Raw genomic sequence first — 72,089 nt, forward strand, 5'->3', positions numbered from 1 at the left:
TTGTTCCTGTGGCACCACATCAGCATCATCTGTGTCATCAAGGTGTATGACACCTTCTCGGACTTTAGAGCTCTCACTCAACTCGACAGTAGCTGGTATAATAGGTTTGGGAGAGGCATACTTCAAAAACTTCCAAATTGTATGAGCTCTAAAACTATATACATAGTTCGAGCTTAAGCTATCTTCTCTCATCTGCAATGAGATATGATGATTTAGAACACTTTGTACCAATATCAATTATTTTTTCTTACAAGCTTTGGCTGTCCTATCTCAAAATAGCTTGAAAGTATATATTTGGCACTGATCAGCACTCTCCAGCCGGCCCGCAGCTACTTGAATCATCTTGTTGTGGTGTCTGTACAGTTGGAAAGATATGTTAGAAACTTTTAATATCTGAACAAAACAAAATTATTCAATAAGTTCAAAGGCATAGCATGAAATAGACATCAGTAGAGGGAACGACTTTCTACCTCTAAATCTAATGGCTCTATTGAATCCAAAAGATTGACATTAGGAGGACAGTGATCCAATGCATCTAGAAGCCTTCTAATACAACTGCAATACATATAATTCAGTTAGTGTGCATTAAATCAAAATAATAAAGTTTAAAGTTAAAAATAGCACACACACCACTTACAATTTCAACTCTCTGTGTGTGTTTTTAAGAGAGTTGAATAAAAAGCATTGCTTCTGCTAGATGTCAATAGAAACAAAGCTCCAATGGTCACTACGTAAGGAAAAAAGCATTAAGAAATCAAAGACTACAAGAGTTCTCAATCTTGAAGAAAAATCCCAAAAGAAGCAGTCACCCACATACTTGTTATGGTATGGAAGTAGCAAAATATCGACAATATCAAAATCGCAATGTCTGAACCAATTGGAAATATCCATGGGAGTTTCCTTTGGATCTCTTAACTTGAAGGAAATGGCAGGATCAATAATATGAACTGTATGCTGTACAGCGTGGTTAAGCCAGCTTCTCATCATGCTGCATTGGACCAAACAATAATTAGGGTAGGGTGTAAAGGAGGTACAAGAAGGATTGTTTTGCAAACAAATGTAAAATAAAAGACACTTACTAAAGCATTGCAAGAATGATAGTATCTGAGCAATACTCATTCTTATGAGCCAATGCTGCCAAGCATGGTTTTGTCAAGTCAAAATTATTCACTGAAGTTTCATCCTCAATATGGACAACTATGTTAGGGCCCAGCTCCTGCAACCTTCTCTGTATCTGCAGCTCCATCTGCACAGTCTCCACATCTATAACAAATTTGGATTCTTTTATTTGCTGCTTCAGTGACTCCTCATAAGCAGCTTTTCCTCTGGTGCTCTTTGAGTGGGTTACTTCAATAACCTTAACCTCATCTACCTTCAACTTTCTTGTAGGTGGAATTAATAATATGTCTCTCATTTTAATGTCCTGCCATTCCACAGGATGGACCAGCTTGTCATACCTCCATCTCACTCTGGACAAAGTGTTGAAGTCTTTGGCCATCACAGTTACCCTGTGAGCATGGGCTGCTACCAGCATTGCATCTTCAAAATATTTCTCCAAGTAATCCTCTGCCATTTCTTGTAAGGAAAGAATGGCAGTCCTGTTCCACCTGAAACCAAGGTGCCAACTATCACATATGTCTCTCACTAGTCTCTGAAAAGGTGCCTTGGGGATTGCAAAGCCTATAAACACCATATTGGGGAATATGGGAATTTCCCACAAGTTTGGGACACGTGGTCAAAAGTTTGGATTAACCATAACTTGAACACCACTAATCCAAAATGAGCGCTTTATAGCTCTTTAGATTCCATTTTTCAAGCGCTTTCCAACGATAGGTCATATGATAGGGTTTTGAGAAACTTACAAACATGTTATCCATGTCCCCTTTTTTAAGTATTCAAAAATGAGAATTGGGAAATTCCCAAATTCACTAATATGGTGTTTATAGCTTTTTGTTGCTTCCTGATCTCCTTTAGCACACCTGCACCATGTTTCAATCTCTTGGCCTTTTGCTGGAGCAGGCTCATTAGCTTCCCCTTCCTGCCATGTGCAACTCTTCCTTTTGGAGGCACACTAAATTCCTTGATACCTGCCCCAGCTGGCTGCTACTGCAAGCCCTGGCCCCTTGCCTGAAGCTCTCTAAAGTGTTCTCAAACAGATTGACAAGTAGATTGACAAATAGATTGACAAACTGCATCTTGCATTCAGAAATCTGCCCATAATTACACAGAAAATCCGCCTAGAAAACATCTTCATCTTCGTCTTCTTCTCCTAACCACCAAGAACAACCCCATATATAAAGACTCCCACAACTTCTAACTTCCATCCAGATCCAAAAGACACTTTACATTACATCCGATTATGACAAACTTAAAGACAAAAAAGTAGACAAAAAGAGCATCTAATTTTTAGCCTTAAACACTTGTACCTACATAAAGTATTGTTTCTTTTATCTATTTTCTCTTATTTTTATGAATTTCCAACGTTACGTTGGCCCTCTGTTGATTGGTTGAGAGCTTATTTTTCCAAACCGTAAAAGGCCCCAAAATGAGCTCCCTTTTTTCCTAATGTGCTAATGATACCAAGACAATGAAGGATTAGTGCAAAGTAAGATGACAATGACTTGGATAGGATAGAATGCCCACTCTTCTCATTACTTGAGACTTTTAACATAGTTACATATCATGTGGACTCCATTGATGCTACCTCATTCAAGCAATATCTCAAATATCTCCTCTCTACTAGAGGTTGTTCACACACCTTCACACACACCCCCTTGATACATACTCCTTGTGCATCTAGGCACCAAATTTTCAACACCCCCCCTTGGTGCATCTAGGACACATCTAGGTGTGACGTACACATCATACGCATCTTGACCTAACATACAACTAGGCATCTTGGCCTTCCACATAAACTAGGCATCTTGGCCTTACACAATTTACCATGGCTACATCATCGGTGCCAGTGAGTACAAACAATGCAAACAATACAAGGGGTAGGAAAAATTCCATAGCTTCAAAAAATTCTTTCAATGTCCTCCCCCCTAGCTTCTAGCACATTTGCTTGTTGAGGTTAATTCTTTGACCAGCAGTTTCTTTCCGTGTGTCCGAGTTGGGCCACACACCGTACATCAAGCTTTGGTTTGTTCTTGAACTTGCATATGTTGATTGTGTGACCCAACTTTCCACAATGATTGCATCTAGGCTTAAATTCCCTTTTACCAGCATAGAGTGCCAAGTCCCTTGAAGAGGATGCTCCATTTTCATACTTGCTTTTCATCTTTTGCTCGTGTTCAAGCAATGAAGCTTGTACATCATTTAAGGTTAAGTTAGAGTTGTTAGACAACATTTCAACTATGTTGGCATACTCTTCTTTCTTTTCACAACTAGCAAGAAAAATAGCTTTAGCTTCATCATCATCAAGTACTTTACCAATGGTAGCAAGTTGTTGTTTGATACTTTTATACTTGTTGATGTGGCTTATTAGATCAAGGCTATTACCTAGGTTGAGTTGATACAATTGCATGAGCAAGTAAACCTTGGAGTGCTTTGCTTGTGTACCAAAAAATGTGTTTAGCTCTTCCCATGTCTCCTTGGCCTTCTCAATCCTAGTGATATGATGAATTGTCTCATCATCTAATGCAAGTGCTATGAGTCCCAATGCTCTCTCATTTTTCTCATTCCATGTGCTTCCTATGCTTGCTTGAGTATCCCTCCCTTAAATTATACCCCATAGATTTTTCTTCATGAGTGCATACATGATCTTTGACTGCCATGTGTGAAATCCCACCCCATTAAACTTGATGATTTCATCTTGGGCCATGGTGAATAGGGGGTCTTACCAGTGTCCACGTCTATGCGGTGGTACTCTTGGTAGTGTCTACCCTTTACAATGACTGGCTCAAAGAGACTTATGACGACTTTGCCTTAATGTGGAGGATGCTTACATACATGCCATATTCATTACTGATTTGCAGACTGCCTCAAGTTGGTAGCATACACATCAATGATGGGATGCACAACACACATGATGGGATTCACTAGTGAAGAGCTAGGCAAAGCTAGGCATTACAAGGCAATTTAAAGATGATTTCTCATGATTACATGGATACAAAGGGATATTTGAGCAAGCCTTCCACTAAACACTTTAGAATGACTCAAAAAAAGCTTGTACTTATGTCTGGTAGTCCTTAAGTATTGTGATTAAGATTTTTAATCAAGCTTCTTCATCACAATACCTCAAGATTTTCGCTATGGTAGCTGGGGTATCCTCTGCTTTTTCAGTTGGTGTGAGAAGCTCCTTGCGTCATTTGAGAAACCCTCTTGTGAGTCTCTAGAGAACTTCAAGGCGACCTTCTCTATAGGAGGAATTAGAGCATCTCCCGTCTACTGTGGAAATTAAGGGAGGAAGCTACAGCCATGCTGGTGTTGCCATGGCTGCAGCATACACGAGAGCGAGAGCGAGAGCGAGAAGGAGACGCGCTCACAGTTGTGAATCGTTATCGAATTTATTGATCGATTGGTTACATTTATATAGTTATTGAGTTGTGCCTCTTCGTGTGTCCGTTCATTGCTCACATGCGTTCACACACATGCGGGCATTATAGCATTAATTCCTACACTCCCCCTTAATGCGAATGTCCGCATAAGGGTAAGTGAGAGCATGCTATGTGTCTAGTGATGTATGCATTATGAATTCATGTGTAATGCTATCTATCTTTACATCATGAGTGAAGAATTGAATGTGGTGAACAAGGTTAAAAAGTATATGAGTGTTGATGTCGATGTTGATGATGACGAAGACAACTTTAGGTACTCCATTGGAAATAATGATGTCGGTGATGCTTTATAGCCGCAACACTTTTGATTCTCTTTGTGAGCTTGAACCATCCATTGAGCTCTCCCCCTCAAGCACATAAAGGGAATGAAATGTAGTTGCATTTGTACATGTCAAAAGGAAATTAATATATGAGTATGAGTTGAATTATCATAAATATAGATGTGAAACGATGTTATTTACAAGTGTGTATGTACAATTAAGTTTAATTTGTCATCGCTCAGAGGCTGATTCGTTTTCAGCTTGTCGAAGATAATGTTTCAATTTGCCTCTTTGGGCATAGTTGTTTCCCTCTTGGGGATTCACAATTCCCTGTTTGGGTTGTGGTTTCATGCCACTTTGGGCGCATAGGGTGGACGATTATATCACCCATAATTTTGTTTTAATATCATACCTCGTGGGTGTGGCCAACACTCCAACGGGTTGATGCCTCTTTGGGCTAACTTTTCGGGTCTTATTTGTTTGCCCGGGTCTTATATTAGTGTCCATTGTAGGACGGACCTCTTTGGGTCTTTTTACGGGTCACTGCCCATTGGTAGGTCTTTGCCTTTCTGTGGGTCTTTGCCCATTTGTGTTGTTTATTTCTTTTTTGTTTGTTTCTTTTAATCATTATTATTATTATTTGAAAAGTTTTTTTATCATTTTTTTAAATATAAAATGTTGTGTGTGCACGCAAATAGCCTGAAAGAGTAGGCATGTTTGCGCTCACGAATAGCCTGAATGTTTAGGCATGTTCGTGATGTGAGTAAATTATTAAATAAAATTATTTTTATTGCTTACAAATAAAATATTAACTTTTGTTAAAGTTTATTGTTATTATTAATTTGTGTTATGTGTGATGCACGTGCAGGTGTGCCAACTTACTTGTTGCCGGTCAGGTACTTCCGAAGCTTGAGCCCACTTGAACATCGAATGTTTTGGGCTTGTGCGGCTCAGGGGCAGGCATTTTGGGCACCACGATGGTAAGCACACCGTCTTGGCAGGCCGCAGAGATGGCCTCCAAATTGACGTGGCTAGGCAGGTTGAACTTGCGCATGAACCTGCCCGCCGGCCTCTCCACGTGAACGTATTTAACGTCTGCCTCTTTGGCATCAATATTGTCTCGCTTCCTCTCCCCACTAATCTTCAAGACAGTGTCGTTTTCGATCTGGACCTTCACTTCTATGTTTCGGAGGCCCGGCACGTCCACCGGTGTACTCGCAGCCATGTCGTCTTCTCAGGTTTCCTTCGGGTTCATAGAGAACTGCCCGGACTCGGAAGTTAAAACGCGAGTGGACGAGGCGGATTCAGAGGTTTTGGTTGGCTTGCGAAGGTGGCGATGCTGAAGGCGGAAGCATGCAAGGCAGGCACCACAAGCACTCCAGGAAAGAGGCGATGATACCATGTGGAAATTAAGGGAGGAAGCTACAGCCATGCTGGTGTTGCCATGGCTGCAGCATACACGAGAGCGAGAGCGAGAGCGAGAAGGAGACGCGCTCACAGTTGTGAATCGTTATCGAATTTATTGATCGATTGGTTACATTTATATAGTTATTGAGTTGTGCCTCTTCGTGTGTCCGTTCATTGCTCACATGCGTTCACACACATGCGGGCATTATAGCATTAATTCCTACATCTACAACCTGTGGGAGGTGAAAAGGTGCAGTACAGTTGGTGACATCTTCGTGAAATGGCGGTCGGTTCTGTCGCTTTACCCTCAAATTTCACGCAAAATGGTTCACGGCTGCACAACCCAGAAGTTCAGTCGTCGTGGTGGAGTCCTACACATCGGCTACATACAACGGCGTGGCTTTTTGAAGGGGAGTCATGTTGAAGTTTTTTATCGCATGCAAATTGTGTAGCGGCACCTTCAATCGCAGCAGCAGCTACTTAACGTCCCTCAAATTGAGTCCATGATATATGGTGGCAACTCAGTTCTTGAGACTTCTCCTCTATACGATTGTGAATGGTTTAAGCGTGCGGGGAAAAGAGGATCTAAGCCTTCTCTTAAGCTCGCCCTATGGTGGCACCAGTAAGGAGGTGCAACGCATGGACGACCATGGTGATGTCATTGGCGATACAGTGAGAGTGGGAGATGAAGAATGAGTCGGTGAAGTGGTTGACAGAGAAGAGGGGAGAGATTGGTTATAGTGGTATCGATGATGGAGCTAAATATGGGGAGTTTGTGTTCTTCTTGCAAGTGCAAAGGGATTTTAAATCAATGAGAAAAGCCTGCGAGGCAAGCATGGCAGAGGTAGTGGTAGTGGTAGCATGTTAAGAAGGATCGTCAGATCCTGCAAGACTGCGTGAGATGCTTGCTTCTTTGAGTTGCCGAGAATGTCTGAGAACAGCAGAAATCAATGATGATGATGATGATCCAAGGTATTACTACCATGCAGTCGAGTGCCGATTAAGCTTCCTACTGGTAGTGCTACTGATATTGTGGCGTAGGAAGTTCACCGATATACTCAGCCAAGTTCCCAAGCAGCAGGTCGTCGGAGGTACATTATGCATGTCTGCGCCGGTTCTTGTATGGGCACCATATTGCAGGGAGCAAACTGGAAGCCCTGCGCCAGTTTTGTTATGGACACCAGCAGAGCAAACTAGTTGTGCAGAGAACACCTGGAGTAGCAAGGTCGGTCTTCTATCTCTCTCTCTCTCTCTCCCCGTCGCGCGCGCGCTCTCTCTCTCTCTCTCTCTCTGTCCATGCCATGGCTAAAAAAGGGGGGCCCAAGCTCGTCCCCCATCAGCGCTAGCGCTAATGGGGGCCGAGCTTGGTCCCCCCCCTTTTTGTTTACTGATTAACAGAGCGAAGCTCAGCTGCTCACGCCACTAATCAAAAGAAAGAAGAGTTAAAAGCTGCCCTAGTGCCTCGCTTCAATTTGACTCATGAGCAAGCTGATGATCCGCAGCCTTTAGCCCTACGATAGAAAGACATCACACATAGCAATCGTATAATAAGCTGGCACGTATATGTATGTATTTTTGTGTCCGCATATGACGGAGGGAAAGGAACTTGAAGCAGGGATCTCTCTCTCTCTCTCTCTCTCTCTCCCCGTCGCGCTGTCTCTCTATCCATGGCATAGCTAAGAAAGGGGGGACCAAGCTCGGCCTCCATCAGCGAGGGAATGGAACTCGAAGCAGGGATCTCTCTCTCTCTCTCTCCAGGGGGGACCAAGCTACGGGGAGAGAGAGAGAGAGATCCCTGCTTCAAGAGAGAGATCCCTGCTTCAAGTTCCATTCCCTCGCTGATGGGGGCCGAGCTCGGTCCCCCCTTTCTTAGCTATGCCATGGATAGAGAGAGAGCGCGACGGGGAGAGAGAGAGAGAGAGAGAGCTTGGTCCCCCCTTTCTTAGCCATGCCATGGATAGAGATCCCTAGCACTGATGAGGGTCGACGGGGGGAGAGAGAGAGATCCCTAGCACTGATGAGGGTCGAGCTTGGTCCCCCTTTTATAGCCATGCCATGGATAGAGAGAGAGCGCGACGGGGAGAGGGAGAGAGATCCCTGGTTCAAGCTCCGTCATATGTGCACACAAAAAATACATATATATCCGTGTGTTGAAGGCCTCCATATATAGACTGTTGGCCAGCTTATATGATTGCTATGTGCTCGGCCCCCATCAGCGCTGGCGCAGCTTGGCCCCCCTTTCTTAGCCATGCCATGAATAGAGAGAGAGCGCAACGGGGAGAGAGAGAGAGAGAGAGAGAGCAAAGCTAAATGGCCAAAGCTAACAGCAGACGCATATGTATGTATTTTGGTGTGCGCATGTGATGGAGGGAATGGAACTTGAAGCAGGGATCTCTCTCTCTCTCTCTCTCTGGACGTTAATTCAATCAGACTAGAAAAAGGTAAACAAACACCCATAGTCGTGGAAAAGGATAAAATGTGTCTCAAAGAGAGGTTTGAAGAATTAATCCTCTGGTCATGCGCATCTGCAAGACTGGCCTTGAGGGTGCATATGCTTTTGCGAGCAGGGTATCTATGCTTAAGTGGGGGGCCATCTCATCTATTGGTTTGATATATGAATGAATGTTGTTGTATATGGGAAATGAAGAGACAAAGGAAGGTCTCATCTTCAAGAACATACTCCCTTAGATCCATTTCACGGGCTACTACTAATGTTACAAGGACAGTCTCCCATGTTATAGGCGCACATTTCGATGACGAGACGAGCTTGCAACTCCTCACCGAGATGCCAATCAAGAGGTTATATAGAGTGTGGGTACTACCGAGGTTATTTCTTGAGGAGAGGGCCATAAGGAGCAAGAAAGGGTAATGGGTCTTGATGTTGGATTGGAGGTGGCTACAATAAATAAAGGTATGGGTGTGCATGAGGGTTTACGGAATAATGAGGTTGATGCAGAGATAGGAAAAATTTTGCTTGAAAGAGGAATTGAAGTGAAGTTGGTGGATGAGATCTTGAAGGGCTGTATCATAAAGCGCACCACACCTCCACCATTACTGCCATTATGTCGTCTTGTACGCCACAAGGCCATACGTATAGCCAAGGAGAAAGTTGAGGTGCTTCGTGAGGTGTTTGATTATCCTAGTTACTCTGCCAATCTATCTCCCCCTTTCCTTGTCTCACTTAGACGACCAGGAAGCTCTAAGGATAACTCAACTTAACCGTGCTGTATGGAGCCCTACTTGGAGTGGATTGAGTGATGAGTTTGATAACTCTTTGCCACTGGAGTGGGAGGATCTCAAAGGATACAAATACCTAGTGTGGGATGGAAAGCACATGGTGAAAACTTGGATGTCTCGCATCAGAGAAGGTAAATGCATTTGGTTTATTGTAAAGACTTAATTGCATTCATGCTCTCCCAGATTATTATTCTTGTTGTTTTGAAGGCAATGGGAAACATCAGGAGAGCAATATACACATTCCATGTCACTTTATGGATGTGGCAAAAGGTAAGGAAGGAGAGTTACTTCCAGCCTTAAAGGCAACAAATAGGTAATTTTAAGGAGTTTATATATTTACACTCTAAAGGATATAGTGGCTTTTTATTGTGATGCATACTCTGCTTGTATTTAAAGGATTGCAAGGGCTCATGTGAGGAATTCCCTTGCACATGAAGTATTCTTGTTTCAAAAATTTGGGCAAGTTAATAAGGCATCGCTGTTAGACCAGCTCACAAAAGAAGAAAAATGGTGGGCTGAGTTGCAAATGCTTGTTGAGCATCGTAGTCATGATCCATGGTATAATGCACCTGCCAACAGTTATTGCAACTCTTGTGTGGAAGGTAATATTTGTAAAAAGATTTTGCATTCGTATTGTTTATGTGTAGTTCTTACATTTTTATGAGATATTTTTCCATTGGCTTGTAGGATGAAATAGATAAGTCAAAGAAAAAAGCCATTGCAGGATTGGACAAAGATGCTTTAGGGGAAGATGCATATAAGAAAAGATGTGACAAAGTAACGCAAGTTGTAGGTGTGCATTACCGTGACAACACACACAAGATGTTGAATGTGTCCAATCCAAACAATGGGGATGGCTTCTTCAAGATTTTATATGATTACGATTGGTCACTTTAGAGCGGTCCACCCTCAAAGGATAAACTTCTTGTCCTTGCACAATCACGCCTTTCAACACAAAGGTGAGTTTTACTTGTTAGGCATCCTTTGTACATCAACAAGTATTTATTTCATACATAATTAAAATGTGATTGTAGAAAACACGAGGTACTACACATGATTATATCATCCCAAGTCATAGATGAAGCATATGTGGAAAGATTTTCAACTGTCCCTAAACTCAGGACATATTTGAAAAAAGAGACCTATTGGCAATATATGCTTTCCGAGGCCGAAACTATCTTCAATGATCTATCTTCATAGGGTTTGGAGTTGCCTGAGGGTTTTGTAGACTTCTACTACTCTTTCACAGACATGCATCTTAATATGGCCTTCTTAGATTTAGTAAATGATATAAACCTGCACAAGATGCTACCAAGCAACCAGAGTTGAGACAATCAGTCATGTGTTTGATATACAAGTATACTTTTCATTGTCTTTTATTTATCATGTAAAGGCCTTAACAATATCATGTGATTATATCATGCCTTAAACTGTTGTGGGAGCATACTTCGTAGGTGGCTATTTTTTATGGAGCTTAAATTAAAAAGAAAGAAGACTTTGTCAAATTTTGTATGAAAGTTTATGGCCTTCATTGCATAAATGTATTATATGTATAACAATAAGTTTTCAAATGCTCACTAAGTTTTTCTCAATGACTAAGTGTAGGTGGGTACGAGTTTTGGCTACTCAAGGGACATTTAATGTTTTGCCTAAAAAAATACAATCTTGGAGTAGGCCAAATTCAGAGGGGAGTATGTACCCTTCACGCTTTTTGGAGAGAAGTATTGCAAGGTGGGAGTTTAATCGATGTCCTTGGTGGTTAGACTATCCCCTCGATACACGACCAGAATCTGAGGAGGAGTTATACGAATGTGAGTTAATGACAAATCTTGTGGCTTGCATTATAGGGTCTTCTAATCTACATCTATCATTTGTATATGGCCTAATAAATTTAGATTCACAATAGTGTTTATGTCAAATGTGGAGAATAGGAATGAGGATGTGACTTCGTGTGTGTCATTATTGTTTGAGCAAGGGTCTGCAGCAACAAGTAAACAAAAAGAAGGTACTATATACAAACTTGGACATTGTTTTGTGTCTTTTGTAAGTTAAATTAAAATACAAACATCTTGATATTTCATTATTGGTAGTGCATGAACATGGCTCACCATCACAAAGGGAGCGTCATAGCAAATACAAACTTGGCTTTGGGACACAACAACATGCACAACATAAGGGTACTATGATATACTATGTTTTGATTCCTTGGTCATATGTAGAGTTTTCCTATTTTGTGATTGTTGTGAATCTTCACTATGAATGAATAGGGAACAGGACATATATTGATATCATGTCACTTGATGTGCATGACTTGTTTAAAGAGCCTGGCCACACTATGTGAGTATTTCTCCTTTGAATTTTTTTATCAATGTCTAAGTTTTATGTGTGATAATTGGTTGTTTTATGCCTTAAGAATTTCATCTTGGCTTAGCAAAATCAATGTTTGTGGGCTTTCTTACCAAGGAACGCCTTCCAAGGAGGTTGCTAGTCTTGCGTGGGCTGATTTTCCAACAGGGTTGGCAGTAAAATGTGCATCGCCTACAGCTAGCCTGGAGTGGAATGTTTTCCATTCTAATCTTCTTTAGCTTCATCGCATTTGGTAGGGACCTTCCTTGCAGATGAGGGATGGTACATTACCCTCAGTCTTGGTAGACATTTACCCATCATAGCGAAGCATGCTAGAAAAAATGGTTTAGCATTGCATAAAACACAGACGCTTATATTAGATGATGGATACCTTGATGAGGAGGATGGAGAGGAGGTATGTTTGTTGTTATTTTTTTAGTTACAATTCATGGTGTTACGAATAAAGTTTATTTATGAGAAACATAACAATTCCATGTCTCACAGATTATAGATGGAGTCATTGGTCTTTTCTATCGAAAAGGTTGTTCTATTCCTTACATGCGTTGCAAGTTGGGTGCAAGGGAGTCTCTTCAAAGTGCTTTCCTTCCAAAATCAATGTGTTGTGTGAGACTCCAGACGACGCGAGTAGGGAGGATTGCACAACATGGGCAAGGCATTATGTTTGAGGAGGAGCTAATGGTGGCTAGCTTTTCGTTAGGTATGGGAACAAAACTAGTGCTTGTACCATAATTGTAAAAACTTATGTTAAATACATTCTCTAAGTTTATGTTGGTTGCAATTAGGTGGTTGTTGACCACCTTCACTGATCGCATGGATGGTGTGCTTGATATTTTCTATGGATGCGGGAGGTTGGGATTGCCATTGCAATGATAGTGACATAGTTTTGGTTGACACAATGTTACAAGACTTGCCTTGTGGGCCCTCTCACACATAGCGATCTTGGGATGGATCTTGGTAACGGTCTAAAAACTCTTCTAGATCTCATATTTTGTTTTCTATTTTGGTTTCGTATGACACATTGAGATTCTTTTCTTTCATGGTAAGGTGGCACAAGATCTTTTTTGCATTTGTGGAGAGTGAGTGGTTTGAGAACTCCAAGGTAGTTGGGCATAAATCACATCTCAAAAATGAGGGTCTACCAATGGGCACCTACATAATAGCTCTACCATAGTGAACTAAGCCTAGGTTTTCTCATGTGGAGAGGGACACGTGAAAGAGGCCAAAAGGTTGCCATGTTAATTCTAAGGCCTCAAACCAACTTCAACACACATGTAGATGACACATAGAAGTTCTCTTAAGTGGTGTTTTCTACAAGTATTTACTAGTACTTGACCCACGCGTTGTTGCGGCCTACACACTCCCTCTTGGCATTACACTGCTACCATGTGGCACATGGCTAGAGAGGAGCTCTTGGACCTAGCGCATGGTAGATATTGGATTATTTTCCCACATTGCTAGTCGAGCAGCTATGCCGCCTTCAAAAGAGAGAGCATGTGGCAGGAGAGAGCACGCAAGTCATGGAACTGTGCGTAGAAACAAAACTCATAAATCACCTTGAAATAGTATTTCAATTGCCCTATGTACCAACTTGTGAGCTTATATTCGAATATGAGTGACTATATGTGTGAATACACTCATAGTGTATTCACACATATAGTCACTCATATTCGAATATAAGCTCACAAGTTGGTACATCTCACACTCATAGTGTGAGATGTGCATATGTTTTGTTAGGATGGACACTACTATAAATATGTATGTGTACATGTGTGTGGGTTCACATATCTCTCTCGCTCTATCTTTTCATGTGTGTAGGTTCATGCCTCTCTCTCTCTCTCTCTCTCTCTCTCTCTCTCTCTCACACACACACACACACGTATGCACCAGCATGTGCAGCCTCTCTCTCACACACACTCTCTTGCATGCTACTACAGGTATAGACCCTTGCGCTTAGGCAATGTGTGTGTGTGTGTGTGTGTGTGTGTGTGTGTGTGTGTGTGTGTACACACACACATGACGTGGATATGTATGTGTGTATATGTATGCATGTGTGTCAACTATGTGCACACCAATTGCACGTGCATGCGAGTGTGTGTGTGTCTTTATGTATCGATAGTGTGTGTGCACATGTCTATGTAAGTGCACCATCAAGTAGTAAAGCCTTAACGAAAGTGGCTCATGCTAGCCTCACGCTAAAATTGTGTGTGTCGACTGTGTCAACTCTGTGTACACATGTGTACAATTGTGTGTATCATCCCATATGTGTGTGTGCACGTGCGCTTGCATCGATGTGTATGCACGTGTATATCTCTATGCGCATGTATGCAAGAGAGTGTGGGTGTGCATCTATGTGCTTGTGTGTGTGTATGTATATGCATGTGTGTGTGTACATGTGTACATGTGTGTGTGCATGTGTGTGCATGCATACGTGCATGTGTGTGTGTTTTCACACTCAAGTGTATGCATGCATGTGCATGTGCATGTGCATGTGTATATATGTGTGTTGTGCGTGCGTGCGTGTGTGTGTGTGTGTGTGTGTGTGTGTGTGTGTGTGTGGGTGCAAGCATGCAAGTGTGTGTGTGTGTATATGTTTGTATGCATTTATGTGCATGCACATAAATGCATGTGTGTAGGTGTGTGTGCATGTATGTGCCAATTCTATGTGCACATGCAAGTGTGTAGGTGTGTGTGCATGCATATGCATTTATGTGTCAATTCTATGTGCACATGCAAGTGTGTGTAATTGTGCATGTGTTCATTCTGTATGTTTATGTATGTGCACACACATGGAAGTGTATGTGTGTATATGTGTGCATGTGTGTGTCGAGTGTGTGTGCGTACGTGTGTATATGAGTGTGTGTGCCTTTATGTGTCAATAGTGTGTATGCACACATGTCTATGTGAGTGCACCTTTATGTATTGAAGCCTTAATGAAAGCGGCTCTCATGTTACCCTCACGCGTTGAGACTATGTGTGTATCAACTTTGTGTGTACACGTGTATGATGGTGCGTGGTGACAAAATCACATGTGTGCATTCAGCACTATATTTATACTTGTGTGTGCACGTGTGTATGTGTGCATATGTGTGCCTGTGTGTGGATGCACATGTGTATATACATGCATTTGTGTATGTGTGTATGTGTACATGTATGCTTATATGTGTGCATGCATACGTGCATATGTATGTGTGTGTGTGTGTGTGCACTATAACCTCTATGGGGACGCCCATTATTTTATTTCAGGATATTTTATTTTGGATGCATCTTTTATTTATATCATTTACCAAAATTGATCTATTTAATCAACCTATGTGCGCTAGTATGATGTCTACCAGGATTAATGTGTTAATGAGCTATGTGCACTGGTATGATATAGTCAGGATTAATGTGTCTAATCAATTGTGTGCAATGACTAATATTATTTTGGATGAAGGCAAGGAATGAGTGGTAGATTATGTATTAATCGTGGGTGGAACATGTGTTAATCGTGGGTGGAACATGTGTCGGACTACTATGGGATATTTTGGAAGACATGTGAACACCTTTTACAGTTTCATATTTAGGCATCGATATTTTTGTAAGGCTAAGGCCTCATACCTTTGTACATACCAAATAGTATTTTATACTTCTGGTAGGCCCAAGACTTTATATTAATGCTTGCTATATTGTTGTAGAGCTTGCACTCTCATAAACTTAAAAGCACTTACGCTTTATTTTTGGAATTATCTTTTTGGAAAGCAAGCGCTTTTTCTAATACATATAAATATGGGTGAGTGGTACAAGGACCACATTATGTGTACATTCTTAAACAAATAGTTATTTTTATTAATCCAAACAGCCCACAAAAATTTAGCATGTATGACACTCCAAAGATCAACAGAGCATTTAATTTGTGTCCAAGAAGGATTTCCTACCAAGTCAGATCCCAGTTCTGCACAGGATATACACACTAGTTCAAAAACTTAATAGCTTTTGTGTTGTGGGCACACCCTATAAACAGATGTTCAATCATTTCCGATGCGTTGGTACACCTTGGCAATAAACCATTTCCAAATCCCAATCTCTGAGCTCGAGAATTAGTCCATAGGGCTTTGTGAGCAATCAGCCATAACAAGTAGGATTTTTTGGTGGGATGAAAGGTGACCAAATTTTTTGAATTTAAACCCCCAACTGTTCTTTGTCCCAGAGAGAAGATTCCATCTATTGTTCAGCTTGCAATGGAGTGGCGGGTCTTGGGGAGGGAGAGAAGGAATTGGCAATAGATTGTGTTTGGAGTGGCGAGTCTTGGGGACGGAGAGAAGGAATTGGCAATAGATTATGTTTGGACTTCCAAGAAAATGCTTTATGAGTAAGAGAACCTCTGAGTTGTATCAGCGCCAGTCTGTCGACAGGCCAAATTTGCATTCTACTCTGAATTAGGAATAGGTCTTCCTCTGACAGTCTGTAGAGAATTTTGAGTTCTTGTTCTGAAAGCCACATGCGTTCTTGCACCAAATATCATCCCAGATCTAAATGCCCTTCTTGTGTAGCTTAAACGCTTGTTTATGCAATTCTACAAAGATATTATTGGATAGCATTGAAAAAAACTAGATGGAATCCAGATTCTTGATATTACTATGCAGAATGATTTCTGGTTTGCATATGTTCCAAGCTTGCCATATTGCTTTCGCACCCATGGGCTACCCTTGGCTTGATGCTTACAGGGCTGAAGAAGAGCGTTATCAACGGAAGTTTTTTCCACTGAGGGAACTCTGTATGAATTTATCCAAGTTACAGCTTAAAAGGACATGATGAAACTTTGGACAATCCAATTGGCTGCCATGCAGTCAGCAAAGTTTGATATGCCACCCTATTTTTTGGGTCTAGTGCATACATTCCAAGCAACTTTAGAAATTTTGGCTTCCTCTACATTTCCCAACCATAGGAAGTTTCTGCATAGTTTCTCCAACTACTTTGCCAACAGGACAAAAAGTAGGCAGTGGGGAAGAGGATATGCTTTAGTACTACAATTCTGCCAGCCAGATTGTGTTGCATACTAGACCATTTTCTAAATTTGTTTTGAACTTTGTCCAGAACCCATGACCATCTTTGATGCATAGTCACTTCGAACCCCATTGGGATCCCAGGGAGCTTGAATATTTGTCCTTTCCTGTAGAACTGTACATCCTTGATCCAACAACCAGTGTGGCGGCTCTAAAAGCATAGTTCTTATCCCTGATTTTGAGTGATTAATAATTGATCCTAACTACATGCATTTTCAAAATGTATGAGTTGAGGCCAAATCATTATGTATGAGACCATTCCTATCATCAACAAATTGTTGAAGACAAGTTTGGCTATCATTCGGCAGATATATTCCTTGCGTCTGTCCATCTTCCATAGCCTTGTGTACCAACCATCCTAGTGCTGCAATGGCAAAGAGTAGTGGGGCAAGAGGACAACCCTGTCTAATAGATCTGCATAGCTCAAATGGCTCTGTAGGATTACCATTAACTGTGACCTTGGCCCTAGCATTACCAAAAAGGACGTACCATTTTGATGAAGTTAGGCCCCAAACCCATGTCTTTGAGGGATTGTAGAACAAAATCCCATTCTAGTCTGTCGTAAGCTTTGTCAAAGTCAATCTTGAAGAATATAAAGTCTTGTTGGGTCTTCTGTGGGCATGTTTGGCTCCTTCCCATAGGGTAATAATGGCATCCATAATGTAAACCCTTTTTGTTTTGGTCTTATCCACTCTTGCAGCAGATGTCAAAATAATCTCCTCGTCACTAGAGCTTTGGCATAAATTTTATAGGCTGTGGAGAGCATGGTGATTGGTGCGCCAGTTAGATATATCTTCTTTGGAACCTCTCTTATGAATAAGTTTGATGACCCCTTTGTTTATGGATAGTGGAAGAGCACCAAATCTGATAGATTCTTTCTAAACCTCAAGAAGGGGAGTAATGTTAACCACTCTTGCTAACATTACCTTTTGCGTGGCTACACTCTTTGTAATCTATCTTTTGTAACTGCTCAATACACTTATCGTATAAGAGACATGAGATGACGAGCTTATGGCTTGTGTAATGCCAGTCATGAGGAATAGTTGTACATAGAGCTAGAAAGACTAGGAAGACTAGTTTTGGGCCCCCAATTGTAAATGGCGGCCGGCCATTGTAACTATGAGCTCTTGTATATAAGTCATTTTAAAAAATATGAAAAGGTACAATCCCATTAGATTCATTGGAGCTTGCCTCTTCTCTCTCTCTCTCTCTCTTTGAGCTTGTGGTGTATGTTAGCTTGTGTTTTGATTGCTTCCATGCCTGATTGTCAATGTAAGTAAGTAGGGATGGTAATGCTCTCATGGCTTTTATTCTCTCTTTGCTATCTATCAAGTCCCTTTGCATGCTTCTTTCATGAGGTGAAGGTTGAGCTCTCCATAGCTCCCTCCTTCTTGCTCACTACCTAGCCATTGAATGTCTTCTTGGGTGACACAAGAAGAGGTTGAGTGAGCCCCTAGCGGCTTCACATCGAGGAGTTAACCCTCTTCGGGTTGGCTAAGTGCAACTCTCTAGACTCGACCCTTGCATGTATCTCTCTTCTCTTCTCTTTCCTTCCTATGTGCAAGGTAGCATGTTATCCTTAACAAGTAATCAGGAAATGCTTGAAGGATTTGAAGAACTCTGTGGGAAAAACGTCAAGCCCGGGGCTCTTACCATTTTTCATGGTCATAATTGCTTCTTCCAGCTTCCCACAAGTGAGGTCAACTTCTAGAGTTCCAGCCAAATGCTGAGTGACCATTTTTCTTCTACATTTTGTAGTAGTCTGCATAGCTTTAAATCTTTCTTATGATGGGGTTTTTCTAAAAGTGAAAGTATCAGAAAAGTGCTCCTTGATAATTTCAAGATTCTTAGCTATAGATTTTGCACAAACTCCATTTTTTATTCTTGAGCATAGGAATGTAATCTATTGTTGCCTTCTTTTTTAGAATGTTGAACATCTCCTTAGAAGGTCTGTCCAGCATCCCTACGCCCACCATTCCCTAAAGAACAATTTAAAGTGTTGGCACTGTATCTCGTCTTCTTTTTTTAACTGCTCTCTTACTGAAATCAGACTGTCTTCGAGATGCAGCCAGCCTTGACTTATTCTCTGGTCAAGAGATTGAAGATCACCGAATTTTTGATGCCTTCTATCAGCCCTGATTTTGATCACTTCCTTTTAAATGCCAATAATCAATTTTTGAGAGTCTCTCATAGCTTGGCTCCAAGCTTTAGAAGGGGAGGAAAATGTATTGAAGTTCGTAATCCATATTAGTTCCAGATTGTTTCGAACAGTTGGGAATTGGAACAGATTGGGGTCTGTATGGAACCCCACTGACCTAACTTTTTGGGTCCCTTGGGAGAAAGAACAGAGGATTGGATAGTGGTCTGTGGATAGTGGTCTGAGAGGGTTATGCTATATTGAGCTTTCACTTTAGTGTTTAAGAAGTTATTACATATGGCTGATTAAGAGTAGCAACGATCAAATCTAGCCTTTCTCAGTTGATTTCCTTGCCTACTATTGCCCCATGTGAAGTCATGGTCACATGCCATATCATGAAGGGAATGATTGCCCTTCAGATCTAGCCAGCATGTCCTTTCTGCACCTCTGACAGTTTGTCTCAAATTTAGGAGCCTATCTTGAGGTGATTCCACCATCTTAAATTCCCCTACAATGATGATAGGGTCCACAAAATGCATTAAAGATTCTCAAAGTTCTGCCTGCTGGACCCGTGGCATATGCTAGGACCAATGTAAACTTGCGGTCATGATGTTGCAAATGAATAACGACCCACCTATTTTGGGAGTCTATCTCATGGTTCAGATAAAAAGGCATCCATGAATTGTGAAGTCCTATAGAAGTACCTCCCCCACCCTAGACATGGTTGGAGCTAAACCAGTTGTGATGTTTGGAGACTAGTTCCAGGTTTTTTTGAAGAAGTTGTCGTGCAGCCTTGACTTCTTGCAGACAAATTATGACAGCTTGAAGGTTGATTTGGGTCATCCAATTTTTATAGTCCTGGCTCTATTGACATAAGTTAAACCTTTAGTGTTATAGGATAAAATATTGAATTCTGATTTTTAGGGGGGGATTAGATGACTCTTGAGATATCTTCTCTATGGGGACCAAGGACACCATTCCACCTACCGGGGATTGCCTTCTTTTCACTGCTACAGGGTCGGTCTTAGGATGACTACTGTTCCTCATGGTTTGTTTTCCCCTTCTACCCACATACTGAAATCCTTGACTATCTTCTTTTTTGGACCGTCTGCTGAGCTGGATCTGGGGGCAGTTGGCGGAAACTTGATTGGGCAGTTTCTAATAAAATGATCCTTTGAACCACAATGAAAACAGGTATTGAGCACATTCTTAAACACAAGGGTTTGGTCTAATACAATATCTAATCCAACATTGATGGTGGCAAGAGAAGACGAGAGCTCCTTGCTCAAATCAATTTCAACCAAAGCTTAGGGGTGCCATCTGGGGTTCAGCCCAGCATTCACTCTAACCCCCAAAAGTCTTCCTACCGGTTCCAAAAGCAATTTAATAAGCGGATGAAGGTGGAAAGGGAGGTTGGGAACCTCTACCCAGACGGGGCACAGAGAACGTTTGGCCCTCTGAGAGAAAATTCAGGGGACCATGGAAAGAGAGAAAGGGGAATTCCTGAGGACCCACTTGTCCTGCCCCCAATGCGTTAAGTGCCATACCCTCCCTCCTCTCTGAATAGGAAACAAAAATAGTTATTTGGCAAATACTGAGTATGCTTAACTATCAGGCCACGAGAGAACCAACTATTTCTAATCCAAGATTTTAAAACTTCCGCTTGGGGTCTTGGTCCAAAGCACACAGCCCAATAAGTGCTGTGGACTGGTAAGTCCTCTGCCACTCTTGAACAAGGTTTGCAACAAGAAGAGTGACCGAGATCTTACCGTTTTTGTCTGTTGTAGCTTCTCCTCCAGTAGATCCATTACTTTCGGTCGGATAATGTTGGGGTCGAGGTCAATGTTGGCTCCTCTCGGCTTTTTCATGAGGGCGGCCTTCAATTGCAGCATCTCCTTCTCTGTCAGATAGTGGAATCAGTCTCCAGGGATTTCTTCTTTTTGAAGCGTTTGTGTTGGGGCCCTCTGACTGCTCCATGTCTATACAGAGCCTCTGTCGGAGGAGAAGAATGAAGCTATCCGGCAGAGTAGGAAAGAGCAAGGGTGAAAAGAGCCTATTTTCGTGAAAGGAAATGTGCGCCAAGTGTGTGGGCTGAGCGGGAGAGTCACCAAAAAAGGGGGCAGTTTGCATGATGCCCACATGGCTCACATGCGGGAAGAGGGATCCCGAGGAGCGCCTCCCTCCTTCATGATTGACTGTAGGTGGGGCGGCATAACGAGAGTGCCAGATCTAGTTGAATCCATCCGGTTCCATCCTATTTGCCTGCATGTTGATGGGACTGATGTGCTGCTCCCCATGGCTATGTAACTGCTGCACGGCGATGACTGGTTGCGAACTAGCATTTGTTCTCGAAGTTCCCACCTAGTTAATTTGTGGTCCCTCTGGCCTAGCGGCCATGGGGAAGTCCTAGCCTCGACTCAGCCAGGAACTAAACGAGAGGGCACGTGGAGAAACGATGAGAGAGATAGTGTAAACCCTAGGATTGATCTGCCGTACATTCATAGACCAGAGCGTTTGCTCTCAATTTTCCATTCATAAAGGAAAATGTATGTCTATGTATCAAAAATCTGTGTGTAAACCAAAACCTTTTTCAAAAACCACTCTGTTTAAACCAAAACCACCCTTCCCCTTCCAAAAACCACCCTCCGCAATCTTCAACCCCTCAAAGATCAAGCACTATGGATGGAAACATTATGGATGGAAAGAGCATTAGATGAGGATCATTTCTCTAATTTCAGATTTTTATGAGCTCTCCAATCCACAAAATCCATAACACGGACAGTAATGCGGATGGATTTCTTTCTTTTTCCTTCTCTCCCTCTCTTTGCTACGCCCATAATATTTATATATATCCTTCTCTCCCTCTCTTTTTTTTTCCTTCTCTCCCTCTCTTTGCTACGACCATAATATTTATATATATCCTAGCTCACCGATCAGCGCTAACTTAAATTCAACCATTCAAATTTGTTTAGCGCTCTCCTCCTTTTCGCGATTACAGCCCGCAGCCTTCATTTTCTCTCTCTTCTCCTTACACCTAATTTTCCTCTTTTTTTTCTATAGCAAGCTTACTTTTAAAGCTTCCTTTATTTAACACTAGTTTGGTACCAAAAAAGGACACTTAAGTGTCCTTTTTCGGACGATGCAAATAAAATGCTACTTGCGCTAGGAAAGACATATTCAAAATCCCTCTTGAGGAGTTCGAATATGTGACCTAATGTGTCTTTAAAAAATGTAACCTTGCAATTTGGATGCTGGCACGATAAGGAATTACACCCATAAATAGGACTTGCATGAGACTGCAACTCAGGTTTGAGAAAACCGCCTTATAAGCTTAGAGAAAAAAATCACTAAGCCCCGTGTATTTCATATTTGTGTCAAAGATTTTGCCAAGTTTCACATGAAATAAAATTCAATTGAGAGTGTCTAAAATAGTAGGAAGTTGTGTGTGTTTGATACACCACTTTTTAGCATCCATTTGTATCCAAACCAATACATGGTTTTAATGTGTTTGCAAGTTTTTTAAGGTGATACAATGCTTACTCTATCCATTGAGATCTTAAAGTTATATGTAAAAGCCCCTTAGTAAGCTACAAATATTAATTGTTTCAAAATGTCAAAACTGCACACAACAAAAATTCTGGATTTAGATTCTTGAGTCATATGCATTACATTCCTTAGTAAACTTGCAACATTTTGTCTGTATAGAAGAATTCCACTAAGGTACACTGTACAAACATAATTTGGGCACCTAAAACCTTTGTTTCATGGTTGTTGAGAGAGAATTTAGAAATTTTGAAAAATGTAGCACGATTGAAAAACTAAGATAGTGCTCAAGTAGCAAGATTTACTTGAGCTTGGGACCCCAAAAAATATGTATTAACTTGGTTTTGAACTATATAATCATTTTTTATTACCAATTTGCACTAACACAACCCTAGTTTTATGGAAGTACCTTTGGAAGGCCAAAATTTTCCTCTTTTTCGGCATCTTGGTAACTATGAGATTTTTGTTATAGTTCACAAGTAGCTTAGGAACTAGGACCTAAAGGAGATTGTGTTGTTTTGAAACCCCAAGTTCTACCAATTGACTTTTACAAACATGAAAAACATGATTTATTCGAGAAGTTATAGGCATTTTATGGGATTTTTGACAAAACAGCTTCAAATTTCAATGAAAATTTCAAGTTAAAGTTTTTTGTCAAATTTCTAATATAGTTTGTGTTTTGACATCATGAAAAATCCCCTTTATTTTTTGACTTTTAACTGACCTATGGTTGAAACAAGGTGTAGAAATGTTGTTTCTAGGTTCCCCAAAAAATTCCAAAGTTTTGGTGAGAAACAAGACACTAGTGTCCAATTACAGAACTAGTGTTAAAGCTTTAAGCTTTTTATTTCAAAGATTTTTATTTCAAAGCTTTTATAGTAAAGCTTCAGTATTTAAGCTTTGTGTTAAAAGCTTTAAAGTATAAAGCTCCTTTTTATAAAGTTTAAAAAGCCATCACTAATCACTATGTTAATCCTCATTACTAAGCACTTCACTAACCACCTTTGTTAAGAGCTATGCTATTAGAGTAACCAAAGCTTTAAAAAACAAAAAGCTTTGTGTCAAAAGCTTTATGTTAAAGCTCCTTTTGTAAAGCTTGAAAGCCATCACTAATCACTATGCTAATCCTCATTACTAAGCACTACACTAACCACCTTTGCTAAGAGCTATGCTACTAGAGTAACCACTGCTAAGCTATCGCTAATCACTTCCAAGAATTAGCATGCTAATTGCCACTGCTAATAGCAAACAACCATCTAGCCTCAACGAAAAGGAGACGGCCATGGACCAAAGGAATCATGGATAAGGGCCACCTAATCGTTGGCGACAAAAAGCATGCGGGTTATGACAAAAATTGTGTCGAAGCTTATGCATGGGCTTGTGTTGAACTACTTCCCAGTACCATGGAGGTTTTTCAACTTACACGTAGCCATCTCAACTGGCATGTGGCTAACAATAACGACAAGCAAGAAAACAATTTCAAAAGCTTAATCTAAGATTGATTTTTACAAACAAAATCAAATATTTCAAAGGCAGTATATCATTAACGACCTTCATTTTTCAAGCTTCTTTGACACTTCTTCCAAAAAGTGCTACATCTCTAGCAAATCAAGAGCTACACACGAGACGACAATTTCAAAAGTTTTCCTTGAAGGTTGCTTCACACATTAAATCAAAGCCTCAAGGCTAATTTCAGCATCAAGATTTCATGTTTCTTCAACATCTTTTTATCCACAAGTCAATAATGATGATGGCTGACTTTTCTCTCGAGCAAGAGAGTAATTTTGAACATAAAAATATTTAATAATAATAAAAGGATAAATTAAGAACAAGGAAGTAACATATACTAAAATTAGCTCATAAATTTTATCAACCTTTCAAGATTATACAAGAAGAATATCTTAAACCTGAAACTATCATTGAACTTGAGACAAACACTACATGTACTAGCAACACTTATCTCAAATATCTTGAATCATCCTATAAAATATGCCAAATGGATGCCACAAATGTTTTTCCATTCTTACAAAATCTCATCCACTCATATCATCCATGCAATTGAGGTCAATTGCATGGATGTTTTTCCATTCTTACAAAATCTCATCCACTCATATCATCCATGCAATTGAGGTCAATTGCTACAACCCGCCCATTATTTTATTTTGGATACGCCTTTTATTTATATCATTTATCAGGATTAATCTGTTTAATCAAGTTATGTGCGTTGGTGTGATGCGTACCAGGATTAATGTGTTTAAACAACTATGTGCATTGGTATGATATAGTCAGGATTAATGTGTTTAATCAGCTATGTGCACTGATATATATTATATTGAATGAAGGCAATGAATGAGTGGCAGATTATGTGTTAATCGCGCGAGTGGAACACGTGTTGGACCATTATGGGATATTTTGGAAGACATGTGAACACCTTTTATGGTTTCACATTTAAGCATCAATATTTTTGTAAGGCTAAGGCATCATACCTTTATACATACCAAATAGTATTTTAATGCTTGCTATATTTTTTTAGAGCTTTCATGCTCTCATAAACTCAAAATCAGTTATGCTTTATTTTTGGAATTATCTTTTTGAAAAGCAAGCGCTTTTTCTAATACATATAAATATGGGTGAGTGGTACAAGGGCAACACTCATCATAGGGAAGATTCAACCCAATCTTATCTCGACAGTGACTTCTACTCTATTCTTCATCTTTCTCTTGTTTATTTTATTTCATTTATTAAGGTTTACACTTTAATTTGTGTAAATATATGTATGCTCTAATTTTTATGTTGAGAAATTAGAATTCCTTCTCCAAGGTCCTTAAAGGTCCTGAGATGCACGTTCAAGTGTGCATGTGCATGTGCATGTATTTGCATGTGTATGTCTATGTGTGTTGTGCATGTGTGTGCAAGTGTGTGTGTATAAGCATGCAAGTGTGTGTGTATGTACATCATGTGCACATATATGTTTGCGGACATATATGTGGATGTGTGTAAACGCACATGCATGTGTATGATTGGGTGTATGTCAATTTTGTGTACATTCATGAGTGTGTGCACGTGCACCTATATGTGTGCACATGTATGTCTTTGTGTGCACGTATGCAAGAGATTGTCTATGTGCTTGTGTGTATAGATACATGTGTGTATATATGTGCATGTGTGTGTGCATGCACGTGCACTTATGTGTGCATGTGTGTACGTGCATACGTGTCCGTATGTGTATGTGTGCATGCTCGAGTGTGCATGCACGTGTATGTGCATATGCATGTGTGTGTGTGTGTGTGTGTGTGTGTGTGTGTGTGTGTGTGTGTGTGTGTGCAAGCATGTAAGAGTGTGTGTATACGTGTATATGCCTTAATGTGTATGTGCATGTGTGTGCACACGTGTGTGTTGAAATATACAAGTGAATAGGGTGTGTGCGGGAACAAGCTCTTAGCAAGAGGCTATAAAAGAGAATCTGTAGATTTAGGATGTGTGGAGATATTTTGGGAAGAGTTGGAGAGAATTAAGCAAAAGAGGTGGAGTGAATCAAGGAGAGATCAGTGGGATTAGATGCTTGGATGTAAACTCTATAAATTGAGGCATTGGCCTAATGAGAATTTGCTGGTTTTTTATTTTCCATGCCTACATTAAGCTACCCGTTAATTGCTCACTAATCACATCTTAATAATCATCTAATCTCTTTGTTAATGATGTTGATTCTAACATTTGATCCACCATAGCTCATCACATTGCTGCAAATTTAACATGGTATCAGATCCTGGCTTAGAATCCATCAAATTTATGAGCCCATTATCTTGCTAATCACCTAGTTAATTAGGATTAGTAGATAATCAAGTTTTTACCTCTTTTTTCAAATAGCTTACGTACCCCCAGCTGGTGGAGGGGCTTGATCTCCCTCCAGGCTTAACAATAAGCTTCAAGCCTCTAGCCTCACATAGCCATACTCCCCACACACCAGCCCAACTAATCAATTTATCAAACCGCCGGCTGCTGTGCTGCAAATCGCGATTTCTCAGGCGCCTTTTTTCTGAAGGAAAATGGAGATCTTGTCTTCCACAGATACAATGGCTCTAATTCCTCTTGGCCCCAAGGGTTTTCAAGGTTGCTCTACAAGAAGCTGGTGAAGACATTTTTTGAAAAAATGTCTTCAGTGAGATCCAAGCTCTCTACATCAAATCTACAGGTGACTTTGGTAAAACAGAGATTAAGCATTCAATGTTTGGTCAAATCTTATGTTTCTTGGCTTAATCCTCTACTAGACTAATTGCTACTCTCTTTTTTGTACACAAAATAGAGGATTATTTTGCTAATCAATGATTAATCAATACTAATCACTATATTTTGATACAATTGAGGATTTAAATTAACAATTGGGTATCTGATACAGATCCCTATAACTTCAAATTGCAATTCGGAGATGGTTTGATACTCCAACCATTCAATACAGATTTGTTACCCTTGGTTTTATGTAATTTCTGGTGAATTTATGCTGATAAGTCTGTTGTAATCATCACCTAAACACCAGATTGAGTTGTAAAAGGGTAGACAACACTGCCCTTGAATCTCAAAATTAGATCAAGAGGTAAGACCCCCTTCACATCATCTCATGAGCACGGCACAAGAGATAGCCAAATTTAATGGGGAGTAGTTTTATACATGGCAAACAAAAACCATGTATTTGCTCATGAGGAAAAACCTGTGGGGGCTAGTTGAGGGAAGAGATGAATGCCCAGAGGTGAGTGGAAAAAATGAGTGGAAGAGCAGGAATGAGAAAGCATTAGGACTTATCGCACTCAGTTTAAATAATGAAATCATTCATCACATCACAGGGATACAATGGGCAAAAGATGCATGGGATGAACTTAATAAATTATTTGGCACTCAAGCAAAAAATTCAAAGATAAATCTGTTAATGCAATTCTACAAACTGGATATGAAGGAAAGTGAACCTTTAATCACACACTTGAACAAATATAAAAGGATTAAGCAACAACTGGCAACCATTGGCAAGAAGGTAGAAGATGATGAGGCCCTAGCAGTGCTTCTGTGAAGAGTGTGGACAAAGGTGAATATGAAAACATTGTAGCAACATTAAAGAATGTACCTGAATTGAAGCTACACGAGATAGAAGGAGCTCTACTAGAGCAAGAGACCAAGGTCAAAGAGAAGAAATGGCTGGACTCAACAGTTGGAGAAGAAAAAGCATTCTTCACCCGAGGAAGATTTTCTCGAGGACGAGGACGAGGAAGAGCCAGAGTAGGAGGAAGAACCTTCACTTGCCACAACTATGGAAAGCCAGGACACATGGCAAGAGACCGCTACAGCATACCCAGTGGAGAAGGAACGACATCGGCAAACTTCATGGAGGCTCCTAACGAAGTGGAGTCAGATCATCTTTTCTGAGCAAGAGAGAGAGAGAGAGAGAGAAACCCCACAACCCAATGTAACCTGCCCCAACAAAGTAAAACCACCTCTGAGCCACCGATGATGTAGGCCATGTGGTAGATGTATATGTGAGTACTTTAGTCAAGGTCACGGGCACTTGTAGCAGCCTTGGACACATAGAGAGAGATTGTGTCAAGGACTATGAGTTTAGGGACTTGAGGCACTGGTCACCGACTACCAAGTAAGAGGGAAACTTGGTATAGGGTCCAGGTGTGCTAGGAATATTCACTTGAGGAGAGGTGTTGAAATATACAAGTGAATAGGGTATGTGCAGGAACAAGCCCTTAGCAAGAGGCTATAAAAGAGAATCTGTAAATGAGTGAGAAGCTGTGAAAAGATGAGAAGTATCTACTGGGAGATAATAAAGGGTAGCATGAGAAGATTTAGGATGTGTCTGGGAAGAGGTGGAGAGAATCAAGCAAAAGAGGTGGAGTGAATCAAGGAGAGATCAGTGGGATTAGATGCTTGGATGTAAACTCTATAAATTGAGGCATTAGCCTAATGAGAATTTACTGGTTTTTTATTATCCATGCCTACATTAAGCTATCAGTTAATTACTCACTAATCACATCTTAATTATCATCTAATCTCTTTGTTAATGATGTTGATTCTAGCACTTGATCCACCATAGCTCATCACATTGCTGCAAATTTAATAGTGTGTAGGTGTGTGCATGCACATGCATGTATGTGATTATGTATGTGTGGGTGTGTGCATGCACATGCATGTATATGATTATGTATATGTCGATTCTATATGCACGTAAGTGTGTGTGTCAATTATGTGTGTGCACACGAGTGGAAGTGTATGTGTGTATATGTATGCATGTGTGTGTTGAGTGTGTGCACGCCAACTCTTTGTGTGTGCACATGCGTATGAGTGTGTGCCTTTATGTGTCAATAGTGTGTGTGTACACATGTCTGTGTGACTGCACCCTCATCTATTAAAGTCTTAATGAAGACAACTCACATTACCCTCATGTTCTGGCTCTATGTGTGCACGCATATGATTGTGTGTGCCAACAATCCCATGTGCACTTGCACCATGTGTGTTCTTGTATGTGCATATGCATATGTATATGCATGCGTATGTGTCTTTGCATGCACATATGCAAGAGAGTGTGTGCGTGCATCTATGTGTATGTGTGTGTGGATGCATGCATGTATGTGTATGCGTGCACGTGCACTTATGTGTGCATGCATACATGCATGTGTGTGTACACTCGAGTGTGTGCACGCACGTGTATTTGTGTTGTGAGTGTGTGTGCATGCTAGCGAGTGTGTGTATAATCATGCACCTGCATGTGGGTGATTGGGTGTGTGTCGATTCTGTGTGCATGCACGCGAGTGTGTGTGACTGTGTGCATGCATAGTTGTGTGTGTATGCATGTGCATATGTAAGTGTTGACTATGTGTGTGTATGCTTGAGTGTGTTTGTGTGTATGTGTATGTGAGTGTAAACGAGTGTGTACACACATGAGAGTGTGTGTGCATGTGTGTATGTGTGTGTGGGTACACGTGTGTATGTGCATGTGCATGTTTATGTGTATGTGTATGTGTATGTGTATGTGTGCATGTATGTAGATATTTTTGTTAAGAAAAAATAGAAATGGTTATTTCTTGGTGTGCTTACTTATTATATCCTTAAAATAGATGCACCCTATATATAATGATGGGGTGTTCTATTTTTAAACAATGATGGAGTGTTCTATTTTCAAACAATGCTGATAGAAAGAACAAGAGATATATTTTAATCATATAAGTGACATCCCTATAGCATTGCCCCCTCTTTATACTAAAATTTGAATTTGAAATGGGAATAAAGCTTGTCTTTCACTCTTTAACTCTCCTTTCTTACACATGGTAAAATGAGATGGCCACAAAGTGACACATGGGGTGAATGTTGTGGCAAGGGCAAAATAGTGAGAGTAATAGTGTAAGATTAATAATTTATTATTCACTTATTATTTACTCAACAGGTGTTTTGGAATGGGTCTGGGTATGTTAGATGGAAAGTGTTAAAAAGATGATTGAAAAAGATGATTGATAACAATATATAGGCATCTATGGAGAGGGGGCCATATAATATATATAAGGCCATATTCTTTGAGATGGAACACAATAAAGACTCACAAATAAGATATGATACAAATATATATGGGCATCTATGGAGAGGGGGCCATATAATATATATAAGGCCATATTCTTTGAGATGGAACACAATAAAGACTCACAAATAAGATATGATACAAATATATATTCTAACCTTTTAAATTTGTACGAGTAACACCATGAAACATCCCCTTGTTGCAACCTTTGAATTTATGACAATAAATATATTTGGAACCTTGTAAATGAAACTAAATATATTTATGTATGATCAAATAATAGTAGTGGTCCAAGTGGGTGAGATGGCCATAGAGTGACACATGGGGTGAATGTTTTGGCAAGGGAAAAATAACAAGAGTAATAGTACAAGATTAATAATTTATTATTCTTTTTTTAAGGCTAAAATTATATTATAAAAGGGGGCAGGATTTGATAAAAAGCTTTTTATAAAGATTAACAATTTATTATTCAATTATTGTTTAATCAACAAGTGTTTTGGAATGGGTCTAGGTATGTTTGATGGGAAGTGTTAAAAAGATGATTAATAACAACATATGGGCATTTGTGGAGAGGGGGGCCATATAATTTTTATGAGGCTATATTCTTTGAGATGGAACACAATTAAGAGCCATATTCTTTGAGATGGAAAACAATTAAGACTCACAAATAAGCCCACGAGCGCGTAGGCGAGTTGTTGGTACAACGGTTGGGTCCCATTGTGAGGACCCGGGTTTGGTGCCATCAGGCTACGCCATGTAGGTATGTGTTGTGAGCCGGTATATATATACATATCTTCCCGCAAAGACTCACAAATAAGATAATACTAGTACTCAACCCGCGCGTTGCTACGGTATGTAAGAGACATTAAGAACCGGAATGTAAACGCAGGAATGGAAGTTGGAATAGAAAGGGTCAATCGAAGAGATTTTTTCCTCTTATTTTTTAGAAATCCAAGATCTCACAGCTCCTTGGTTGTCCATGGTTAATATGTGATAGATACAAATATATATTCTACCCTTTTAAATTTGTACGGGTCACAGATGGAAAAGCCCCTTGTTGCAAGTTGCAACCTTTGAATACGACTTCACGGGTCACAGATGGGAAAGCCCCTTGTTGCAAGTTGCAACCTTTGAATACGACGATAAATATATTTATTTTCATTTCCACGATGATCAACCTACTTTGCTCGTATTATTTGACGGATCCTTGCGTACTCGCAAGTACTCGTCACCCATGATGATCTTGGGCCACCACTATTATTTATATTGTCAAGTAATAGTAGTGGCCCAAGATCATCATGGGTGACGAGTACTTGCGAGTACGCAAGGATCCGTCAAATAATACGAGCAAAGTGGGTTGATCATGCGTGCCCGCTGCCCGCCAAGAACGTCAACCATGTGAAAACAAGCTGTCATACTCAAATATTTTTAATAAACTTATACCTCTATAAATAAACCTTATAAAGAAACCTTCGAGTGGGTACTTAGGACACAAGCCATACCCTCTCATGTAAAATTTGGGCGACCAGCTTTTCTCTCAATGCTTCCAAGTTCCCCACTTTATACATTGGAATACGGATGACACTTCTAACCTGTTGTGATGGGAGGTTGGAACCTTTTTTTTTTTAATGCAAGGAGATTTATATTTCAGGTATCAAAAAGATAATCACCCAGAGGTTACACCTTAATACACTACTTTCTTTATTGTGCCAAAAAGGGTTAAAACTTTCATCTCAAATAAAGAAAAATATCATGAAATAAAATTTCCAATTTTTGAAATGTTTTTGTGAAAATTTGAGACCTTTAGTTTTTCTTTTTAACAGTAGCAAAGTAACCTAAACCATGGCTTTTATCTCGAACAATATAGCCTATTTTATTTCCCTGTTCCACCTAGAACTTTTGCATAAAAAGTGCATCATCTATAACGTCCTAGGCATCTCTCAAATATAGCCCTCTCCTCTTGGAAGTTTTGGGAAATTGGGATCTTTTAGTTCAAAGGCCAAGTGTAGAAAGTAAGAAAGAGGCCTAGCTTTACAAATTTTGTACATTTTTCCCAATCCAAAGGGATCCTTTAAGAGGTGGATAGTTTTGTAAGGCTTCATAAAAAAAACTCCCTCACTTTTGCAAGTACTTAGTGAACTACAACTATGACTCTTTCACAAGGTTGGAACTTGGAACTGTGGAGGGATCCAAGGCATTACAAAAACAATTTCTAGAGCACACAATGTGAAGTTTGTTATTGTTACATTATCCGAATTCACCATGAGGAAAGAAGTTTTTGGGAATGTGGTTGTAATTTGTGTGCTGTCTAACCTCCAATTTCACTTCTATCCATTCTTATTTGGATCATGGAATATCCTGACCCTTGAACTTGCTGGATCATGGAATATCTTGATATTGGTAATAGATTTAATCACCCAATCTTTTTTCTCCAAGTAGTAAAGCTTGACCTTTAAGGTTCTGAACCTTAAACAATAGCTAGCTTAAGAAACATACCAGAGCATTAAAATTATTATACTCCAAGTAATTGCCTAGTCATCTTGGGTACTTCGATCTTAGACTTTAGTTATTGAAGTTCTGCGTGTGCCGTGGAGCTAAAGTTTCACAAAAACAATTCGCACTACTATACGCACTCTGTAAAATCAACAACTCACATAAGCAATCCATCTTAAACTATATTTTGGACTCTCAAGTTGGTTTATAGGTTACTTGGTTGTTCTCAAGCTGGTTTTGTTTTTGGACAGTTTCTGAGGTAATATATATAATTATTATTGATCCCAAAAAAAAAAATCAACAACTCACATAAGCAATCCATCTTAAACTATAGTTCTTAACATCAATCAACACTTGTCAAATCTCGAGGAATGCATAAAGAAAGCTTGCTGTTAAAGATCAACGTGTATGATAGGTCATAAAGAAAGCTTGCTGTCATAGATCAATAGGGTTAAGTGAATGCAGGGGACACATGAACAATCTCTGCCATGCATTATAGTTAAGAGTCGAACGGTGTTTTGAGAATTTTAAAAAATAAGCATGGCTGTTATGTGAACTTAAGAAGGCCCTTGCAAGGGCAAACCCCACAAGCTGTGTCTACACAAATATAAATAATAGATCAACCATAAAAACAAGCATCGGGTATCCTTTGATCACTATCACCAATACAAAATCCCTCCACAAATTCAACAACATAAAGATCAAACAACAGAACAATCACAAAACATGTGGTATGCCTGATGAGCCTCGGAAGCACAAAAACCCTGACAGGCCATTGACCTGCACCATAGAGACCATCAAGTATTACATCCAGCAAAGCTAAAAAATAATATTTGAAGAAATAAAATGAAATTTATTTGCCACAAGGCAATCGATAATACTTACAGATCTGTGAAGCCTTAACAGCCAATTATCTCTGCAAGCAGAGTAAAGTTGAAAACAAGAACAGGCAGAGGCTTCTGTACAAGCCTACAAAAATAGACTCACTAGAATTTACCCACCTTTCTATTATCAAAAACAAAAACAACAAGCCATTCATGAGGAAAAACAGATACCAATTTAAGCAAGACAGGTCTAGGTATTAGCATGACAAATTAAGGTGATTTGAAAGAACACTGAGAATATCTGCGAAGGTTACGATCCCCACAAGCGTATCATCTTCTTTTGTAACCCATACATAGTGCTCCCGATGGGCAAGCGCTTGCATTATGACTGCAATCAATGAGCTTGTTGGGCGGCAGAATATGGGGCCACTATGGCTCTTGGCCATGTAGCCCACCCTGCTGCTGCTGCTGCTGCGCAAATGCCCTAAATGCCACTTGTGGGGAAGGTCATGTGGCCCTGTCGGACTGTCCACTCCATCCTCGTCATCAGAGGACTCTTCCCACATCTCCAGATCTTCAAGCATCTGGCTAACATCCATGAACTTGGAAAGAGGCTCTTGCAAATGCTGATGCTGGTCTCCGCCTTTGCATGACCCAAGCTTCTCGTAAAGCCTAGTACACATGGCTTCCATGAGTGCATCTGGCGGGCATGTACAATCTTGGGTGTAGGCAAGAAAGTCCCGGACGGACAAAGCTGCCAAGGCGAGCGCCACAGTTTCATTGCACGTTTGCAAAGTAGAACAAGAAATTTCCCCTACTAGCTTGAGGGAACCATGCTCATTATCCATGCTTTCCACCACAGCAACTGCCGTCAAACGGCGACATGCTATTTTGATCATCTGAAGGGCAGATACTGCCTCATCCTCAATCCCCACCGTCAGAACATCAGTTTGGATGATCCCCAAATCCTTGATGCTCATCATGGGCAGGGGTGAGAAGATGCCTATCGATCCAAGCAAGAAGCGCAGTACATCTTCATGTGTTAACCAGCAATATTCACGTCCATTGTGGCTCTTTGAAAGAGATGCTTTGGCAGGTAGTACCATCGAGTTTTGAGTAAAGAAATGCTTCTGTGACACGCTCCCTTTCGAGAGGCAGCCACACTTTTTTGACGGGCCAGCAATTTGGACAACCAGATTCTGGGCGCCAGCCACTATGACAACTAATGCCTCCAGCAAGCTGCAATGATGAGACAAACAAAATTAAAGATTGCAAATGCAAGAACACGATATAGGGTACAATGATAAGGTAAGTATAGCAAGCTGCAAGGATGAGACAGACAAAATCAGCATTATCGTGATAAGGTGAGTATGGCTAGCTGCAAAGGGGTGTGTATATAATGAAAGGACATGACATGGGGTATCATGATAAGGTGAGTATAGCAAGCTGCAGAGACAAAGCCAGCGTTATCATGAAAAGGTAAGTGCAGCAAGCTCCAAGGATGTGTGAGTGTGTGTGTGTGTGTGTGTGTGTGTGTGTGTGTGTGTGTGAGAGAGAGAGAGATTAGAAAGAACATGATAGCAGGCATCATGATATGGTGTATAGCAAGCTGCAAAATGGGGTGTGTCTGTGTGAGAGAGAGAATAAGGGTTATCATGATAAGGTGAGTATAGCAAGCTGCAAGCATGTGTGAGTGTGCTGTGAGCGTGTGTGTGAAATAGGGTTCTCATGATTAGTGTGGTACTCACCTGGCCTCGGGATCTATGTGCTGGACGGTGCGATTCTCCTCCCCAAGCAAGACAGTCAGCGGGGCTTCGAGAGCTTTCGCCTGATTTCGGAGGCTTTGTTCAGTAGCCAGATAGCAAATAATCATCTGCATGCACACCTTGCCGATGCACCGGCACTCCCCCTGGCGAGCTCGATGCCAGGGGCCACCAACGCTACCAACACAGCCGTTTCCGCCAACGTTGCTACCGCTGTTACTGTGATTTTGGGCGGAGCTCTGAGAGGCTAAGATGGCGTGGGAGCGAGGGGGGCAATCCCAGACGCTGATCTCGGAGACATCGGCACGGAGTTTCAAAGCGATGAGGGCGTCACGGACGGAGGCGGAGGAGGGGAGGGAGGGGAGGGAGGGCTTGCCGAGGGTGAGGTCACAAACCTCATGAGAGAGGAGGGCAAATGCCATGCAAGTTCGGGAGGAGGAGGGGGAAGGCAGGGCTCTGCCGAAAGAGAGTAAAGGAAGCGGTAGTGGGAAGCGGGAGGAGTGGAGGAGGTTAAATAGAAAGGGCCAGGCAAAGGCAAACACGTCAATTAAGTCGCGTGAGGCGTTTAAGACAGCGCGTTGTTCAGCGGGCCGTGCCACGTTATACAGAAAATGCCAGGTCAGATAATAATAGAATTTGCTTTATGCGCCATGTCAGACTGGTACTTGGTGCAGCTTTGGCATGTTCTTCGCCACGTCAGCCTGCGGCCAGTCAGAATCACCGGCCCCACGGTGCCTGGACCACGGCCATCGGGTCTTCCCCACCACCGCCGTTGAGGGGAGGTGGGCGAGCCGCCACCTCTTCCGCCACTGTTCTGAGCCCGCCGCTCAACCTGTAGATCCCAAAAAACGTGCCGTTTTGAATTTCTCCGCCGTGGTCCGTTACCCGTGACTCCGTTGCACGTCAAAAAGAGCTTAATTTACTTCGGCTGCTAATTTCTAACATTTTTATTTTTTCCTTTTTTCTTTTTTTTTAACAATAATATACCAATCTATTAATCATCAAAAAAACTTTTACAAAAGGCTTTCTACAAATCACAAAACTTTGAGCCTTTTTAAGCCTTTAAAATTCTGAAGGTTTTTGCTAAAAATTTGCAGATTTTTTTTGCTAAAACATAACCAAAATGCCTTAGACTTTGATGATTTTGTTAATTTGAGAAAATTTAATTTACAGGTGGAAAAAATGGTTCCAGGTGCAATGTATATAGTTTGGAGGTATATATAATATTTTAAAAACAAAATATTTATTGGTCTACTAAGACATTATTCCTATCTCAACTCTCGACAACAATTCCACGTGGATGAGTTCCAAATGTTGTCAAACCTTCATAATTACTAATTTTTTCTCATTTTAAATATTATTTTTTGATAAAAGGTTCAAATAATCTTGAAAATATTTACAACTAATATGTTTTTTCCAGGTGGCAAAAATTGATGCTTAACCGCATTTTTAGCACCTTTAAAACTTAAGAGGTGCAAATTTCAAAATACAATAAACCAAGCTTCTGTATTTTATAGAACACTAACATGCTCAAATTGTCACTAGAGTTAGAGTTTCTGAGCAAATATGTAGAATGCTTTTGGGATGAACATTTTGGTGGTCTCTTGTGATTTTGGCCAACAATTTTTTTTTAAAGTATCTTCTGCTTTCCTTTTCACATTCCCATTTTTTTCCTTGTTCCAACCATGTGTAAGTTTGAAAAAATATTGTAAAGCATAAAAATTAAATAGTTTAAAACTTTGTGTTTCTCACTCTTCTCTCATCACACCTCATATCATCTATGTGTGCGCATGTGCAGGTCTTCCCCTCCTATCCTTCTTCTTCTTCTTCTTCTTATGTTATTGTTTTTCCCTTCTCTATGCATGACATGTGTCGCTCTAGCATGTTGCAGTAGCACATGAGATCTCTCTTTTAACCAACTTTATTTCTCTCACCATGCCATTTAGGCTTAAATTTGGTCATGTGAGACAAAATTAGTGTTGTATCCAAAGGTAGGCCAACAATTAAAAGATGGCTATAAAGCACATGTGGCCTAGGGGATGGTGCCCAAAGTCCCGTCTTTGGTGTCTTCTCTGGTTCTAAAGCACATGTGTAAAGGTTCATGCCTAGCAACAACTCATCTTTGGTCAATCACGAGGTTTCTTGTTCACACTCATAGGCAATGGCTTGATGTAGGTACACTTTTGCAAATTTTGAGTTTTAATATTTCATTAGAAGAGGCTTGAATTTGCCTCTTGCCAAGGGTGGTGCCCATTCCTCATCATGGAAGTATTGGGTCAAATCTACCCTTATGGCATCTAAATTTGTACCCACTTTCCCTTTTTTTTTAAGGCTTGAATTTTTATGGCCATCATTCCCATTTTTGAATATTTTGACCATCAAATACATTTAAATTTTGGTCATCATCCCATTTTTAGACATTTTGACCATCAAATACATGTAAATTTTTTGAATACTTGACACAAAAAATTACATAGTAAATCATAAAAACACCTAGTTTAATCTTTCCCTTATAGTTTTGAAGGGAAAGGGTGGCAACCCTTTATAGAAATATGGTAGAGGATAGGCAGGAGACATGTTAACATAACATTCATCATTATGTTCTTTTGTGTTATGAGCTTTAAATGAGAAGGTTGGGCCTTTTTAACATCTTTTGTGGAAAATGGTATACTAGACAAAAGCACTTCTATAATTTGATACAGGTTTTTATATTGAACACAAAAACCAAGAATGTGATTGTGTGGGTGTCATTCTCATAGTGTCCTTGTCTCTCTTACCCCCTTTCCATTAAAAATACTTTTGTTGCACCGATTGCATGGCATTTCTTTTCCATGCACCCTGGGGTGGGTGCTTATGAATCACCATTATTGTTTTCTACCTCTTTCTTTGCCGTTGTGGACATGACATCTATTATGGATAGAATTTAATAAGCTGAATTATGAGGCATTGATTTGATGCACCTTAGAGGGCAAGATGTTTCTCAAGTCTTTGATGTAGGCCCTCAATGTAGTTGGGTGCTTATGTATCACCATTATTATTGTCTTCTTTCGCTATTTTTTCTTTGCCTTTGTGGGCATGACATCGTTTAGGAATAAAATTTTATGACCTACATTGAGTTTCTTCGTGTCTGATCATGACTTGCTTTAATGGAAAACCACCTACTAATAAGCCAAATGAGAAGTTAATTTTGATTACTTGTAAAACTCTTTGAATATGAAGGGACTAATGACTTGCATTTGATCATAAAAAGTTCTAGCTTCTACATTAATATTTTCATATGTTCTTATTATGCTCAAAGATTTGAATATCATAGTATATGGATTGAAGTTGATTCACATGCATTAAGAATCAAAAGTGAAAAGATTATCCAAATGAGTTTGTATACTTTCTTGTGCTAAACTCATAAAAAGCACATATATTAACTAAGTCAATGTACAATGCTTACTTTCATTAAACTAAACATTATTAAAGAAAAACTACAGTTTAAGCTCAAAGTTGTAGCCATATTTGGTAATGATGTGTGTGAACACACTAGGACTAGCCGGGGCACTTTTTCCCTCTTTAGGAGGCTTTTTCCCTCGTGCTAGTATACACCCATCTTGGGGTATACTTATCATCTTTGTACAACACACATTCATTATTTATCTATCATCTCATTGTGTGCTCCCTTGAGCTTCCTTGGGCTCCATTGTGTGTGTGTGTGTGTGTGTGCATTTCTACAACCCTATTTCCAACCCCATTTCCAACATTTGGTATCATAGCATATGCTCCTCGACCCTGTGATGTTGCCTACCCTTCAACCCGAGTCGCCTGTCTTCTTGAATCGGATCAAGGAGTCCTTCTGGGAGAAGAAAGAGGACCGTGAAGTGTGCAATACTTTGTACTACATTTTTCGGTTGGATTTTCATTTCGAGCACGTTTTGGGAGCCGTTTACGTGGTTTTCGATTTTCTGTAGATATCTTCGGTGACTAGATTTGCACTATTATTCATTGGATTCTAGAGTAGTATTGTCATATCTATTATAGACGGATGTGCAAATACACGAGAAAGCATCAACAAACACTCACCACATCGGATCTTGTCTACAAGCTACACTTTAAGCGACATTGATCTCTACACTTCAAGTGACATCGATCTCTACACTTCAAGTGACATCGATCTCTACATCTTACGAGTAAAATTTCTACTCGCTTTACTCTGCATTTATTTCATACACCTTGCCGTTCTCCATTGTCAGTGGCCTTATTTAGCAGCCACCTTGGTTGCATCAAAAGAGCACTTATCACTTGTTGCAGGTTGCATGATTACTTGCGGTATTATCAAAAACGGTAGACAATGATGTATTTCGGATGTTATCCACTGTCACATTCATTGATGATTATTCCAAACATACCTGGGTACATTCATTGATGATTATTCCAAACATACCTGGGTACATTCATTGAAACAAAAATCCGAGTTTTTTGGCTTTAGGCACTTTGGTACTATGGTTGAAAATGTTTCTATATGTAAGATTAGTACCCTACGTTGATCAAGGGAGGCGTATATGTCTAAGGAGTTTCATGCATAAATGGATCATCATGGGATAAAACACCAATGTATTGTGCCCTATACACCTCAGCAAAATGGTGTAGCTGAACGCAAAAACAGGCCTCTCATGGAAATGGCACGTTGTATGATCAAAAGTTACCTCATGGTTCTTGGCTAAAAGCAGGCATGTGTGCAAAATATGTTTTGAACAAGTATCCTACAAAGACTTTGTATACAATTACACCTTTTGAAGCTTGGAATGGCAGAAAGCCCTCAATGGCTCACTTACACATTTTGGTTGTCTTGCTTATGCACTTGTGCTTGAGCAAATTTGTAGCAAGCTTGATGATAAGGCTGTTAAATGTATTTTTGTGGGGTATAGCTTAGAAAGTAAGGGTTATTATCTCTATCATCCTGTTTACTACCAGTCAAATTCTTGTGAGTAGAGATGTTGTATTTGTGGAAGATACAATTCAGCCATTACTTTCATGTAAAAAACAGCAAAATGTATGTTCACAAGACATATTCGACACTCTCCTTCCAATGTTCAATGCAGGATACATTGATGTAGAGCATTTGGGTAATCAAAGGAATGCTGAAAATCAACCCACACAGGCTACAAATCAGTATGTTTTTCAGCCCCCAGATCAGCCTATTGGTGAGGCAAATGTGGATGATATAGTTTATGAGGAAAGAAGGAAAATTGAGGAGTTGAAAAGTATGCCAAAATGGCTGGTGTAAACACTACGTGACAGTAAATTGGCCACTCATTTGCCTAGCAGAACACGTGCAGGTTCTCATCATGCATCTCATGTTGACACATGTCATGCTCTTATTACATGTTTATGTAATGAAGAGGAACATGTCTCCTTTGATGAAGCAAAGAAATCTGAAAATTAGATGAGTGCTATGCAATCTAAATATGATTCGATACTCAAAAATGATACATGAGATTTGGTAGACTTGCCTCATGGCAAGAAGGCCATTGGCACAAAATGGGTTTACAAGCTTAAACGTAAAGTTGGCAGTAGTGTCGAGTGATACAAAGCAAGGCTTGTTGCAAAGGGTTATGGATAGGAAAAAGGCATTGACTATGGTGAAACCTTTGCACCCACATGTCGTATGACTACCATGCAGAGTATCATTGCATAAGCAACACATAAAGGTTGGAATGTACGTCAGTTGGATATCAAAACTGCCTTCTTGAATGAAGACTTACATGAGGAGGTCTATGTATCTCAGCCTCGTGGTTTTGTTTAGAAAATTCAAGAATCAAAAGCATGCAGATTAAGAAATCTTTATATGGTCTTAAGTAGGCTCCTAGAGCATGGTACAAAAAGATACATGCATACTTGGTTGCACAAGGTTTTTGCAATAGCCCGACTGATAGTACCCTCTGTATTAAGAGAACTAAGGATGTTTTATTGGTCATCGTGTTATACGTTGATGACATGCTGCTCACAGGTCCTAATGATAATCATATTTTAGCTTTTATAGCTGATTTAGAGAAGTCTTTTGAGAGAAGTCTTTTATAGCTGATTTAGAAGTCTTTTGAGATGTTGGATCTTGGATTTTTGCACTATTATTTGGGCATTAAGTTTTGGCAGTGTAATGATGGCATTGTTATGCTATAAAGGACATACATAGATGAATTTTTGAAGAGGTTCAATCTTGAAGATTGTAAACATGTGGCTACACCTATGGAGATGGGTTTATGAGACTAAGTCTCGAAGATGCAGGTGACCCTTTTGATGCTGGCTTGTATCAAGAAGCTGTTGGATGCCTTATTATATTTTTGTGTAACACCAGGCTTGATCAATATAGGTGGTCTCAATATTGAGCAAATTTATGCATAGTTGAGGCACAAAGCATTCGAGGTTATCAAACGGGTGTTCCGTTACCTAAAGCACACAAAACAATTTGGGTTATTTTATCCCGAGGGGGGTGAATCATAGCTGTAGGCATTTACAAACTCATACTGGGCTGGATGTTATGACACACGAGTGTTCACGAGTGGTTTTTGCTTTCGCCTTAGTGATTCATGTGTATCATAGCTCAGCAAGAAGCAACCCACTATGGCCACTTCTAGCTGTGAAGCTGAGTACAAGGCAACGTTTACAGCTACAGTTAAGTGTGTTTGGATCAAGTGCCTTATTAACTGATTTGGGTATTGGTGAGTCCTCAGCCACTACCATCTTCACTGATAGTCAGAGCGCTATGGCAGTTGTGAGGAATCCAGTTTTTCATACTCGCACAAAACACATTGAGGTGCACTATCATTGTTACGGTTTATCTATCTGTCCCTTTATGGTTAATTGGGGATGCCTAATTACCACTATGTTCATAGCATGTCACTTGGGTGATTCTGAATATTCCATGGGTAGGACATATGAATTTAGGGATGGCTAGAACTAAGTGTTAGATTTAATGCTTATGTGTTGTTATGTATTTTTAGCATATGTTGCTAAGGTGCAATGTGTTTGAATGGACAACTTATAGGTTGGTGCGATTGACAAGCTTTGTGCTCGTAAGTCAGTATGGGTGGGGCATAAGCAATTATTAGGAAGGTTTTCCTTTTAGTATTTTGGCATTGGGAGGACAGCCAATGATTTTGGTATTTTGGCCATGGCATTTGCTATGAGATATTTTTTCTATTTTATTAGCTGCCTACTTTTGTTATACGTGGGCGTGGACCTATTAATTTGGTTACACGTAAACTAGCCCTTAGGGGTTTATATGTTTTTAATAAGAAATCAACCTTTCTCCAATGTTAAAAAAAGAGGGAGTACTACAAAAGCCAAAATTCAACAAGAGGAAAATAATCTTGATGGAGGATTCTTCTACAAAATTTTCACTTTTTCTACAATTGCATAGAGGTATTTCCTATGCATAATTCGACAAGTGCACAAAACTTTACAGTGGTTCTTCTTTGATATTTTATCGACTTAAAGCGGCACAACAAGCTTCTTTCCAACAAACGATAATTAGATAATTAGATAATTTTTAAATTATTGCTTCTCAAATTATTTTACAAAAAAAAAGTAATAAAATTCGATGACAAAGAAGAATACTTCTACTATAATGAGTATTTCGAATCTTAAGGTAATATATTTATTTTATTTAATTATTTTTATAATAAAATTTTTGTAATACTTTTTATAAATTTCAAGGAGAGTTTTTATGCATCAAAAGTAGAACTTCTTGGAGGAACTGGCCCTTCCATCTTGAACTATGCTTTATGAATTTTTCACTATGTATTAATCTTGTGGTATGGGACACAAAGATTAATCTTGTGTGATGAGTATTCCGACTCTTAAGGTAATATATTTATTTCATTTGATTATTTTTATAATAAAATTTCAGGGAGAGTTTTTATGCATCAAAAGTAGAACTTCTTGGAGGAACTGGCCCTTCCATCTTGAACTATGCTTTATGAAATTTTCACTATGTATTAGTCTTGTGGTATGGGACACAAAGTTTAATCCTATGTGAAGGATTCCAATGCATACTTACCTCTAGATTTATGTGGGATAATTTCTGGTGGTATATGATACTAATTATACATAGAAGTCCTTGATACAATTTCTCTTTGTCATGATTAGATAAATATAGTAAAATCATCCTAGAGAGAATGCTCTATGGATGCCCGAGCAATTTTTCCATTGCCTATCCCAACCTCATCCAATCTTACTTTCAAACACAAGCCAGTTGATATGACATAATTGAGGGTAGTTACTATCCCAGGTAGGAGGGATGTTACGGTTTGTCCATCCGTCCCTGTCTGGTTAATTGGGGATGCCTAATTACCACTATGTTTGTAGCATAGCACTTGGGTGATTCCGAATATTCCATGTGTAGGACATATGAATTTAGGAATGGCTAGAACTAAGTGTTAGATTTAATGCTTATGTGCCATTGTGTAATTTAGCATGTGTTGCTAATGTGTAATGTGTTTAAATGGACAACTTATAGGTTGGTGAGATTAATGAGCTTTGTGCTCGTAAGCTGGTATGGGTGAGGCATGAGCAATTACCAAGAAGGTTTTCCTTTTAGTATTTTGGCATTGGTGGGATAGCCAATGATTTTGGTATTTTGGTCGTGGTATTTAACGAGATATTTTTTGTATTTTTTTAGCCACCCACTTTTGTTATACATGAGTGTGGACTTATTAATTTGGTTGCATGTGAACTAGTCCTTGGGGGTTTATATGTATTTTTCCAAGAGGGATTTATTTAAGCTTTTGGTAAAAGCAACTCCTATTTTTTTGTAAAAGAGCAAGCCCATGCAAGAGCATGCAACTATTTTTGGCATGTGGGCTATTTTTATTAATAAAGACATAAATACCCAAGAAGTGGGAGGATGCATACACTTCTTGGGGGGAATAGATTGCGCTTAACAGTGTGTTCATGGTGATGTCTACTCTATGTCATGTTTTATTTTAGAGCTTAACCAAAATACTTAACTCCCACAAGGCCAATGAAAGTTGGCACAAAAAACTATCGAGGGGGAGGGGGTAAATTTTTTTCCCAAAAATCAACTCCCTTTGGCAAGCATTTGAAATCTAGCATTTTTGAGTTGCCATTGGGTAAGCAACCAAAGCATCCATGATATATAAAAATAACCAAGTAATCATAGGAATGAAGAGATTGAATTTTTAGCTTATTAGCAAGAAATTCATCACTTTTTAATTACCATCATGGAGCTTAATCACCTATAACAATAGCTTAGCAATGGGGAGAGGAGGCTATAGGAGGGTCACCTTGCTCCAAGAGAGATAGAAGGGAGAAACCTTGTAGCCTAATAGGGAGAAGGCATGGAGAAAAGATGAAAAAAACAACAAGCTTAAGCACTATTTTATAGGCACGTAATAAGCACATGGGTTCGCACTTGTGAACTTATTTTTATTTAATCTCCTTTATCTCAACCATGTGCTCAAGAGTCTTCTAGAAATGCATTAGCTTTATAAATTAAACTTTAACCTTAGACTTGGGTCTCACGAGGTAAGTTTTACTCAAGGTTGATTTTTGCTAGCATTTGAAACCTTCTAAACTCAGCTACTCCTTGGCTACGACTTTGATCTCGATTAGGTTTCTTTCTACTAGTTCTTGGCTCATTCTTGGGCTTGACGGCTTCAATTTGATGCTTATGTAAAACATGTTTCGAGCCTTAATTTGGTAAGAGAGTGTTTATGCGCATAAGGATACCATCACTAAACAGGGAATGAATAAGCTTTAACTAGCATTCGCTTACATACAAATGAGTTTTTAGATGTATAGGGGCCGTATTTAATGCACGTATGAGGTCATTGTGCATTCACACACACACACATTTGAGCAAGGCAGTCAAAAGCTTACGTGATTTTAGAAGCTTAATACGAGCGATATAAGTCATATAATAGGGTCTTGGGGCCTTCGTCCTCACTTTTTAGGACTATCTTCAAGCTTCTTTAGGGCCAGACCCCTTTTACGAGCTCCATGGAACAAATCCTTGGTTGATAGTTCACACAAGAAGGCTTATCTCTAACCCTAATGTGAAATGGCCACGTTTTGAGAGTTATTTTAAAACTTTGTATGGTCTAATGTTCTTACAATATTTAAAAACCTTGGTTTTGATATCTCACATGATCCAATAGGGGTTTGGAATGACCATTTTTCAAAATTACTCACACTAGCAGCTTACTTTCCGGGCGGTGTAGCTGGCTTGAACCTTAGAAGTATCACTCTTATGAAGTCCAATTTGAGTTTTCTTTTCACATATGAACTATGAACTCTTTTCACATATGAACTCTAGGGATAAATTACAATTTTCCCTTTAGACACTTTTTCTAGTCTTAACTTTCTCTCATTAGATTATTATTTTTCTCTAATTTTTTATAAGGAAAATAGAATTGTTTTGAACATTGGGGCTTTTCCAAAACTTTTTAGGACATACAATAAATTTTTTTTGCAATTTACATTTCCAAGACCTTGTGCACATACATTTCATGGTCAGCATCATTCTTAGAATATACTATTTAATGTCGTCAAAGAAAACAAGGACAAACTCATTCAGGTGTTCTCTGAAGATTTCTTGCATAAGGTGATTGAATAAGGCTAAGGTGCTCCTAAATATTATAAATGTATGCTCCTAATTAAGCCAAAAAGGCATAATTATAAACTCATAATGTCCATAACGATTACTGAATTGTCTTTGAAATACCTTGCTCCCTAATTTTGGTTTGGTAATACCTTGATTTAGATTAATCTTTGTAAAAATATGGGCAATAGATAATCTATCTAGGAGTTCATCAATTCTTGGGATAGGATACTTGTTCTTAATGGTCAACTAGTTAAATCAACCCTCTTTTATCAATAAATAACCTTAGTGTCTCGTCTTTCTTCTTTTGAAAAAGCATAGGCATGCCCCAGGGGGGATACACTGGGCCAAATGAATCCTTGTTCTATAATCAATAAACAGCCTTAGTGTCTCGTCTTTCTTCTTCTGAAAAAGCATAGGCATGCCCCAGAGGGATACACTGGGCCAAATGAATCCTTGTTCTAGGAGCTACCTTAATTTGACACAAGGATCCGCATCTAGGAATTTGTGGAAATAATTTCTCAAGAAAAATAATTATTCAACCATTCAACTTAAGCTATTACAACAAATTCAACATAAACCAAGCTTTAAAAATTAACACATGAAAATACTTAGCTCTTGCATGACACAAACATTGGGTGCAATCTTCCCTCCTCACGTGTGTGGTCTATTCCCCACACATGAGTATTTTGAGCATTCAATTGCCAATAATAGGTCATAGCCTCCAAAAATACACAAGTTATGCTTTTCTTGAATGCACTCTCTCTTTACCCAAAACAGATACCTCCTAAATATTAAATTATGCTCCTAAATATTAAAATTATGCACTCTCTCTTTACCCAAAACAGATACCTCCTAAATATTAAATTATGCTCCTAAATATTAAAATACTTGGAGCTAGGGGAAAGATTTTATGATTTACAAAATAAATGTTGGCAAGTCTATACTTCAAGTCTAAGCTTGCAAAAATAAATAAATGGATGTGCACAAGCTAGCACACAAATATACAAAGCTTGTAAAATAATGAATACCTTTCCAAAATAACCATGTGTGCTTTCTCCTTAATCTTTCGATTCCTAATTATTTTTGAATGCCTGTTAAAAATAATAACTAGGTGTGCTTTCTCCTTAATCTTCCGATTCTTCTTCACCTATAAAATATCCAACAATAAATTAGTAAAGAATTATTCCATAGGTATATAATCTTCTGATTCTTCTTCACCCATAAAATATCCAACAATAAATTAGTAAAGAATTATTCCATAGGTATATAAACCATCACCACACACATGTTCATTAGGCACGTAAGTTCTCTAGGAATCACCCTGCCATACAAGCCAACTCCAATAAACATAGGAAGCCACAAGCATATGTCAATGTGTACCAAATGTATTAATATTTGAAATGCCATCACCTATGATGATAACATAGTTTGGCAAGAGACAAAGACAATCCAAGCATCCCCGAATTATCTACTAAGAGAGTAGAATAATATCTTTAATAGGGCTTAAAATACATTCTCATAACATTCCCTCTTGCTTGAGTTTGCAATTTCCCTCAATTGCAAGTTTGTTAAAAAGAATGGAGGATCTCATAAATATTTCTCAGGCACCCATCTTACATCTTCATGAGGATGATTTTTGAAAGTCAACAAATAATATTGATTGTTCATACGTGTGGATGTAATCAACTAGTCAATGATAGTATCTGGAATCAAAATTTCTTCTTCACAGAGTGGTACAAGGGCCACACTCTAACCACGGGAGATTAAACCCACTCTTGTGTCATCGACGTGACTTCTACTCTATCTCTCTCTTGTTTATTTAAGGTTTACGCTTTCAATTTTTGCAAGTATATGTTATGCTCTAATTTTTGTGTTGAGAAATTAGAGTTACCTTCTCCAAGTGTCTTAAGGTCTTGACAGTGATATCAGAGTTTTGGGGACCACCTAAGGAGAAGGATTTTTGAAGAAAAATTCAAGAATCAAGGTTTTCGGAATTTACTTGGTGCAAAGAAGGCCAAAGGTTTAATTTTTCAAATACTTTAAAACTACAAATCAAGAAGAAATATCACAAGAAGAAGAAAGGCGAGTAAAAAGTTGCAACAAGGGTACAAGTGCTTGGAGAAAGAGAGGAAATCATCAAAGACTCAAAGCATAAAGAGAAGAAGGCTATAAAACCTTTGGGTAAATCTTGGAAGGTTTATGGGATTTTTTTGGATCAAGATCAAGATCAAGGGCTAGGGCCCAATATCAACTTTTTCAAAACCACCTCTGTAACCAAAAACCACCCTTTTTTATAAACCACCTTCCTCTATTCTAAATCCCTCAAGAATCAAGCCTTATGGGCATGGCAAGAACTCCAACCTCTTACTCACGGATCTGCTAAGCTCATCTCACATACCAATTCCATAATCAAGGGCCCATAATCTCTCCATCAAGAAGCTTAACTCTCATTTCCTCCTGCGATGCACTGCTGTGGGTTGCACCGGTTGTTGTGAATTATATTTTTCCTCGTCTCTTAATTTGTGCCCCTTCTTGGCGCTGAATCTCCACCACACTTTGCGCAAATTGCCATTGTCATTATGGGTTGCGCGTTGCTATTATAAGCTTTGTTACAAAGATTTTTGTAAAAGGTTAAGCTTTTGTTGCAAAAGCTTAATCTCCAAATCTTTTATACCAAAGCTTCATATTAAAATATTTATATTGCAATCTTTGTGTTCTTTTAAAAAAAACTTACAAGTCTTCATCAAAAGTATCATTTCACACTTTTCAAAAAAAAGTTGCAAGCTTTTACCCCTCCTCACACCTCGGTGTAAAATAAATATGTATCTCCAAAAAAAAAAACATTAAGTTCAAAGGCTTGAAAATTTTAAACTTTTGGATTACTACAAAAGCAGGTTTCTCCAAATTGACTTCGGGGACAAAAGCAATCATCTCAAAAGAAGGATTGGGCTACTTCAATAAATCAATCTTGAAAGCTTCAAATACCACTTATGGGCTTTGTGACACTTGAACTTGGGAATTCTTGCTCCACAAAATTGGGACAACATACGATCTCAACAAATTCGAAGCAAGGACCATAAGTATTACTCTTCACATATTGTTTATTTTCTTATCTTAATTATCATCAAGTTCTTGCAATTTTATGTCAAACCCACAACCTCCTTCTATTTTTTGAGCAACTTCTATCTCTTCAAGCTCAATTAAATGAAGAAGAGGATAGAATTTGAAGAACTACTTTCTAACAGGAAAAGATCAAGAAGTGTTGAACTTGATTTTGACATTAGACGCACCATCAAAGAAACTTTTCCTGAACAAGAGAAACAGGAGCAAAGATGGAAATTCATTACTGGATTAAAGCCTACTCTTCGATCAGAGATCAACATGTTCTAACCTCATTTTCTCTCCACGGTGATCTCTTTGGCTTACAATTATGTGCGAACTAATGGAGTACCAAAGGACAACAAACCACCACATGATTCTCAGGATAACAAATTTAGAAAGTTTATTCCTTTTCGTAAGTTTGATAGGTGCACTAATGATACCAAGGATGTTGCAAGATTTTGTACCTCAAGTAGTAACATGTTATAATTGTTGACAAAAAGGACACATTGCATCCAATTTCCCAGAGAAGAAGAAGAAGTCAACAACCACACATGTTAACATGATTGATGGTGAGGAAGATGCAGAAGACAACGACTTCTCTCCCGAGCAAAAGGGTAATTCTAAAAATGAAGATCTCTCTAATGATCCAGATATGCCTAAACCTATTGAAGAAAAGCAAGTTTCACCTCATATGATTTTAAAAAAAAAGGACAATTAAGGGTAAGGAAGTAAATATATTACATGATGATGATAGTACGTATGATTTTATTTTCGAAAAGCTTGTGCATGATTTTGAATTAAATGCTACTCCTTCAAAGTATAAAGTTAAAATTGTTTTTCAGGGAGGAACAAAGTATAATTGCACAAAGAAAGTAAAAGATATTATCTTAATTATTGCACCATATTCTCAACCCCGTACTTTTCTAGTTGCACCTTTGCATTTGTATGATGTTATTCTTAGAATGCCATGGAGATATGAGCATAACCCTTGCATTGATTATGATTCACATGTCATATCTTTTGTATTCAATTGTGAGAATGTATGTCAAAAAGGATTAAGGGATCTAGTGAATGTGCACTCCTTAGTCATACCCAAGCCAAGCAAGCCATGAGGAAAAAGGAAAATACTAATCTAGTCATGGTTAACGAGGTTTCTGCTGGAAATATAGCTTTGTTGATAAGGGGCACTAAGATTGTCATCCCAATAGCTAGATGGTCATGATGTCTTAATCTACCAAGAGAAGGGTGCAAGCACAAGGTTATGCAAGGAGAGGTTATGAGAGAGCAAAAGGTTTTCTCTTTGCTGACATGCTCACCATCACATCACTTATTTTCATGCACTATGAGATCCCAGTTCTCTAGATCTTGTGTGTGTATGTGTGTTTATGTGTGTCAATATGTAGGTCTGTGTGAGTATGAAAAGAAAAGAGCTTGAGAGAAAGGGATGATAGCTTGAGAAACAAACGTAGAGAGTGTGTGTGAATGAGAGAGGGAGAGAGAGAGACCTCCCTTTACACCCGCCCCAACCCTAACCTCTTGACCACACTGCTACACCCACATGCACCCAGCCTCTTCACCAATATATTCCCCTGCCTTTTTGACAAGTCCTACCACATCCCAATAGCAAAGATTCAAGCCCAGTAAGAAGATAGGGACACTATGTCCTCAACCTCAAAGCCCGTGCAACCACAAGCCACCATTTGGTAATGCCCACCACCTCTCAAAAACACCCACACTGGTGCACCAGCCTTGACACTGGCAATCACGTAACACCCTTGCCAACAAGAAGCTATCAATGACGCTCTCTGCCCACTATATCACCATTCCTTTGGGGCAAGTTCCGAGCATAATGCAATGTCGATGTCCGCGTCCTCCCAACAACCCGATAAGTTTAAGTAACCACTTCACCCTCCTTTTATTGCATATATTAGCTCCCCATCGAGTACGCAGAGTGCTCCCCATGGAGGGTAGAGCTAGTGCAACTACTAGGATTGTTTGTAGGTACATCACTAGGGTAACCTAATTACCAAACCTGAAAGAACATCCCGCTAAATCTAGACCCAAATCATCTTCCACTTACAACCAAGTATTCTGTATAGAGTGAACCCTCTTCACTCACATCCGTTCTACCACCGACACTTAGGCAAATTGCCCTAGATAGTCTTTCCTACCTTGTGATCTCTCCGGCACCAATCCACAAACTTATGCCTTCTACCAAGCCCCCAATAGTCTCAACTGCACCTTTTTTAAGGCACTCTAGCATCGGATCCTATTTGCATGTAGCCTCAATGTCCCATGCCCACAGTTTGCATGTTTGCTACCAGTCCAATTATCTTGATTTGTCTGCTTCGTTGTATCTCGTTTCTTGGTCTAGCCCTCTTTCCATCCATGATGTAGCATAATTTCGGTGTTTGGACACTCTACAAGGGCTACTAGCCTTCCAAATGCACCCAACACTCTTGTACTTTGTGAAGATGCCATTCCATCTTGCCCAATCAAATGGGTACATTTTTGGATGGGCGAGGACCATGGTGGTGGGTGTAATCCCATGGTATGACCCATTGCATGCCCCTTCCTACAATCTGTAGCAAGGACCTTGTCTTCGACCACCCCCACCCATTCAATCCAATGTGCCTCTAGCCCAAGTGGTTGACAATGCCAAGTCCATCAAGCCATAGAGGCCACCCAACTCCCTTACAACGATGGCATGTCTCTAACAAACTACTAATCTTAACTCCCCAAGAAAAGGGAAGTCAACTAACTATCAAGAAAGTAGGAAACAGAGTCAAAGAAAGAAGTTGTGTTGGAGAAGTGCACCCACACAGGCACACCTTTTTCCTGCATATTTCAATATGGCGTCATAAATTTTTCACCCCTCACATCTCACGTCATACACAAACACGTTCACATACACCTAACCTTGGTAATGCCAACCCTCCAAGTACATTTTTGGATGGGAGGACCATGGTAGCCCATGGTATAACCCATCACCTAGAGAACCCTCAACCTTAAAGGTACCTCCAATGGGCTTCCATAGCTTTATCTTGTGCTTTGTCTCTAATTCAATACACTAACACAACCTCACCTTGGCTGACATATTTGTCAAGCAAAATCCCAATCGCTTGGCATCACACTATGAAATTTGGACATAATAGCCTATCACACCAAGATGTCTTGGACCTCCATCTACCCATACTAATCATTCCATGGGGTATGCTCATTCCACACCAAACACAGGGTACATATCACTTCTACCCACTACCTCAAGTTAAAGGGTCCACAGCACTTCTACAACCAACAAAGGCTTATTATGAAGCACCTCTACATCACCTATTACTTCCCATGCCACCTTTATAAGCCACCATCATGTGCACAAATCTTCCCATCACTTTTCCCTGCATCTAGCTCTATTGATCACTCTTGAACTAGCCATGCTACCAACTCCATGGCATATCTTGGACCATCCACACCATCCACTTCTTGGCACAACTTTACCCCACTGACTTGGGTGATGCAAGGATACGGTCACCTCACCATTAGGAAGGAGGGTATGTTAGCATAACCACTCCATTGGTTAACATGGTTTCACCTATCTAACCTATCGTAAGGCATTTTTCCATCTTACCCATGTGAATGTGCACTTAACTTCTGTAAGACGATGCTAGAATATATAAATCATCCTTACCATGAGCTTAATAACAAATAGGGAAAGTCTACGGACTCAATGTACATAGTTACTTAAGGCTAGTAATAGATGCCAGACCATTTTGAATTTTGGTCAGCCTAGTGTGAAAACTAATCACTTATATGTAAGTCATTTTTTATAGTAAGAAATACATAATCATTCTCTTAAAATAGTTTTCTTGTGAGCTCTCCTCCTTCCCTCTTCTTGTGAGCTTACATGCTATTATGTTCTTATTTGCTAAATAGATACTTGTCAGGATAGGTGTGATTGGAGGTTTCCCTCTTGCATTAACTTCTTATTTTCTCGTCTTTTGTGAGACAGAACTATCACATGTGAAGAAAAACTATTCTTGCCTCCATCTAGGTAAGAAGAGATGGTTCTTACTTGCTTCATGGATAATTGTTTGGATAGGTGTAATTGTTTGGATAGGTGTAATTGTACATTACCTTCTTCTTTTCCTTCCTTTTATGAGAGAGAACTATCACAAAGAACCATCTCTTCTTGCCTCCATCTAGGCAATGAGAGCTCTCCATTCACCCCTTTGGCAACCAAAGGATCATTTTGGTGTGCCAATAGAGTGAGGACGCCGAATAAGCTAGCGTACCTGCTCTGAGAAAAGACCCAAATTTTTCATACACTTTGCAGGTGATTCAGTCAGTTGGCAGCCATCCAGGGTTGCATCCAGTGAATACTGAGTACTTGCAGTGTGTTGAAAGATTTTGCATTTGGTAGAAAGTCATGGTTGGCAGTAGTGAGGACAAACTTGATGGGACTAACTACCCATTGTGGTCCTATATGATGAGGCATGTACTGGTTGCTAAAGGCCTTTGGAATGTGGTCAATGGTAGTGAAACTCATCCTGTTTCACAACTACCAGTGCAACCAGGTGCTACAGGTACATTAGAAGTAGAATCTGATACAGATGTGGCTCCTCCATATGCACCACCAGTACCTCCCACTGCTGCTCAAACGAGATGGGATGGAAGAGATGTACAAGCACATGCATTGCTTGCACTTTCTCTGAAGTAGTGAAGCATTATTCCTCATATTCGGTCATGTAAGACTTCAAAACAGGCATGGGATGCGCTTGTTGCATTATGCCAGGTGCGCAATGAAGCATATCTACGCAAACAATTGGAGTCTGAGTACATGAATGAGGGAGACTCAATGGATACCTTCTTGACCAAGATCAAAGATTTTAAGGAGCAGCTTGCTAGTGTGGATGAGATATATCCTGATAGTACATTGGTGCCCATAGTTCTCAACGCATTTTTAAATTCTTATCAAAGTTTTGCCTCTACCCTTAGACTCAGATGAAGGGAAATCCAAATGCCCTTACATTTGATGAGCTAGTTTTAGTACTCTTGTAAGAAGAGCTGTCTAGGCAAAACAGATCTAATATGCGAGTTGGTGGCCAAGCTTTTGTTGCCAATCAGAAAGACAAAGGTAAAGCTTCTTCGCATGGTGGCTATAAGCCAAAATCAGAATCCTTAGGTAAGGATGCAGAGAAAGAAGGTGATAAGCCTAAAAAGAAGGGTAAAGACGTTTATGGTCCAAATGAATTATTTCGTGTTTATAGATCAGTGAAAGGACATCAGGTTCATATTTTGTTTGATCCTAGTAGTACTCACAATTTTACTGATAATATTGTGGTACAGAAGATGAACTGGAAACCATGCAGAATGATCGCATGTACAAGGTCAGGATGGCTGGAGGACAAGTCTAATTTTGGGACAAGAAGGTGTCAAAACTACCATTAGACATCCAATTGTACTCAGATAGGCTTGATTTCCATGTCATGAGCTTGGGTCATGTGGATATAATTTTGGAAATGGAATGGTTTCATAGCAAAAATAAGAATTTTTCAATTGATCGGGTCAAACATTTGATGTCTTTCCATCACAATGGAAACCTTGTAACTCTTAAAGGAAACATTGTTGTACCCAAGGGAATTTTTTATCAATGAGCTGGAATTAATGGAAGATATTTTTAACTATGAACTTTTCCAGTATATTATGGATCCAGTGTTTTCGTGTATTCATTTTGATGAAAACACTATTTCTTTAGATGTTTGGGAAAGTAAAGTGTTAAGTTCCATTAAAAGCGAATTTCAAGATGTTTCCTGATGAATTGCCTCATGGATTACCTCTTAAACGAGAAGTGGACCATAAAATAGAGCTAGTATCAAGGGCAGAACCTATTAGTATTCCTCTGTATCGGCTTTAAAGGCATGGAGATAGTATCTTTACGGGTCTCAGTTTATGGTCTTGACAGATCATCAATATTTACAGTATATTTGTGATCAACCGGACTTAAAAGGTAGAAAAGCTAGATGGGCTGAGTTGATGCAGGATTTTGATTTTATGATTAAATACAAGAAAGGTAGCTTAAATCACATTGCTGATGCGTTGAGTCGAATTGGTGAAGTTAATGAACTTTGCTTCACTGAGATTACTTCTAGCTTGTACGATTCACTCAAGGAAAAATGCAGCACAGATATTTTCTTTGGAAAATATTGGAATTTGGCAAAATCAGGGTCCAACTCTTAAGTAGATCAAAACCTGGTGAAAGGAAAAGCCAAACAATTTTTTTATTTGGAATGGTCTTTTATTCCGAAATGATAAGGTTTGCATGCCGGATGTGCCAGAAATTAAGTTAAGGATCCTACTTAAGTGCCATGATGCACCATCGGGCAGGACATCCTAGCATACAACGTACCTTGGCTTTAGTTAGAAGGACATTTTATTGGCCAAAAATGAAAGATTTTATTCAGAGTTATGTGGTCCGATGTCATCAATGTCAAATAAACAAGGCTAAACACCTTAAATCTGCTGGGTTATTACATCCTTTGGATATTCCGCCTAGAAAGTGGGAAAGTATTTCCATGGATTTCATTACGGGACTTCCACCACATACCAGTAGGGGTCACGATGCCATTTGGGTAGTCATGGTGGATAGATTGACAAAGATGGCTAGGTTTTTACCCACAAAAACAACAGTTAAAGCTTCAGAATTGGCTTACCAATTTGTCGAGTAATTGTTTAGACTATATGGTCTACCTTCTTCTGATATTGTGAGCGATCGGGACTCTAAGTTCACGGCTAATTTTTGGCAGGAAGCTTTCAAGAAATTGGAAACAACTTTAAGTATGAGTTCCTCTGATCATCCGCAGTCTGATGGGCAAACAGAGTGTGTGAATCAGGTTGTAGAGGATATGCTTCGTGCATATGTCTCTGGAAAACCATCAAATTGGGAAAAGTATCTTCCATTGATGGAATTTGCCTATAACAGTTCTAAACATACGGCTACAAGTTTTAGTCCATTCATGCTTATGTATGGGTATCAACCCAGGGCACCTATTGATGTCGGTCTTAAGGACATTGAGCTTGATGCATCGAGGGATTTCTTGCGTGATATGCAGGAAATGCTGACCGAAGCTCAGGATTCTATCAGGAGTGCTCAGGATAGAGCACGATTTTATGCTGATAGAGGACGCTCATCTCGGTCTTTTGAACCAGGAGCGTTGGTTTATTTAAAAGTTCTTAAAGACTCTCAGATTTTATCAACGGGAAAATGCTCAAAATTATCTCCTATATATTGTGGTCCATTTCCAGTTATACGTCAAATTGGCATGGTTGCGTATGAAATAAAACTGCCTCCACATGTTAGAGTTCATTCAATCTTTCATGTCAGTAGATTGAAAGAGAAGCTGGGAGGTAAGGATAACACAGTTACTCCTCCTCAAGAACTCGTTAAAGTTGAAGATTTATCTTATGTTCCACACAAACTTGAAAAGGTACTTGAATTCAGGGAAAGGAAACTTCGTAGTCGACTAATCCCTGAGGTTAAAATTATGTGGAAAGATAGGAAAATAGAGGATTCGACTGGGGAGTCGGTTGAGAATGTTCAGCGCAGATTTCCTTCTTTTCATTTTACAAGAGTGCAATGTGAGTGAGGGGAAGTATGTTATGTGCACATTATATGTGCATATACTAGGAGGCTAACCCACATGAGACCCACATTAGGCTTGTGAGCATGGGAGCATGGGAACAAGCTCTAGTGAAGCATGGGTTAGGACTAACCTTAAGGGTTAAGGTTAGGATTAGGCATCCAAGGGTCACACACATGGGAAATGGAGAGTCAAGAGTCACTTGAGGGCCCTCGTATATAATAGGGGCATGGGGCACACTCAAGGGATGCTCTCTTATGTAGAGGATTGTATCTACATTCTTGCCATTTCACAATAGAGCTGAGTGCTGCTGGATTGGAGTCATACCTCTTGGTGGTATGGGACATCAAGGTTAAGGTATGTGGTACTTCATTATAATTCATGTGTGCAATCCTTGGGCTCGGGGGTGGTTGGGTGGTAGAGTTTATGCCTGATTTATGCACGTTGATTATCTAGAGAGATCTTAGGGTTTTAACAGTAAGTGTCACTATTGCAGGAAACCATGGCACTACATACATGAGTGCAAGAAAAGGCTAGAGAAGGAGAAAAAGAAAGAATCAGGCATGGCTGTGGTGGCTGATGCATCTGCACCAAGTGCAGAGAAGAAGGAATCTGCAAGTTTTGTTCAAGATGATTGGGCATGGACTGTACATTGTAGTTATGACCCTTCTGTTCATGATGTATGCATGTTAGTGGCAGAATCAGATGCTTGGTACTTTGATAGTGGTGCTAGTAAGCACATTACTTCACAAAAAGGTTTGTTCTCATCTTTAGAATATGTCCCAAGTGCAGGAACCGTCACATGTGCAAATGGTTCCTCATATCCTGTCAAAGGAGTTGGTAGAGTTGTGCTCGTTGTTGCAAATAGGGGCGCATTTACTCTTTCAAAAGTTTTATATGTGCCAGGCATTAAGAAGAACTTGCTGTCAGTTTTAGCCTTAGCCTTGTTAGGCTTGACGGTGAAATTTGTATGACAGATATACAGTTCAGGATAGAAATGATGGTTATTCTATCATTACCTCAGGTACCTTGTTTCATGGCCTATATAAGATGGATGTATTTGAGAAGTTGTAGCATGATGCTTGCTCAGTCTCTATGACTAGTGCTATGAGTGATGCAGAATTATGGCAAGTACGATTTGACCATCTGAATTATGGCAGTTTGTTATGCCTTCAAAGGCATGATATGGTGTCTGAGTTGCGAACTCTCGAGACCCCTACGAGACATGTATGTGAGGGGTGTATTCTTGGTAAAATGCATCGGGCATCATTTCCAAAGGATGGATCTATGAGAGTTGTTAAGAAATTAGAACTTATACATAGTGATGTATGTGGTCCTATGAGGACCCCATATATTGGGGGATATCTCTACTTTGTCACTTTTATTGATGATTACTCCAGATATAGCTGGGTGTATCCATTAAAGCAGAAGTCAGAGGTTTTTATGTGCTTTAAGCACTTGGTATCCATGGCTGAAAATGCACGTGAATGTAAAGTTGGCACCCTTCATTCAGATCGAGGGGGGGAGTATATGTCCAAGGAATTTCATGCATATATGGCTAAAAAAGGCATAAGGCATCAATGTACAGTGCCATACACACCTCAGCAAAATGGTGTGGCTAAGAGGAAGAACATGTCTCTCATGGAGATGGCATGATGTATGGTGAAAGCCCAAGATTTACCTCATGGTTTTTGGTTAGAGGCAACTATGTGCGCAAACTATGTGTTGAACAAATGCCCTACCAAGGCCTTGCAATCTAAAACTCCTTTTATGAAGTTTGGCATGGCAGGAAGCCTTCTGTGGCTCATTTGCTTGTTTTTGGTTGTCTTGCTTATGCTCTTGTGCCTGAATAAAAACGCAGTAAGCTTGATGTGATAAGGCAGTTAAATGTATATTTATGGGATACAGTTCACAAAGCAAGGGATATAGACTCTATCATTCGGCCTCAAAGCGGATTTTAGAAAGTAGAGATGTTGTTTTTGTCAAAAACTCAGTTCAGCCCATACTTTCAGGCAAAAAATAGCAGAATGTATGCTCACAAGATATGTTTGATTCGCTTCTACCTTTGTTTAATGGAGGGCAGCCATATGTAGAGCAATTGAATGCTCAACCAAGTGCTGAAATTCAGCCTTTGCAAGTGCAAAATCAGCCTTTTGATGAGGCAATTATTGAGGATGTAGTGGATGAGGAGAGAGTAGCCATAGAAGAGTCTAGGCGTATGCCAAAATGGCTTGTGCAGATATTGAGGGATAGCAAGTTGGCAGCTCCTTTACCTAGCAGAACTCGTGCAGGTTCTCATCATGCAGATTATTCTCATGTGGATCATGTTCTCATTTCTACTTTATGTAATGAGGAGGAACTTGTTTCCTTTGAGGAAGCACAAGATGATGATCATTGGATGCATGCTATGCAGGATGAGTATAACTCTATACTCAAGAATGACACCTGGTATTTGATAGATCTACCTCGGCAAGAAGGCCATTGGTACTAAGTGGGTTTACAAGTTAAAATGCAAAGCAGATGGTAGCATTGATCGCTACAAGGCTAGGCTTGTTGGTATGCCCAGCAAAAGGGCATTGATTATGAGACATCGTATGACTACCATTAGGTGTCTCGTTGCTTTGGTAGCACATCATGGGTGGAATGTACATCAGTTGGACATTAAAACTGCATTCTTGAATGGTGATTTACATGAGGAGGTGTATGTATCCCAGCCTCCTAGTTTTGATGTGAAAGGGGAAGAGTCTAAAGTATGCAGTTTGAAAAAGGCTCTTTATGGCCTTAAGCAGGCTCCTAGAGCATGGTATGAGAAGATTCATGCATACTTGGTTGCAAATTATTTTTGCAACAGTCTAACAGAGATACGTGAAGAGGAGTAAGGACACATTTTTGGTCATCGTTCTATACGTTGATGACATGCTGCTCATGGGACCCAATATAGATCAGATTTCAGCCTTTAAGGCTGATTTGCAGTCATCGTTTGAGATGTCAGATTTGGGGCCCTTGCATTATTATTTGAGGATTGAGTTTATGCAGCGCAAATGGCATTGTTATGCTGCAGTCTAAATATATGCATAAGCTATTGAAGAGGTTTAATCTTGAAGACTATAAACCTATGGCTACACCTATGTGGAGACAGGTACTCGACTTAGTCTTCAAGATGCAAGAGACTTTTTTTATGCTAGTTTGTTATCAGCAGGCTATTGGATCCCTTCTTTTTGTATGCAACACGAGGCCAGATATACAGTATGTGGTCTCACAGTTGAGCAGATTTATGCATAGCCTAGGTACGAAGCATTGGCAGGCTGTCAAGCTGGATTTTTGTTATTTGCAGGGCACTCAGTATTTTGGATTGTTTTATCCAAAGGGGGGTGAGTCACAGCTGCATGATTTTAGTGATTTAGATTGGGATGGATGTTATGATACACGAGTATCCACTAGTGGGTTTTGCTTTTGCCTTAGTGATTCATGTATATTCATCATAAGTTGAGACATGTCTTTCCTAGATACATCCTCTAGTAGAGTGCAAGGAAATGGGGTTCATGTGGTAAGGCCATGTTGCACGTGATTAAGGCTGCTTGTTTAGTCAAAGGTCTTCAAAAAGGGATTATCTCTTGTATGGTATGAAACTAATCAAGCTAATGACAAATCTCCAAAAGGGGAACCTTAATGGCTTAGTGAGTATGCTGACCTAGTCCTAGAGGAGCTTGCATAATTGCTACCTTGTAGGGAAGTTAATCATGAGATAGAGCTAGAGCCCAGTGGCTAGAAGAGCCTATAAGATGTCAATCCCATAGGAAATTAAGCTAAAGGAGTAGCTCTCTCAGTTAATTAATCAAGGGTTTATTTAACCTAGTGTATCACCTTATGGAGCACCCATTCTATTTCAAAAGAAAAGAGATGACACCATAAGACTTTGTGTGGATTATAGAGGTCTTAACCAAAGTACCATCAAGAATAAATATCCTATTCCTCGTATTGATGAGCTTTTTAGGTTACATGGTGTAAAGTACTTAACTAAAACATACTTGAAATCTAGGTAATATCAAATTAGGATTTGAGATTCTAGATTTGAGAGAAAGCCATTCCAAAAGCTACTTTCAATTTTCGCTATGGTCATTATGAATTCAAGTGATGCCTTTTAGGTTAACTAATTCTCTAGCTACTTTTAATAGACTGATGTCTAATATCTTTCAAGAGAATTAATTTTGTGCTCATGTTCTTTGATGATATCTTTGTGTATTATAATAATGAAAATGAGCATGAGATGTATGTGAGGAAGGTTCTGGGCAGTCTAAGGCAACATAAGTTGTATACAAGGAAGAGTAAATGTACCTGTCAGACCATGCTCTTGGTGCTTGTTTTAAGCCATACAAGGCTTTCTTCAACCTGCAAACATGCTCGGGGTGACTCACATCCTCATAACCAGGTGGCTGCAACATATACACCTCTTCCTGCAAATCCCCATGCAAGAATGCATTCTTTACATCCATTTGATGTAAAGACCATTGCTTTGACGTAGCCACTGCTATCACAACTCTCACTGTTGCCATCTTGGCAACTAGGCTGAAAGTTTCCTCATAATCAATGCCATATGTGTGCGCATATCCTTTGGCTACCAATCTAGCCTTGTACCTGCTTATGCTTCCATCACTGTTATGTTTTACTTTGTACACCCACTTGCATCCAATGGCTTTCTTGCCTTTAGGCGATTGCACTAAATCCCAAGTCTCATTTCCATAAAGTGCATCCATCTCCTCATCCATAGCTTTCTCCCAACACACATTTCCAACAGCCTCATCAATGCATGTGGGCTCTACAACCTGTACAACTTTTGCCATGTATGCATAGTGGTGTGCCACATAACCATCATAGGTAAACCTCTGCACAAGATTCTTCACTCTCCCAGATCTTCGCAGCTTTGCATTCATGGCTTCCATAGCCTTCTTTACACCAGGTGTTCTCATAGCTGGTATCCCAAGATCCTCATTCTGAGCCACTAGACTCTCCATCAACATGAGAATGCCATGTAGAAATGTCAGGCATACTAAGGGGCTCAACCACTTTCTCTTTGCCTTTATATGATGTACTAATCACATTTGCAGGACTGGTATTATGACGCAGCCTGCCACTCCATGGTCTATCAACTAAACCACTAGATGAGGACTCTCATGGTCCACTCAAAGACTATGATTGCTGACGTGCATTCTGTGCAACCACATTTCCACTCACATCAACCCCAACAGCTTCTTTTTCAGCAGTATACCAGCTACTCATCTTATAAAAAACAATATCCCTGCTTACCCTCAACTCACGTGTAACAGGGTTATAACACCTGTATCCCTTTTGCTCAAGGGAATACCCAATAAACACACATTTTTCAGCTTTTGGATCCAGCTTAGTTCTCAGCTCATCTGGCACATACACATATGCAATGCATCCAAAGACTTTCAGATGAGACAAATCAAGTTTTCTGCTAGTAAACCTCTCCTCTGGAGTTACATCATGTATGGCTACAGTTGGAGTCCTGTTCATGATGTAAACTGCTGTAGAAATAGCCTCAGCCCAATAGCTATACGGCATATTCTTGTCTCCCATCAATGCTCGTGCAATCTCAGCAATGTGCCTGTTTTTTTACTCAGCAACTCCATTTTGCTGCAGAGTGTATCTGCATGTAAACTGTCTCCGAATACCATTCTTCTTCAAAAATTCAGAGAACTCATTGGAGAAGTACTCTCCCCCTCCATCTAACCTTAGGCACTTTACATATTTCCCTGTTTGCTTTTCAACCATAACTCTGAAATCCTGAAAATGAGTGAACACCTCACCCTTCTCCTTCATGAAGTAAACCCACACTTTCCTTGTGTGGTCATCAATAAATGTCACATAATACCTGCAGCCTCCCATAGACATGGTCTTCATAGGACCCCATACATCTGAATGCACAACCCACACTTTCCTTGTGTGGTCATCAATAAATGTCACATAATACCTGCAGCCTCCCATAGACATGGTCTTCATAGGACCCCATACATCTGAATACACAACATCTAGTGCATTTCTGCTCACATTTCTGTCACGTGGAAATACATGCTTTGTTTGCTTTCCAAATTGGCATGCTTCACATATTTTCTGCATACCTTCAACTTTAAACTTTGACAGTCCTGTCACAATTCCTTTAGTCTGCATAGACTTCATTCTCTGCACATTCACATGTCCAATTCTTTTATGCCAAATGTCTGTGTCTGCAACAATTCCTGAACCATTTGCAAACATCGTAGCACTCACTTCAGGCATGTTTACATTCAATGTAAACATTCTACCCACTCTGTTGCCTTTTGCAACCAACCTGCACTTGTCTTTAAAGTATTCAACATAACAACCATTAGGGTTAAACCGAACTTGCAAACCTTGCTCAATCATCTGGCCAACTGAAACCAGATTCTTTGTTATGTTCGAAACATGAAGTACATCTACAAGGTACTTCACTTTGCCATCCTGCATAGACAATGGCACATCTCCAACATGGGCAATTGGATGAGCAGTGTCATCCCCTGTTTCCACAAAACCTGGTCTTTCAAGGTTTTTTATCTCCTTGAACCACTCCCCATGACTTGTCATGTGGTTCGAAGCACCTGAATCAACGTACCATACATCATCTTTATGTGCTGCTTTAACATTTTCAGACATGGCATTAACGACCTGCTGCATAACAAACAACCTTTCATTATCCTCATTGTTTCTGCTCGAGGATGCATAGTTGTTTTGCTGCACTTTCCCACTTTGCATGTCAGCTTGCTTCTTATAACAATCTGCCTGCACATGTCCAGGCTTACCACAATAAAAGCATCCACGTGTATCATTATATTGCCTTTGCCAATTTCCACGACCTCTTTGACTCCCCCTGCCTCTCTGAATTGGCCTCTTCCACCTACGTGTTGTTGTTGTTGTGAATTCTGGGACTGTTGTTGTTGCTTGTTGGCTGGCCATAATTCTGATTACCTGTTCGGCCACCTCCTTGGCCACGTCCATGGCGGCCTCCTCTACCTTGTCCTCTTCCTGAACTTGTGTAGAAGGCCTATTGCTCTGAATTGTTTTTGTTTTGTGAAGGCTGTTGGTCTTCACCCAAGCTCTTCTCTTCTATAATCAACATAGACACCAAATCTGTGAAATTGGGAATGTTTTTCCGAGTCTGAATAGACATCTTGAACGCCTTGTATTGTGGCCTGAGACCACGTAGACAGACTTCCACCTTATCATCATCATCTACAGAAACGCCAATAGATGCAAGGGATTCCACAATACCCTTGATCTTCAATGCATTCACAAACATACTCTTTTTCTCCATTGTATGAAGTTCATTCTTCAACTGTATCTTTCGTGCCTTGGTATTCATTTCATAGAGTTTTACCAAGGTGTCCCATGCCTCCTTGGGGGACTTGGCATCCTGTATGTGCCCAATCATGGTGTCCTTGTATACTGATAGAGAGCCAATACATAACTTTTCTGGCTCCTTGGTTCCAATCCTTGAACTCTTTCACATCTGCAGCAGTCGGATTGATCTCCGGTATCTCTGGTGCCTCTTCATGCTCACCTTCTATGTAGTCCCAGTAACCCTTTCCCATTAGAAAATTTGTCAACCTGAACCTCCAAGCATGGAAGTTGTTCTTATCAAGCTTCTCAGCAACAATCTGGTTTATGCCATCATTTGACATCTTGCCAGACACAAATTTACCAAAAACAACACTCTGGTTTGTCCTGCACAAACTGCTGTATTTTCTGCATCGGTACTGTACTACACTCAAATGTCATAACCAGTGACCTCAATGTGCATACATACATCCAATGGCAACTGTTGACCTCCTCTTGCAGCACACACAATGTCTACACAACCAATCTATCTTCCTGCAGTTCTTAATAGAGTTCTATAGAAAATCGAGGACTTACCCACATTGCTCGAAATCGCCTGCTTTCTAAAAAACGACGGAGGTCCTAACGCACCCCAAATGCGTTTTTGGGACAGTATAGTTGCATAATAGCTTTACTCCCATGAAGAAAGCTCCTCAATCAGAGATTGTTTGCCGGTGCCTCTCGTAGAGCTCGAGTAGATGAAGCTCTTACCCTCGTACCACTTCCTGTGCTTCTCCTGCTTGCAGCTCAGCCCTTAGCATGAACCAGGATCTGATACCATGAAAAGATGCAGGGGAGAAGAGAGTTTGAGCTCTTGGAAGCACACACACACTCACAAAACCCTAAAAGAGAACACACAAGGTGAGAGGCAGAAAATCTTCTTCTCCTTCATACAACACTCAACACACCATATACAAAGATAAGAGTACACACGATATAAAAGGTACTCAACCAAATACATACTAGGGTTCTCTATAGTGTGAACCCAACTACATGAGCTAGCGCTATAACTATGCCAGTCTCTAGAATAGCTATCACACAGCTTGTCATCCCACTGGCTGCATATCACCCATGATCTCACAAACCATGCCAGTGGTGTAAGTGTGGGGCCTATTCCCCAGGCGGGTCATCAATGTCCACCGCCTCACTAGATGAGCTCAATATCTTAACAATACACCCTTATTTATGCATGAAACTCATGAAACCTTGTTTGCAAATTCATGTTAAAAGTGCAAAGGTGGGCAGCCAATTATAACCCATCACAATGTTTATTGGTCCCATGTCCCAACACAAGAGTAGATCAACTTTGCATGTGTTTTCATTTGAGAACATGACATTCACCTCATTTGCAAACTATTGTATAACCCTCCTTTGCTCCACTTTCCACTTGAACCATATGCAAATAATACAAGGCCATAGGATACAATTTGAGGTTGTTCAATGATTTTTTGTTCACAAAACAATGTGTGCTACCAATCTCCATGTGCCATCATTCCATTTATTATAGCCTTGAGTCTTAAGGTATTTGTACCCTTGCAACTAGCATATCCATCATTAGAGAGTGAGCACAAGGTAGAATTACACTTTGATAAATCCATAACACATAAAGTAGTGGGTAATCCATCATCATGACTCTCACTATGAGCTCTACCAGGATCAAAAGGAAACACACTAGGCTGTCAATTTCAATGGAAAGATGGTGATTGTAGTTGTTGAGGTGGAGAGGGTATTGAGAATGATGTATTTGGCAACAAGCCAAAGTACCAAAGAATATTTTCAATAGCAAGAAAAGTGGCGACAAAGTAGGGATTCTTCACCTTTCACTTTTCTTTGATCATTGTGCACATAGCAAGAAAATTTCACCATCCATGGCTATACATAGTAGAGCTATGGATCTTTAAGAAAATATGTTTCTTCCTACATCATGGAGGCTTGTACAAGATGAGGGTTACTACTTTGAGAAAATTTGGAGCTTGTAGTCAATGGAGAGCAAGAAGCAGAAGTTGCTATCCCCAACAGCTATTTTTAGTTGCTTACCTACAAGTAATGGAATTAAGGAAAGGAAGTCACTGCTACAAGCTCTATCAACAATAGCCTATAGATGTGCCTTATGTGCAAAATTGTAATAGCCAAAGAAAGCCCAAATTATAGAGTTTCTGCAACCTTTCACTTTTCTTAAATGGTTGTGCATAGCAAGAAAATTTCACCATGGCTATGCATAGCAGAGCTATGGGAGCTTCAAGAAGATACGTTCCTGCATATATCATGAGGACTTGTCCAAGGTGACTTTAGCACCAATTGGTTACCAAAGCAATCTTCAGCTTATCAAATGCACTTTGGCACATTGGAGTCCATCGAAATGGCATATCCTTCTTGAGAAGAGTTGTTCAATCTTAGCATACCTAATATCTAATACTATCTAGTTAAGCCAAGAAATCCTCTTTACTATTTTTGGTTTAGGCCAATCAATAATAGCTTGAATCTTTGTTGGATCAGCCAAGATTTTGTCTTTAGATACTATGAATCCTAACTCAATGTGGTCAATAAAGAAAGTGCATTTACTCTTTTTAGCAAAACTTCTATGCTTTCTGAGTATTTCTAAGACCTTGCAAACATGATTCTCATGATCAACAGTAGCATTCTTGGAGTAGACTAAGATGTCATTAAAAAACACAAGCATCCACAGAACCACATATACCGACGTCGCTCAAGAGGATCAGGAAAGTAAAGACTCTCAAAATGACGAGCGAGTCTCACTGTGCTTACTCGGGTCGTAGCAAAGTTGATGAGCGGAGTTGATGAGGTGCTCGAATGCAAAGGCTATCATATCCTGACTCTCTAGGAGAGTTCAGGAATGCCAGATAGATTCGGGGTATCCATCTATAAATTTCCAATTCAATTTTTGAAGTTCATTCAACATAAATTTAACAAGCGAAAACATTATTTCCTAGATTTACTTTAAAGTTTTAAGCAATTTCCGATGCTGTTACGTAAATTTATAACAGCGCTCTGATACCAACTGTGGGATCCCTCTGTCCCCTCCGCACATCGGATTCCCGGTAGTAGCTGGTAGCGGAAGCAGCTCCCTCATGTGCGGGGGGGGCAGGGTTTCCCACTCGAGGCCTCGCCCTCGAATGTCTGGACACAAGACTAAGCTGGTGGTCATTCCAAAAACCGAAACCAAAAAAATTTCCCATGCCCGGAAAACGAGGACGATTCCACCATTTTTATTTTCTTACGAATTTTTCTAACGAAGTCAAGATACTGAATTAACCTTCATCTGAATAAACCAGATAGAAGGGAAACTATTACATACTTAACTTGAAGGGATCAACGCTTTTTTCCTAATTGAATCAGGCACAGCCATTGATCTATTCATTAGAGAAGTCTTCAGGCTTTTATTTAACTACTCGAGTTCTAAACGTATTCCTATTAATCAATTTTATTATTAAAACTCTACTGATTCTAGCCTATCCCATCCGGCCCATGGGTTAGCCACCACTGCCCAACTGTTATATGTACATTATGTGTGCTATGTTATATACACATTATGTGTGCATATACTAGGAGGCTAACCCACATTAGGCTTGTGAGCATGGGAGCATGGGAACAAGCTCTAGTGGAGCATGGGTTAGGACTAACCTTAAGGGTTAAGGTTAGGGTCAGGCATCCAAGGGTCACACATGGGGAATGGAAAATCAAGAGTCACTTGAGGGCCCTCCTATATAATAGGGGCATGGGGCACACTTAAGGGGGCTTGGAGGCTTGGAGGCTTGAGGGCTTACGCTTTAGTCTCTTGTGTAGAGGTCCATATCTACTCATCTACCATTTCACACTTTAGCTACATGCTATTGGATTGGAGTTATACCTCTTGATGGTATCGGACATCAAGGTAGAGGTATGATGTATTTCATTTATTATTCATGTGTGCATCCCTTGGGCTCGCGGCGGGTGGTAGGGTGGTTGAGTTTATGCCTAATTTATGCATGTTTATGCATAAATATTATCTAGAGAGATCTTAGGGTTTTAACAGTGGTATCAGAGCAATCTCTATTTAATTGTTGATTTTTTAGTAAATTTTAATATTTACTAATAAAAATGTTATGTTGTTGATTTGTGTTGATGAATTGCACGTGGACGAATCGATGTTGCGGGGGAATACCGTGAGTTAATGCTATTTTTTCCTATTTTTTATGGTTAAAATCAAGCATTAATGGATTTTTTTTCAAAAATACCTTAAAGTTTATGGTGGATATTTTTGTTAGAATGGATTCCCTGAATTTCTAGAATTTTTAGAAAATTTTTCTATTTTTTAAAGAATTTTTTTAGCATCTTTTGATTTAAAATGTATTTTTATACATTTTTTGCGGGTTTTTTCCGCGGGAATGAGATCAAATTTCTGTCAATTTCTACTGAAATTCAGTAGGGGATAGCGTGTTGATGCATGAGATGCATGAGATGCTCTCCCGTGTGTGTGGGACTCTCTCCGCCTCTCAAATCTGATTTTTCCTTCTCTTTTCCGTGAGAAAATCTCTTTAAAATGATTTTTTTAAAACATTAATCATAATTAATGATAATTATGATTAAGATATGTTAATTAAAAAGTTAATCAAAAGATTAAGTTAATCTTTGATTAACAGAGAAGGGAGGAGGAAAGAGATTGGAAGGAAGAAGAGGGAGAGGAAAGTAGGGAGAAGAAGGAGAGGAGGGAGTTTCTCTCCCTCCCTCTCACGATTCTGCACAGGCGGGGGGGGGGGGGGGGGGGTGCGCTGCAGCAGCAGCCGGGCGAAAAAAAAACGCCCCCCCCTTAGAAAAAATCAAAATGGCAATAAGCATTAAAAGCCCTTTTTTTTCATTTTTTTAAAAATGAGTTTTTTAATTAAAAAAAGAGCTTTTGCTAATATTTCAAAAAAAAAAAGCTTAGAAAAAGCCTGAAAAATGCAAAAAAAAGGAATTTGAGGAAAAAAATCTCTGAAAAATAGAATAAAGAAAAAGTAGGATTTCTAACTTACATGAATTTCTGGAAGCTTTCCTTTGGCTTGATGGTTTGAGGGATCTACTCTTGTTTGCAACAAGAGTGGCCACCAATTCTTTAGAAGAGGGAATGGTCAAAAACTAATGAATTATTAATAAATTCACAGTTTTTGGCTCTAGGGAGGAGTAGAGTAATAGTGCATAAAACACTATTAAGCTTCAACAAAGGGGGAGGCTTCTATTTATAGGAAAAAGTGAGCTTCTAACCAAGCAAACTGATTCTAGAATTTTTCAGATCAGTTTGGTCAATTTTTGACCATTTTTGGGTCAGTTTAGCTTACTTTTTGGAACTAGACTTTAATTAGGAGAGAGGAGAGATGAAATATCTCAATTTTTGGGAATTTAAAACTCCACCATACATGTGAAATAGGCACCTCCTTCATGAGGGGGAATCTTCACTCTGAGGTGTCAAAAATTCATTTTTTTTTGTATTTCCTTTGGTCCTTAGTCCACTCTTCATCTTATGTGAGTATTTACTCATTTTTGGGGGGATTTTCTTTATTTCTTCTATTTATCTCCTCCACACATTTGGATGAATCTGATTGGTCCCTCAAAACCTTAATTTAAAATTTTCAGAAAATCTAGACCCCTAGGATAAGGCCTTTTGAACAGATTATAACTGATTTCTAATGCACCTTCTAAAAATCTTTTTGAACTTCTGTTTCGGGGGAATTTATTTTAATAAGAAGAGATATTTTTCCATCTAAAAATATCTAAAATGTGAATAACCTCTCTCTATCTCTTTAAGCCAAAATAGGTAGAAACAAGATCTTTTATATTTCTGAAGAGGGGTTTGATTACAGGGGAAGATACTGGACTTCTTGAGAGGCTGGGGAGGAATCTTACAAGATGAATCTAAGCCGCATCATCTTAATTACTTCATGAGAAAAACCCACAACCAAAGGCGCACCGATAATTCGAGTAAATGTGTTGGGTCACTACTTTAAAAGTGATGACACAAACACAATCCTGCCCATTTCCTACAAAGGACATGAGGTCACGGCCATCCTAGATGAGGTGCTAGCATAAGCATCATCACAAGGGGGAGTGCTGGGAAAAATGGGGAGAACCATCCCTGGAAGATGCCAAATTCATGATAAGGCTCGTGGACGGGACAATCGCAAAACTCTTGGACTATTGAAGGACCTCAAGATTAAAGTCCTTGACATGACCTTCAAACACACATTTGTAGTCATGGACTTTACTCAAGGTGGCTATAAGAGCATCTTGGGAAGACCCTTCATGAGACTAACACGAATGGTCCATGACTGGGATGACACAGATCATGTCCACCTCCGCAAATGGGATTGAACACTCAAAGTGAACTTATTAACATGGAAGGCACATCCCATGATGAAAGGTCCCTTCCTTGCAGAAGATTCCGTGACCACATCTAAGACTAATGATCTCTTTGTGTGACAAGCTTGTCATCAAATCCTTGATGAAGAGCAGGAGCCAAACAAGTCGCTTCTCTCATGGATGACAAAGATAAGCAGCAAGACTAAATGCAAATCCTAGCTACAATCAATACACTCCCAAATCACAAACAAGGAACGACATTTGTGGTCCCAACCTACCAATACCTTCATAACCCTTCAGGCCTTCGCCTCGCTTAACACCATGAGCGTGAGTGCAACTCCCCAATGTGAAGCCGTAACACTTCGGGTATGATTAGATTTTCCCTTTGGCAGAAATATACAAAGAAACGTGCCTTGTTGTCTCCAATATCTAGCCACAATCTTTTGCCATGGGAAACGTGGGTCTCCCTATGCATACCATCTCTTCATAGTGCTTAGGCCAAAATTCGCTACCTAGTGAAAAACGGATACGAAACCTTGGGTCTTTTACACAAACGGTACATACAATCTCTAACCCATTGGCTTGTAAGTTTTATGTGGTTCCCACAGGTGAGATCAAAGAAGTAGTCACCCTTGGAGGGAGCTGGGTCAAAAAATCCCAATGTACAGTCAACTCCAGTGACAACAAAGCTACCCTCAAGCTTCCAAAGGGAAAGGTAGCAAAATGATCCTTTGGAAAGGGGAGTCCACCAAATCTGATCCTATGCCAACACCAACTGCTTCCACAAAGGGTACTCTTTCACCCCCAAAAATTGATAAGTCTTCCACCACCAATGAACTACCACAAAAACCAAACCCACCAAGAATATGGATTAGATTATCGACTGAGAATAGTCTACAAAGGTGGCAAGCCCACATATATCCTATGGTCCACACCAATCTCATATTCTTGGAGGCATGGAAAACTCTTGGAAAACCCACACTTACACCTGAAAGCACAAGTACATTCAAAACTCACATGAAATGCATCTAAAGAGTTGGGTATTTCCTAAAATATCCATTAGAAATAACCAATTGGAGTGCATCAAGCCACTCCAAGGTCAAATTATAATAAGGAAAGAGTGGCTTGATGCCACTTACTGCCAAATCAATTGGTGAGAAGAAACGGCCACCATGGAAGTCAACGGAAAAAAAGCCACCATCCTCTTGTGTCTCGAAGAGGAAACCATACACACAACCTCACCCTTGACTGCCCTCTACATTCACATCCCATCCTCATCATCGGTAGTTTCCTTGTTACCACACCCTGTGCCTCACCAGAGCTAATCAAAGGGGCAATGTCGACACCATCCACAACACAGAAAATCAAGCCTCATCTCATCAACAATCACCCTTAACTCTACATCCTCGATCATCCACACCGTAAACACCCCAATCTCTTACCACTATCATGACAATCAATGGTGGGTACCCAAGCATCTTCTTGCAACTCAAGGATTCTACGATGGCTACACAGAACTCTGGATCCCAAAATGCCCATCTTGGAAATACAAGAGAAAAAAGCAAACCAAGCAGCTAAAAACTAACCCTAATCCAAACCCAAACCTTCAACATTGGCTAGAGTCCCTAACCACCTGCTAAAAGCACAAGGCTGTTATGTAGACAATACTCACCTCTGGCTACCCAAGAATGCAGCCTGTGCTCATCCACCCACAACAACTCTCCAAGGAGCTACAACACTAGGCCCAACGGTCGAAAGTTAAGCAACCCCAAGCATAGTGAAGCCAACAACGATGGGTGCCTACCAAT

General features: G+C 39.8%; 1 protein-coding gene and 1 pseudogene across 3 annotated transcripts; both read right to left on the reverse strand.

The window, feature by feature from the left end:
• Window positions 1-5,676: 5,676 nt before the first annotated feature.
• On the reverse strand, window positions 5,677-20,901 carry LOC147624480 (17.7 kDa class II heat shock protein pseudogene; annotated as a pseudogene).
• Window positions 20,902-33,202: 12,301 nt separating this feature from the next.
• On the reverse strand, window positions 33,203-35,678 carry LOC147624481 (CBS domain-containing protein CBSX5-like). Of its 3 annotated transcripts, XM_086819489.1 has the most exons (4): window positions 35,179-35,678; window positions 33,723-34,669; window positions 33,492-33,575; window positions 33,203-33,386 (listed from the first exon to the last, which is right to left on the reverse strand). In XM_086819489.1, the coding sequence occupies exons 1-3, from the start codon at window positions 35,613-35,615 to the stop codon at window positions 33,517-33,519; spliced, it is 1,443 nt and encodes a 480-aa protein (XP_086675615.1). In that variant the 5' UTR covers window positions 35,616-35,678; the 3' UTR covers window positions 33,203-33,386; window positions 33,492-33,516. The 3 variants fall into 3 exon arrangements, 2 of the variants coding, with proteins under 2 accessions (XP_086675615.1, XP_086675614.1); XR_015269102.1 differs by having other exon boundaries at window positions 33,492-34,669; window positions 35,179-35,677; XM_086819488.1 differs by having other exon boundaries at window positions 33,203-33,575.
• Between the last annotated feature and the right edge of the window lie 36,411 nt (window positions 35,679-72,089).

Source organism: Cibotium barometz, chromosome 25, assembly GCF_041138505.1.
Source record: "Cibotium barometz isolate CiBa-2024 chromosome 25, ASM4113850v1, whole genome shotgun sequence".
NCBI lineage: Eukaryota > Viridiplantae > Streptophyta > Polypodiopsida > Cyatheales > Cibotiaceae > Cibotium > Cibotium barometz.

What these genes read in the sequence shown, in the direction of transcription:
- LOC147624481 (XM_086819489.1), bottom strand. Translation starts at nt 35,615, where the DNA reads ATGGCATTTGCCCTCCTCTCTCATGAGGTTTGTGACCTCACCCTCGGC. An exon ending in CACATAGATCCCGAGGCCAG is followed by an intron (nt 34,670 to 35,178) that starts GTGAGTACCACA and finishes TCATCATTGCAG; the next exon opens with CTTGCTGGAGGCATTAGTTG. An exon ending in AACCTTCGCAGATATTCTCA is followed by an intron (nt 33,576 to 33,722) that starts GTGTTCTTTCAA and finishes CTATTTTTGTAG; the next exon opens with GCTTGTACAGAAGCCTCTGC.